Here is a 72,089-nt window from a genome sequence, read left to right as displayed (position 1 = left end):
GGGTGACGCATTGTCCGGCTGGAATTGCCCAAGTCCGTGAATGGATGCAGGTGATCAGACGGGATGCTTACGTACGTGTCACCTGTCAGAATCCTATCTACACGTATCAGGGGTCGCACATCACTCCAACTGTACACGCCCATTACAGAGCATGCACCAGTCTGAACGGTCCCCTGCTGACATGCAGGTCCATAGATTCATGAGGTTGTTTCATTACCCGTACACGTCCATCAGCTCGAGACAATCTGAAACGAGACTCGTCCGACCAGGCAACATGTTTCCAATCATCAACAGTCCAATGTCGTTGTTGACGTGCCCAGGCGAGGCGTAAAGCATTGTGTCGTACAGTCATCAAGGGTACAGAATTGGGCCTTCGACTCCGAAAGTCCATATTGATAATATTTCACTGAACGATTCTCACGCTGCCACTTGTTGATGACCCAGCTTTGAAATCTGTAGCGATTTGCGGAAGAGTTGCACTTCGGTCACACTGAACGATTCTCTTCACTCGTCCTCGGCCCCTTCTTGCAGTATCTTTTTCTGGCCGCAGCGATGTCGGAGATTTGAAATTTTACTGGATTACCTCGCAGATACTGTGTCCCACCGCTCGTGCCTTCAAACTCCCTTAAGTATTGATAATCTGCCACTGTAGCAGCAGTAACCAACCTAACAACTGCACCGGACACTTGTTGTCTTATATACGCTTTGCCGATCGCAGTGCCGCGTTCTGCCTGTTGAGATACCTCTGTATTTGAATACCCCTGCCTGTAAGAGTTTCTTTGGTGCTTCAGTGTAAAATCAAGCTTGTCTACCCGTCCTGCCGTTGATACCATCTGAACTAGGAAGCAGACCTATGCCATTTGATTCGGGGATGCAATAAATTCTCCGCTGAACAACCGAAACTGAATATGACGTTAGGGAAAAATAGGATTCCCTGAGGCTTTCCGTATCTCCCAGGTTGCTGCATACAAGCCCATCAAGGTCTCTATCGCCCGACAGCTGTAGACACAGAGGAGACAGGTAGTTGTGTTGTTGTGGTCTTTAGTGCGAAGACTGGTTTGATGCGACTCGGCACGGTAGTCTATTTTGTACAAGTCCCTTCATCTCTGCACAGATAATGTAACCTATATCCCCTTCATTCTGCTTACCATATTTGAAACTTCCGTCTTTCTCTGCAATTTACCCCCTCCCCACTTACTTTATCTACCAAACTTGCAATTCTATGACGCTAATCGATCCTCTCGTTTAGATGTACCTAAATTTTATTTTTCCCCCAATTAGATTCAGTATCTTCTCATCAGAAACTCAATCTAAGCATCTATCCTTCAGTATTTTTGTATTATTTATTTATTTATACGTCAAGTTTCGTAGGACCAAAATTCAGGAGCAGGTCTCTAAGGCCTTGGAACGTGTCAGTACATGAAATTACAACATAAAAGTAATAAGAGAAAAAATGTTTATGAACCCAAAAAAAGCAAGCCATAAGTTGAAGTAAACGCAATCAACAGTGTAACATAAGAATCAGCTTAATTTTTCGAAGAACTAATTAATAGAATAGGAGGCGTGATCCGTGAGGAAATTCTTCAGTTTTGATTTGTAAGCGCGTCGGTTACTGCTAAGATTTCTGAACTTATTGACAATAGATGCAGCAGTATACTGCACAGCTTTCTGCACAAGACTTAAAGTCCGACCCAAATGCAGGTTGGATTTCAGCCGCGTATTAACTGAGTGAAAGCAGCTTATTCTGGGGAATAAACTGATATTGTTAACAAGAAACGACAGTGAAGAATATATTCACTGCGAGGCCGATGTCAGAATATCCAGACTAGAGAACAGGGGTCGACATGAGGTTGATGAACTTACATCACTTATTGCCCGAACCGCCCGTTTGTGAGCCAAAAATATCCTTTTAGAATAGGAAGAGTTATCCCAAAATATGATACCATACGACATAAGCGAATCAAAATGATCAAAGCAGACTAATTTTCGTGTCGAACGATCACTTACTTCTCATACCGTTCGAATAGTAAAAATGGCAGTTTTAAGTCTTTGGGCAGGATCCTGAACGTGGGCTTTCCACGACAGCTTACTATCTATCTGAACACCTAGGAATTTGAACTGTTCAGTTTCACTAATCATACGCCCGTTCTGTGAAATAAAAACGTCAGGTTTTGTTGAATTGTGTGTTAAAAACTGTAAAAACTGAGTCTGTGATTTAGCGTTAGTTTATTTTCTACAAGCCATGAACTTAGGTCATGTACAGCACTATTTGAAACCGAGCCAATGTTGAATGCAACATCCTTTACTACCAAGCTGGTGTAATCAGCAAACAGAAATATTGTAGAATTACCCGTAATACTAGAGGGAATATCATTTATATAAATAAGGAACAGGAGTGGCCCCAATACTAATGCATAGGACAACCCCCATTCGGTCGTACCCCACTCAGACCTCACATCACAGCCATTCTCAACACTGTGAATAACGACATTTTGCTGTGTGTTGCTAAACTAAGATGTGAACCAATTGTGAGCTACTCCCCGTATTTTGTAATGGTCCAACTTCTGGAGCAATATTTTGTGATCAATACAATCAAATGCCTTAGTTAAATCAAAAAATATGTCTAGCGTTCGAAACCTTTGTTTAACCTATTTAGTACCTCACGGAGAAAAGACAATATAGCATTTTGAGTTGTTAAACGACTGCACATTTGATAGCAAGTCGTGTGATATAAAACGACCAATTATCCTTACATACACAGCCTTTTCAGTAACTCTAGCGAACACTGATGGCATAGAAATAGGTCTAAAGTTATCTACATTGTCTCTTCTCCCTTTTTATAAAGAGGCTTTACTACTGAGTCCTTTAATTGTTCAAGAAACTGACCATTTCTAAAGGAAAAATTACAAATATGCTAAATACAGGGCAGGGCAGTGCACTGCATCGGATATCTCCACAGTAACACAAATGTCATCATCTGTCTATCTAGCACCTGTTGTTGCTCCTTGTTGCAACTACGTGCAGTCGTCAGTATTTGTGACACCTTCCAATTAACTTGATCTTTCCCAGTGTAGAAGTCGCAGGGAGGAAAAGAACCAACTCTAGTTGTCCTAGTAAACGGTATGATGCAAGTGGCTGCTGAAAAGTAATGGCTCCGAAGTTTTTCTTCTTTTCTCAATACCGGTAGCCTATTAGTCGGTCGACTTCCCCGCTTCGCTGATTCAAGTTGCAACCGTCTGCCGCTAGAGGGTTTCGAACTGGATCGTGTAACACGGCGGTGTGTAATATAGTCGTGTCGGTGCGTGAGGAAAAGCCTCAGATGCTCACTCTTGACATGAAACGCAGGGTACTTGACATCTGTTATCAACCACTTTTGCGTTTGGAGTGTTAGGTTAGTGCGTTTCGTAACAACATTGTAATAGGAGACGTAAAATGGGATCAGCATTTTGGCCTCTATAGAAAGAGAGCATCAATGTAGTTCCGCCAAGAAGGGTCATCGACGCCAAGAATGGTCAAGTCCATGCCATCAGGAAGCAGAGTCATGCCCACAGTGGTCCGGGATATTCAAAGTGTGATGGATTTGGAATTCGTGCCTGAAGGACCACAACAAGCTCTGCACAAATTCTAAGGGTTCGACCACACATGGAGCACCCTATCCTTCAGCATGACAATGCAGACCGCACAACAGCGCTGCGACATCTTCGACAATCCGACGCCTTGGATTTGATGGTATCGAGCATCCTCTATACAGTCCCGACTCGGCCGCAGCCGATTTTCACCTGTTAACAAATCTATAGCAACTTTGAGGACGTCACTTCCATAGTGATGAAGCGCTGCAAACTGAGGTGAGGTTGAGGCTACGCCAACAAAGTCGAACTCCCACGGTGATAGTGCCAACAAACCAATCTCTCGATGGGAGTAATGTGTTCGTCGCCAGGGTGACTATGTTGAGGAATATCAAGACATCAAGAATAGTGGTGTAGAATGTTAATAAAACAAGAGTTTCCAAACAATAAACTCTGAGATATTACTGTTCAGCACGCCCTAGTCCAAATTTATGTACCAGCACGCATTACTAACGGTCGCAGAATATCTGTGCAAGGCTGTCTTTGACCAAAAATATTGTCCTTTCGGAGTGACAGGTTTCATCAATATGCGTCAGCTCATCGGCAGCGGCCAGCAGATAACAACAGAGATGCTCTTGTTCATTCAAAACATGACACTGATGCTAAAATTTGCATACTTGCCAGATATGTTCACTTCATTGTGGTCACTTTCAAACGACACACATGAATACTCATGATGGTCCATTCGTTCCTCTGACGATTCAAAGGTTTCTGCCTGTAGATTTCCTTGCGTCTTCGCTGAAGCTCCGCCAGTTCCGCCTTCCAGAGGGAAGCAGGAATACGTCTCTGGTGAAATGCTTGTCCACTGCAATAGTCATACAGTAATACCTTACATCTTGCACGTCTTAAACATATTCAAGGTACGTTTTGTTGTTGCGGTCTTCATTCCGAACACTTATTTGGTTCAACTCTGTTCCCTCGTCTATTCTATACAAGCACCCTCATCTCTGATAAGAGATTGCACCCTACAACAATTCGAACTTCATAAGTAATGTATACATCTCCCTATACAATTCTTGTCCCTGACCTTAACAAACTGACAATTCCTTATTGCCTCAGGTCGTGTCCTACCAACCAATCCCTTTCTACATTTTTTTCTCACCAATTCGATTCATTACCAACTTATTAGTTATTCGGTCTACGCATCTAATCTACAGCACTTTTCTGTAGCACCACATTCCAAAAGCTATCCTTTTCTTAACTGACCTGTTTATCGACCATGTTTCACTTCTACACATGGCTACACTCCATACAAAACTTTCAGAAAATTCTTCCCAAAGCAGGAATCTATATTCGATGTTAACAAATTTCTCTATTTCAGAAAAGACTTTTCTGCCATTTCCACTGTACATTTTGCACCGTCTCTACTTCGGCCATCATCAGTCATTTTTCTGTTGAAAATAGCAAATTCTATCTGCTATTTTAAGTGTCTCGTTTCCTAATGTAGTTCCCCAGGATAACCTGATTTAATTGCAATACATGTTATTGCCCTTGTTTTGCTTTTGTTGACCTTCATCTTATATGTTTTCAAGACACTGTCCATATGGTTCAACTTCTCTTCCAAGTCCTTTGCTGTCTTTGCCAGAATTACACTGTCATCGGCAAACCTCAAAATTTTGTATTTTTCTCCCTGAACTTGAATTCCTTCTCCACATTTTTCTTTGGTTTCATTTACTGCTTGCTCAGTGTACAGATTGATTGACATCGGAGATAGGCTACAACCCTGTCTCACTGCCTCTCTCAACCATTGCTTCCCTTTCATGCCCCTCCGATCCTGTAACTGCGGTCTCGTACCTGCTCAAGTTGGAAATATCCTTTCGCTCCCTGTATTCTATTCCTGCTATCTTCAGAATTTCAAAGAAAGTATTCCAGTCAGCATTATCAAACAATTTCTCTAAATCTAAAACCGCTATAAAGCTAGGTTACCCTTCCTTCGCCGCACGGAGTGGCTCCGTGGTTTGAGGCGTCATGTGATGGATTGCGCGGCTCCTACTGCCGGAGGTTCGAGTGCTCCCTCGGGATGGGTGTCCGTGTTGTTCTTAGCATAAGTTAGTTTGAGTAGTGTGTAAGTCTAGAGACCGATGACCTCAGCAGTTTGTTCCCTTAGGAATTCACACACACACACACACACACACACACACACACGCACACACACACACACACACTTACCCTTCCTTCAGTCTATCTTGTACGCTAAGGTCAGTATTGTTTTGTATGTTCCTACATTTCTCCGGAACCCAAACTCGTCTTACACGAGAAGGGCTTCTACCAGGTTTCCCAGTCTTCTGTAAATAACCCAAGCAAAAATTTGGTAATCACAACTTACAAAACTGATGGTTCTGTAGTTTTCACACCTGTCAGCATCTGCTACTTTCTAATTAAATGTATTACATTCTTCTTGAAGTCAAATATCTTTGACACTGTATGGAATAGTTCTGTAAATCCTTTCTCAAGGATCTCGGTCTAGTCATCAACTCCAAGGTCTTCGTTTCGTCTTCTTCCTGTGCTCTATCGCCGGCCGAAGTGGCCGAGCGGTTCTAGGCGCTTCAGTCTGGAACCGCGCGACCGCTACCGTCACGGGTTCGAATCCTGCCTCGGGCATGGATGTGTGTGATGTCCTTAGATTAGTTAGGTTTAAGTAGTTCTAAGTTCCAGGGGACTGATGACCTCAGATGTTGAGCCCCACAGTGCTGACAGCCATTTGAACCATTTTTTTGTACTCCATAAAATTATTCTCACGGTATCGTATCACTCATCCTCATTTACTCCCCCCTCCCTTTCTCTAATATTGTCTTCAAGTTCATTTGCCTCCTGTAACAGTTCTGTATATTCCTTATACGTTTGTCTTCTCTTCTTTGCCTGGTACTGTGTTGCCATTTGACTTCTTGTTATTTAGGCATATTTTTCTCCTGTCTCCAAACGTCTACATCATTTCCCTATAAGCAGTATTTTCCTACTCCTAGTCATGCTATATTCTACAACCAAGCGTTCGTTGTCGAGCCCTTCCTTTTTAACGGTTTTGCATTTTGTGTCAACCTCAGTTTTCAGACCTCTCAATTCCCTTCTGCCAGCTTTGTCTGATGCATTTCTATAATTTCCTCTTATCATAGTTAAATTCAGTGTACTGGGTGCCAAAGATGTTCTAGTAGTCCTTGTCGTTGCATCTATTTGATCCCCTGTTGTCTTCATTATTTTATCTTTAAACGCTACCTATTCGTCATATACGGCAGTCTCTCCCCTTTATAAGAGAACGCGACACTGGCCTCTGACAGTGTTCTAGCAATAGTGGAAACCTAAACACCCTGAAGAAGATCCCAGCAGAGGGGTCGAAACGTCGATTATTTTAGAAAGAAATATCACGCGGCCGAATAATCCAAAAGATTTGAAGTTCAGTGATAACGCCCACGAAAACCTGCAGACTTACATGACAACGTCGTTCTCTGAAGAAAACTTTGATAGAGAAAAAATTCGTCTCATCAGTTTTTCCTCCTGCTCATTCCCTCTTAATCCAACGAAACTAAATATAATGCACAAGAACGCACGAGGTGTGTGAGAAAAGATGGGTCAGTGGTTAATGTGTGTGTGTGTGTGTGTGTGTGTGTGTGTGTGTGTGTGTGTTTCTTGACAACGGATAAATAGCCGAGGGAGATAGGTTCGGAAATACAGGACATCGAATATGCATGAAGAAGGGGATGTGACATCCACTAAGCAGATTTCCATTTTCATGAGGTACTGCTTGGGCACCTGTTCATGTGCAAACACGTACATGGTGGTAATCTGGCGGCCGAAAACGAGGAAAGTGCAGAGAACGACAGGGACAGGAAGAGGGGGAGGGAGTGGAGTGGGAGAGAGAGAGAGAGACAGAGAGAGAGAGAGACAGAGAGAGAGAGAGAGAGAGAGAGAGAGAGAGAAGCCTCGAACTCTTCACGTCTGGCGTAGCAATCACGACGCGCAGCAGGCGGTGTGCTCTTACTGCGGAGGAGCCCTGTCGTTGCCTATACATGTATATATGTATTTATGTGTGTCTTTACCTACGGTGAATTCCATGTCAGCACGCGAGCTTGCATACAAAGTACGAGAATTCTGCCCAGCCCTCCCTCCTCTCCCCCCCTCCCCCCCCCCCCCCCTCTCTCTCTCTCTCTCTCTCTCTCTCTCTCTTTCTTTCTCTTTCCCCTCTCGTCCTGCCCGTGTGTGTGTGTGTGTGTGTGTGTGTGTGTGTGTGTGTGTGTGTGTGCCGGGCTCCCGGTTCAATTTGTAGGCAAATCACGGGCGGACGCCTGCATGATGTGGGGAAACGGTAATGGCCACACTGCGGCCGCAGACGCCACAGAAGCCTACCCCTCGCCGCTGACGGCGGGCAGGTGAAGAGCAAGTGCTGGTGAGGTCGTCCGCAAGGTTCTCACGAGCAGTCCGTGACACGTTAAGTGCACCTGGCGTACAACTGAACGCCATAACAACTGCTAGATGACGTCAATAAGAATGGGGAACAACACAGTAGCAAGCGGGCAGAAAATTATGGTAAACACACGGAGAGTGCTCGATTATGTTTCGGAAGAGCAGCCACTCATCACGTTACGCCACGCACGGTATTTACTGTCGCTAGCTGCCAGGCATCTTCAGGTGAGCTCACATTGTTGGGAGGCAATTAAGAAAATTAAGTTCTAGGCTGGCCAAACCTTATTCCTCTTATTCTTTCATCCGCTGGAGTACTTTGAATTACTGATCTTCGGGTTTATCTCCACTTTGATCCTTTATAGCTGCACCACCGTAAACTCCTCTGCCGAGGAACCAACTGATGGGACAATCGCGTACCCCTATGTGTCTTGGGAAGGGATGATGGTGGTGGAGGGAGGGGGGTGGGGTGCGCCATTGGTGACGGCGGACGTCGAGTTTGTCGAGTCTTGGTGCTACCTATCTGTTACACCCGCAGCCTCTGCCGCTTTCTGATCAGAGCGATGCTAACGTATTGCCGGCCAGGGTGGCGATACAGTCTGGAACCGCGCGACCGCTACGGTCGCAGGTTCGAATCCTGCCTCGGGCATGGGTGTTTGTGATGTCCTTAGGTTGGTTAGGTTTAAGTAGTTCTAGGGGTGTGATGACGACAGCAGTTAACTCCCATAGTGCTCAGAGCCATTTGAACCATTTTTTGCTAACGTATTTTTGCTGGCATCACATCCCATATGAAGCGGAGTTGAAAACCGCTGTCCTGGTTGACAGGATCTTTATGTACTCTTATTTCCATTGCTCTTTGATAACCGAAGCCCAGAATCCCCTCACGCGGCACAGCGCATTGTATGTTATAAACAAAGATGTGTCCTTCGCTGATGCTTCAATCCACAGATTTCTCCCTAACTTTCCTGCACAATTAACGGATCTTACATTCCACGCTGCGGTCTGTACAACGCACGATTTTTTCTCTTCTGACGACATAACCCTAAGTAAATCCTGGTGGTGGTGGTGGTGGTGGTGGTGGTCGTCGTCGTCGTCCTCAGTCTGATGACTAGTTAGATGCAGCTTTCCACGCTACTCCATCATGTACAACCCTCTTCGTCTCCAAATAACTAGTACAACCTATGTTTATTTGAATGCCTGCATCTATTTGAATCTGCTTACTCTACACGCCCTCTGATCTCCTCCTACGAAGTTTACTCCCAACAGCTGCCTCTATAACCACACTGACGATTCCTTAGCGGCTCAGGATGTCATTCGTTCTGACCAGCTAATCTTCATCATATTCCTGTAGCACCCCATTTTAAAAGCATCCGTTCTCTACTTGTCTCCAACCCTTATCGTACACGTTTCGCTTTAGTTCAACGCCACACTCCAGACAGATAGCTCCAGGAAAGACTTCTTAACATTTAAATTTTGTTAGATGTTAACGAACTCCTCTTTCTCAGGAATTATTTTCTTGTTAAAGTTAGCCGGCATTCTGTACCGCTTCTGGTTCGGTCATCGTCAGTTCTTTTGCTACCCAAATTGCAGAGCTCATCTTCTACTTTTAGTGTCTCATTTCCATATGTAATTCCTTTCGCACTGCATGATTCAATTCGACTACATACAGCTACACTTCTATTACGTTATTCATGTTAATCTTATAACCTTTATCAAGACACTATCCAGTTTTTTCGTCTGTTCTTCTAAGTAGTATGCTAACTCTGACAGAATTACAATGTCGTTGACAAACCTTGCAGCTTTTATTTGTTCTACCTGAACTATAATTCCGTCCCAAATTTGTCCTTGGTTTCTTTCACTGTTTGCTCAATCTGCAGACTGAATACTTTACCTCTAGAATATTTTACCCAGGAAGACTGTCCTTGGGAAATTCACACGACGCGCCTTGAAGGAATTATCCGAATGGGGCGTAAATCAGTAGATATGATGTACAAACAAACAGAGATTACAATCTCAGTGTGTGATTTATTCATGTGAAAGAGCTTCACAAACTGAGCAAGTTAATTGCGCCATCCCTGGTCCTTATCCAAGCAGTTTTTCGGCTTGACACTGACGGAAGGATATCGTGGCAAATTCTGTCCAACTGGCGCGTTAGATTGTCAAAATTCCGAACTGATTGGAGGACCCTGTCCACAACACTTCAAAAGTTCTCAATTGGGGACAGATTGGGCAACACTGCTGGCCAAGGAAGGGTAGGGCAAGCACAAAGCCAAGGATTAAAAATTCTCGCAGTGTTCGGGCGAGAATCATCTTGCTGAAATGTGAGCACATGAAGGGCACCAAAACGGGACACAATATTGTCGACGAACCGCTGTGATTTAAGGGCGCGGCGGGTGACAACCAAAGGGGACCGGCTATGAAATGAAACAGCACACCAGGCCATCTCTCTTGGTTAGCGGCACGTACGGCGGGCGACAGTCACGGCAATACCCCATTACTGTCTGGGTCCACTCCAGATACGGGTCCACTAGTCCTCAGGTCTTAGTTCAAAGAGGTACTCAAACTCAAGACAATTCTACTCCATTCAATGAGATTACAGGCCGAATGTGAACAACACTGCAAATGAGTTTGTTGGCGTACAGAGGTCAATGGCAGTCGCCGCTAGCGGCGCAGTAGCTCAGCACCCTTTCTGTGACACGCCTGCTTATGGTCCTTGTGGCGACTGATGCACGAGTTGCACGTCTGATCAATGATAGTGATCAATCACGGGCTCTGAGCACACTATGTCGACGTCGGTCCTGACGTTCTTTCGTCTGTCTCTCTATGTCGACCGCTTCCTTGTTGATTTTGTGTTCTGCCATAATCCACCCATCCCTGAGAATAGGAGTCTCTCCTATTGAAATCACGCCACCGCGAAGGTCGCACATGCGCGGTTTGCGGAACTTTTGAAATGAACCTCGTAGATTCTGTGGAACTACTGTTCATACTTCATTTAATGGCTGCTACTTTTTCGTTAAATTTATCCTCATGTTCATATATTTGGATGGCTTCTTTATGTATCTGTGGATAATATTTCGTAATTGTAGATATCAATTTCGTCTCGGAGAACTTCACTTCTTGAGTTCCCAACAAAAGTGCATTGTCTGATATAGTTCATTTTCTGCCTTCGTCTGTCTGCGAATTTTTTAATGCTTCTTCAGCCATGTAGTAAGACTTCTCTTGCTACTGCCAATGGAGGTCTCATCACGCATATACGGAATTCTGTACACCCCGCATGCCGACGGAATAGGCACTTTATCCTTTACAGATCTGAAGGTGTGACTTTTCGTTGTCGGTGTAAAGAACCGGTCTGATGTCATGTTTCTGCAAAATCATCGCGTGGCAGAGAGACAAGTGAAGAATTTACGAAGATGTCGCCGTTTGAGAGAGAACCTGTAGTTGGGCTCAAAGAAGCTAATTGGAGTAACGGGCGAATCGCTCTCTATATAAGTTACGAGACAAACCAACGGAAGGTAGGAACATTAAATTTCTTGGAATGTCACTCATAAGAACAGATATCTGCGTAAGAGTTCCAACAATCATGCACATGTAAGACTGGTGTCATTAAAAGCCTTGTTGACAGGGCCGAAGGAATTTGTATGCCGCAACACCTGGATGCGGAATTAAAATATCTGAAGGATGCTTTCGAGAAATATAGCTTTCAGGGAAAAAACTAATAACAAAAGGCAGAGGACTACATTAAACGACGGAAGAACATAGTTACACTACGTTTTATTACAAAAGTAAGTCATCACATAGGAATGATTTTAAGGAAACATGATACCTGACTGGTTTTTACAACAACAAAGAAAATATGTCACACCTTCAGATGTGTCAAGGATGAACTCCATTTTCCGTCAATATGTGAGATGTATAAAATACCGTATATGCATGGTAAGACCTACATTGGAACTAGTAAGAGGCGCGTAACTACATGGCTGAAGGAACATTTGAGTCTTTGCCGACTATTGAAAATCAGCTGTAGCAGGTTTAGCTGGGAACTCAATAGGTGAAGTGCTCCGAAACCAGAATTTTATCTACAATGACCAAATATTACTCACAGCTATATAGAGAAACATCGAAGCATGTAAATTTAATGTAATAGAGAAAGCCATTAAATGATGTAAGAACAGTAATTCCACATAACCTGGGAGGCTCGTTTCCAAAGTCCTGCACACAGCTCATGCAAGAAAATTGCGGTGGCATGCTTGAGTTTAACTAAGTGTCAGTTTTAAGCGAGACTTTAGGCGTGACGGTAGTATGTGTGTGTGCTGGTTCGCGTGACTGTATGGTGAGTAATTCAGTTTTAAAACGAAACCGAGTCAGGTCGCGTTACACATAGTGACCAGCGTCCCTACGTCATATTGAAACCGCTATGCGGAAAAGGTGGGAATTTAAGGAGATGGGACCTGGATAAACTGACTAAACCAGAGGTTGTACAGAGTTTCAGGGAGAGCATAAGGGAACAATTGACAGGAATGGGGGAAAGACGTACAGTAGAAGAAGAATGGGTAGCTCTGTGGGATGAAGTAGTGAAGGCAGCGGAGGATCAAGTAGGAAAAAAGAAGAGTGCTAGTAGAAATCCTTGGGTAACAGAAGAAATATTGAATTTAATTGATGAAAGGAGAAAATATAAAAATGCAGTAAATGAAGCAGGCAAAAAGGAATACAGACGTCTCAAAAATGAGATCGAAAGGAAGTCAAAATGGCTAAGCAGGGATGGCTAGAGGAGAAATGTAAGGATGTAGAGGCTTATCTCACTAGGGGTAAGATAGATACTGCCTACAGGAAAATTAAAGAGACCTTTGGAGATAAGAGAACCACTTGTATGAATATCAAGAGCTCAGATGGCAACCCAGTTCTAAGCAAAGAAGGGAAGGCAGAAACGTGGAAGGAGTATATAGAGGGTTTATACAAGGGCGATGTACTTGAGGACAATATTGTGGAAATGGAAGAGGATGTAGATGAAGATGAAATGGGAGATACGATACTGCGTGAAGAGTTTGACAGAGCTCTGAAAGACCTGAGTCGAAACAAGGCCCCGGGAGTAGACAACATTCCATTAGAACTACTGACGGCCTTGGGAGAGCCAGTCCTAACAAAACTCCACCATCTGGTGAGCAGGATGTATAAAACAGGCGAAATACCCTCAGACTTCAAGAAGAATATAATAATTCCAATCCCAAAGAAAGCAGGTGTTGACAGATGTGAAAATTACCGAACAATCAATTTAATAAGTCACAGCTGCAAAATACTGACGCGAATTCTTTCCAGACGAATGGAAAAACTGGTAGAAGCCGACCTCGGGGAAGATCAGTTTGGATTCCGTAGAAATATTGGAACACGTGAGGCAATACTGACCACCTTACGACTTATCTTACACGAAAGATTAAGGAAAAGCAAACCTACGTTTCTAGCATCTGTAGACTTAGAGAAAGCTTTTGACAATGTTGACTGGAATACTCTCTTTCAAACTCTAAAGGTGGCAGGGGTAAAATACAGGGAGCGAAAGGCTATTTACAATTTGTACAGAAACCAAATGGCAGTTATAAGAGTCGAGGGGCATGAAAGGGAAACAGTGGTTGGGAAGGGAGTGAGACAGGGTTGTAGCCTCTCCCCGATGTTATTCAATCTGTATATTGAGCATGCAGTAAAGGAAACAAAAGAAAAATTCGGAGTAGGTATTAAAATCCATGGAGATGAAATAAAAACTTTGAGGTTCGCCGATGATATTGTAATTCTATCAGAGACAGCAAAGGACTTGGAAGAGCAGTTGAACGGAATGGACAGTGTCTTGAAAGGAGGATATAAGATGAACATCAACAGAAACAAAACGAGGATAATGGAATGTAGTCGAATTAAGTCGGGTGATGCTGAGGGAATTAGATTAGGAAATGAGACACTTAAAGTAGTAAAGGAGTTTTGCTATTTATGGAGTAAAATAACCGATGATGGTCGAAGTAGAGAGGATATAAAATGTAGACTGGCAATGGCAAGGAAAGCGTTTCTCAAGAAGAGAAATTTGTTAACATCGAGTATAGATTTAGGTGTCAGGAAGTCGTTTCTGAAAGTATTTGTATGGAGTGTAGCCATGTATGGAAGTAAGACATGGACGATAAATAGTTTGGACAAGAAGAGAATAGAAGCTTTCGAAATGTGGTGCTACAGAAGAATGCTGAAGATTAGATGGATAGATCACACAACTTATGCGGACGTATTGAATAGGATTGGGGAGAAGAGAAGTTTGTGGCACAACTTGACCAGAAGAAGGGATCGGTTGGTAGGACATGTTCTGAGGCATCAAGGGATCACCAATTTAGTACTGGAGGGCAGCGTGGAGGGTAAAAATCGTAGAGGGAGACCAAGAGATGAATACACTAAGCAGATTCAGAAGGATGTGGGTTGCAGTAAGTACTGGGAGATGAAGAAGCTTGCACAGGATAGGGTAGCATGGAGAGCTGCATCAAACCAGTCTCAGGACTGAAGACCACTACAACAACATGCGGAAATAACCCAACGGAAATTTACAACACTTCGAGAGTAGTGTGTAGGGAATAGTGTAGTGGAGTGTAGCACAGTATCAAGGCGGTCTACTTGTTTCCGTGAAGGTCGGGTAGGCATTAAGGAGAAGCCAAGAAATGGAAGGCCATCAGGTACAACTGACTACACCGCTCAGGTTATTGTTAATGACATTTTGAGAGATGATGGACGAAAAACATGTGAGAAAGTTACATATTGGGCCAGATTGTCCATCACGTCAGTTTACAGAATCATAACTGAAAAATTGGAAGTGAAGAAAGTTGCTGACAGATAGGTTCCACAGGATTCCAGTGAAGACGAGAAAGCGAGTCGTGAAGAATCACAAAAGTATTACTTCAACGTTGTCTAACAGAAGTAACAGAGTTTCTGGAAAGAATTGCTGCACTTTATGAAACCTGGATACGAGATTTGGATCCAGAACCGAAGTATCTATCGTCACAACGGAGAAGTTCCAATTCTCCATGATTGATTGTTACAGGTGGAATTTTTTCGGTGAAACTGAAAATGATCTTTGCATACGACAAGAATGGAGCCATAGCTACAGGTAGTGTGTCCCAGGGCTAGAGGCTGTTTCTGCTAAATGTTGTGTGTCCGAAAATCCGTTTAAGGCTGGAATGGTAGCAGCTGGTGTACTCACTTTGCACAATAATGCAAGACCGCATATTGCTCTACCAGTGAGACAAACTCTCGACAAATATGGATGGGAAATACTTCCCTACCCACCATACAGTCCTGACAGGGGCGCACCAGACTGAGTTGTTTCCCAGATTGAAGGAACAATTTCGTGGGAAACGTGAGGTGACCCCGAGTAATCAGACAGATCAATTACGAAGGTGCGCTGTCCGGAATACAGAAGTCAAAAGGTTTTGAAGCTTTCGTAAGCAAGAATGGAGAGTATGTTGAATACCTGCAAAGGTATTTTGTAAAATAAATGTTTTTCTTCAATTCTGTCATACAGCATGCAGAACTTCTGAAATGAACCTCGAATATATAATTTTAATCTTCGATATACGACGCTTCGATCGTTAAAGTGTTATCTCTGGCAAGGATTGTCTGTGTCCGTCGCGTGGTAACTCCTAACGCGTCCATCTCTGACAGTATTTATGTCGCTCTCCGAACTCCATACGCGTCAGTCGGTAAAATTCAGTGGAACTAGGAGCGCCTGTGAAGATGTCCAGCGCAGTTCTGGACGAAACTTGGTAAACAAAAAATTTCATGGACCACTACCATACAACCCGGCAGATTCACCAGCATCCACCACAAGCAGTCATGAATGCCTTCACAGCCTGATCAATTTTGGGAACTCTCCGCAGACAGTGTGTTCCTTGTGTTGTCACCCTGACCTCAGTCGGTACCTCGGAAGCCATTGCGTGACACCGATACATACTGGACCACGACTCATAATATAGCACTGATCATTTCCGTTTCATTTAAGATTTGGCAGGTTTCATGGAAATAGACACACTTCCGATACTACACTAAAAAGTATAGACATCGGATGATGGGCTTAATCAAGCGAAATCGGTCATCGCAATAAAATCGAACTCCTTTAAAAGTATTTGTAGCCGAGTACGGTCTCCCTCAACAATTTTTAAATTAATCACAGTCATAGAGTTCTGGATCCAGTGTGGAGAAAATAACGCATCGTAAAGCAGATTTACAGATCAGGCCTAAGTCCTGTTCCGACTGGCCAGCTTCTGCCCACAAGACAGTGCGAGGAGCGATTTCTACCCATCGTGGGACGTGTGATCAGCATGATACCAATCCCTCCAAACGTTACTTCCAGTAGATCAATCCTAATCATGCTGCGGCTTCTTTACTCAAGCAGCACCTCATTTGACTTCACGAGGCTGGGTACAGCGCTTTCCAGACCTCCCAGCAACAGAAAATAATGTGAGTTCATGTTTTTCTGCCTTGAAGACAGTGAGGTTGAACATAACTGTTATACAGAGCGTAACGAAAGTGAATGGTGAAAATTTCAGAAAACATTCCTCACATATAGAGGAACAAAATGTGGTGTTTAGACATGAGTCAGAAAAACCCTATTCCCATGTTAGAGCTCATTTTCTATTTCTCTTCACAATCACAAACATTATAGGGAACACAACTGATTTGAATCACACTTACATGATGCAAAGCAATGTGAATAATTCGATCAGTGCTGGAAGAACAGAAAAATTTTGTGGCAGATGAGAATCCACGAAGGTAGTCCCACATGGTTCAGTTTTGTATCTGCCCTTATTCCTTGTTGTGGGGTGCCTATAATCGTTAAGAAACTTAGTCACGTCATCAATAAAGATTTACTTTCACGTTTCGACAGGCACTGTTGTTTCTCCACACATGCCCAAAGGAGAAACTTGACCACGCTTTCAGAGAGAATATTCTACGTCTTTTGACAGAACATATGCCTTCAAAAGTGCATCAGAACATGTGTTTAATGCGTGATGGAGCTCTACCTCATATCAGTGTTAACGTGTGTAGGCTTCTAAATAACAGATTCGACGACAGATGCATAGCCAGGGGTGGCTCAGTTCCGTGGACGCTCCCTAGTTGACACCACCTGTCACAGGCACTGGCTGTGTGGGCAGAGAGGCTTGCATGTCTGTGAGAAGCTGAGAGCTGTGCCGACGGTAGTGCAGTTACTGGGAGCGTCTCCCATGTTGCACTGGCCTCAGCAGCTGAGCCAAACGACCAGTGTGGCACGAAACCCCGTCTCGCCCATATCCAATCCCATAGTCCTAACCCATTTCCCCCAACTAAACGTATGATGTGAAAAGTGCCAAGGGGGGGGGGGGGCAGAGAACATGAAAAGATGTGTCATTAACAGAGCCTCGCAAATTCCTGGTGATCTCCCTTTGTATCTAGCCTTTCACCACATGGGGTTCTGTGGTAATGGCTAAATATATCCCCTCTTTTTGTGAAACCAAAATGAAGAACAGGGACAAAAAAAAGCAGAAATGAGGGACATGATGACAACCTCATCATCCTAACATCTGGGTTCAAATCTAAAGAAGATGCTTCTGCACTTGGGTCAGGTGAGAGACCACTACAAGAAGTGCAGACTAACACAGAGCTAGTTGTACCAGGTTAAAATTAAATCCATTTGTATGGGTGAGATGAGGGAACTTCTCGAAGAACAGAAATCAAAGTATGGTAAAGAAAGGCCTCTTAAAGAAAAGTGGGAAAAAAACTGTCTCACCTAGAACCCAGGAAAGAAGAGAACAGGGAAAGCGTCTAATACTCCCTCTTCTCTGGATAACTGCATCTAGAAAAAGACAAGGCACGAAATAGAGAAACAAGCCTATATTACTGCAGTCTCGGTTTTCAGGATGGTGGTTTCCAACAAGGATATCCACTAGCGAGCATTGCCTAGCAGCAGATGGACCTCGTTGAGAAGAGTGGAAGAGGAAGGGGGACGCAAGTCCAGGAGCTCAATTTAGGAGGTGGTTTCTGCATGAAGATGCTCTTGTGTTTGTGTGTGAGAGGACAAGAACAGGGGATCGGTTAAAGACGGTGGTGTCCAAGCTATCTCTGAGGGAGGAGGCGAAGATGGTGGTCAAGCCAGCGACCGAGCTCCTCAAGGCCGCAAAGGTATTAGTATGGGTAGCAAAACTTCTTAAGGATACGCTTCTGAATATTGTGCTCTATAAAATAAGAGCGAAGTTGGGAAACCAACTGAAAAGTTGTACCAGACTGCCAAGCCCACATAGTGCAAGATGGAAAAAAGTCCCTGAGGACGATGTGGAAACAGGACCCGAAATTGTGCTTTGGTTTTTCACACGCTACCGGTAGGGTATTCAGAGATATCGGAAGCGACCATGACCGCAAGATGGAGACTGCAAGTGTCACAGATAAATCTTAACACAGTAAAGAAGCAATTTTTATGCTGAGAGGCATTCTTTGAAGAGAGGAGATGGACGTGACCCCGATGCAGGACTCGGAGGAACAGGAGGTAAGTTGATGTAAGCCATGAATCAAAGTGACTTCAGGGTATGGATCTAATTTATGTCAAAAATCGAATTTCATTCAAGCCAGGGGCGAACTTCTGTTTCAGGGAGCATCAGGATGAGACACTGTGAGAAAAGAATCAGATTACCTTCCTTATGAGGACAGTTCTCGTCCATCCCCAGAGTGGTTGGCTATGATGCCGATGTCCACAACTTGGTGTGGGGAAGCAGCGACACCAACAGCAGAGGTGAGTACTTTTTTCAGTTGTTACTAGAAAGCAACCTGGAGGGCATGAAGACAGGGCGTGAGAAGGCAAGAAGTAACTGATACAACTTCTGGGTCAGTTCTAAAGTACAGCTGTTTCAAACAGTGGCATGTGACGTTGGAGCCATCCTTACTTGACAAAAAGTACATTACGTTTGGGTATGAAATTGGTGTTAAAGACCATGGCCTTTAGAAATCCTAGGAAAACAGACTGGGTCTCATACAGCAAAGACCTCAGCTCACACTCATTTGAAGTAAAGCTTCAATGGGAAATCAGCAGATTTCGAGAAATTTCAGACGCAGTGACATCTGCCATTATGATCTCATATTTCGAAAATTGCCCAACCACCCCCAAGAGGTGATCAAACATGGATGTACCTTGTTCGAATAGTACCATGAAATTGCGAGGTAAGAAGGTGAGAAGACTGTTCGACATTGCGAGAAGTAGAAGGCAATGGGTAAAATATCAGGAGTGTCCGCCTAAATACAACATTGTGATTAATCAAGCGGACCTGTCATTCCACAATGTGTTCTGTGAGGAAGTGGAAGCTACAGTTATTTCCGCCGGACTTCAAAAATCCTCACTGGAATAGCAACAGATCCTGGAGATTCTCTACGGAAGGAGGGTGGTGAGTATACAGTGAATGAGACGCTGGATGTACTCCTCAAGACTCACTTGGCTCGGTGCACACTGGCAGACAACACAGACCAAGATTCAGCCACTGAGAGGCAATGGTTTACAGGTAATCGAAGGGAGTACATTTCAACCATTCGTGTCATCAGGCCCAGATGGAATCTTTCCAACTCTACTGCAAAGCTAGTGTAGGCTGTTTATGTTTAATCTGTTTAATCTAGTAGCAGTAATCATCCCTAACGCTTGGAGGACAGTGGGAGTTGTTTCCATACCAAAACCAGTGAGGCCAAGGATATCAGACCAATCAAGCTGTGTTCGCTTCTTTTACAGACTTTATAAAAACTGGTTAGTATGCATATGACGGAAAGGAGGCTAGCTAAGGTTCCTCTATATTGAAACGAACATGCATGTCAACCAGGCAAATCCTCTGAAACCGCACTTTACCGACTTTTTGGGAAGGTGGAAAAAGCACTACGCTTTCAGGAAATCGCTCTTGCATATCGAGAGTCGTTTAGCAGTAAGACTTTCGAATCCATGGATGAAGTTGCAGAAGACCGTGGCACTAAGCCCACCATATGTATGTGGATGAAGACCGTGCTGAGAAGACTAAAGGTAGGAACACCCCAAGAAGGTGTTCACAAGGAGGGGTTTCGTTCCCCACTGCTGTGGAAACTAGAAATGAACTCATTAAAGAGCTAAATACTAGACAGTACTTTTTCAAGGACATTCATACGTATATTTATAGTTGCACTTGGCAAATTTGCTAGTACTGTCAGAAGAATAGCATTACATGCATTGAACGTTGTGCAAAACTGGTGCATTAAACAAGATATGTGTATCAACCCAAAGAAAGCTAGTGTAGTACCTTTTACGAGAAAGTATATCCAGGACATGTACTCAAGCTTTTCAATGAAACTGTACCCATTCAGTGGGCAGTGAAGCATCTAGGGCTAACCCTGGATGCGAAATTATCACTGACCCGTCACAAAAGGAATCTAGATTTTAGTGCCAGTAGAAGACGTAATGGAAATCACTGGGATCTAAACGCCAATACTTTGAAACTCCTAGGTGTAGGCTGTGTGTTGAGGGTGATCAAATAGCGTCAGCAATCAAAAGGCACAGAATATTCCGGTCATCAGGTCCGGAAGAAACCGTGTATAACAAGGGATAGTAAAGCCCCTCCCACTGCTCATTAAGGGTTCTGGCTGGCTTTATTAGAACCACAGGGAGTGAAACCGCAGAGTAATTCTGATTCTGTGCGTGCAACAGTAGGCTGCTAGCGCTGATGTTTTTCTGTCGCTGTTCAAATCAAAATCAAAATCTCGGCATGTGAGCTATCCGAATCGAATGACCAGTAGAATTTGATCTGTGGGCCAGTTGCAAGCCCTTTTGTACGAAACCCCAGTACAAGATATACAGAGTCTTCGTGGCCGTATTGTGTAACTCTATGGAACAACACACAGTTCTCCAGGGATACATACGTCCTTGCTAACGGAAGGCATTTTGAACATTTGATTAGTGAAGTGTTTGGAACAGTGCTGATACGTTCTTTTCGCCCGTGTCTCCCATGGTTAACATGCAAAAGAGCTACCACACTGACGACTGTAAATGAAGACAGAAGCATACTTAATAGGTTCCCAGGTATGTGAATAGCTAGAAGAATTCTTCAGCAACTAAACCCACTGTGTTGTCCTCGACAGTTAGCGTTCATCAGAGGTAAGGGTATCGTCAGCTGTGCCCCACATAAACGTCATGGAACCGCTGTTATTTTCTACATCCATAGACACAGGAAGAAGCAATCTGCGGCTGTTAGTTGCTGATGCTGTGGTGTACTGTCAGGCGTCGTCGCTGAGTTACTACAGTTACATACAAGATAACGTACGCAAACTTCAGAGTTTGTTTAATGGGTGGCAGCTAAGTCTAAATGTAGAAAAATTTAAGTTAATGCAGGCGAGTAGCAAAAACAAATCCATAATTTTCGACTGCTGTATTATAAGTGTGCTGCCTGACACAGTCTCGTCTATTAAATATCTAGGCGTAACGTTGCAAAGCAACGTGAAATGGAATGAGCATGTAGGGACTTACGTAGGGAAGGTGAATGGTCGACTTCGATTTATTGGGATAATTTTAGGAAAGAATGACTCACCGGTAAAGCACACCGCATACAGCACACTGTGTGACCTATTGCTGAGTAATGTTGGAATGTTTGGTGTACGCATCAGGCCGGATTAAAGGATAGAACAAATTCAGAGGCGGGCTGCTAGAATTGTTGCTCGTAGGTTCGAACAACACATAAGTGTTATGGAGATGCTTCGGGAACTCAAATGGGAATCCCTAGAGGTAAGGCGACGAGAAGAACTATTGAGAAAATTTAGGGAACCAGCATTTGAGGCTGTCTCCGGAACGATTCTACTGCCGGCAACATACATTTCGCGCAAGAACCATTAAGATTAGCACACGTAGGAAGTCATACACAGCCGTTTTCCCGTCGCTCTATTTATAGGTGGTGACCTCGGCAACAGATTTTGTCTAGGTCTATGTGTGTATAGAGACTTAGTAAATAATTGACATTCATTCGTTAAAATATTCTACTATGTGGCAACCTAGCTGTCTGAACCGAGGTGTTTTAGCCTCCCGCTTCGATTGAAATAGCCCACTAACTCCGAAAGTCTGTTTCTAACTGTGATCTAGGATCGAGTGGCGCAGTGCTTTCGAACCAGGTTTGGAATCAATTCAGTAAAGCTATCCCACACGAAATCTATCCACATCTACATCTACGTGATTTACTCTGCTATTCACAATAAAGTGCCTGGCAGAGGTTTCAGTAAACCACCGTCAAGCCGTCTCTCTACCGTTCCACTCTCGAACCCCTTACGGGAAAAACCAGCACTTAAAATTTTTCTATGCGAGCCCTGGGTTCTCTTATTTTATCGTGATGATCATTTCTCCGTATGTAGGTGGGTGCCAACAGAATGTTTTCGCAATCGGAGGAGAAAACTGGTGATTGAAATTTCATGAGAAGATCCCGTCGCAACGAAAAACGCCTCTGTTTTAATGATTGCCATTCCAATTTACGTATCATGTCTGTGGCACTATCTCCCCTAGTTCGCAATAATGCAAAACGAGCTGCCTTCTTTGTACTTTTTCGATGTCATCTGTCAGTTCCGTCTGATGTGGATCCCACACCACACGGCAATACTCCAGAATAGGGCCGACAACTGTGGTGTAAGCAGTATATTTAGTAGACCAGTTGCACCTTCTAAGTGTTCTGCCAATGAATCGCAGTCTTTGGCTTCCACTACCCACAACATTATCTATGTGATCGTGCCAATTCAGGTTATTTGTAATTGTAATCCCTAAGTATTTAGTTGAACTTACAGCCTTCATATTTGTGTGACTTACCGCGTAATCGAAATTTAGCGGATTTATTTTAGTACTTATGTGAATAACTTCACACTTCTTTATTCAGGGTCAATACTGAGATTGTCTCCTATGTCGTTAATATAGATCAGGAACAATAGAGGTTCTATAACAGTTCCTTGGGGAACGACGGATGTTACTTCTCTTTTACTCGATGACTTTCCGTCTATTCCTACGAATTGTGACCTTTCTGATAGGAAATCACGAATCCAGTTGCACTGAGGCGATATTCCATAGGCACGCAGTTTGGTTAGAAGACACTTGAGAGAAATCGTGTCGAAAGCCTTCTGGAAATCTAAAAATACGGAATCAGTTTGACATCCTCTGTTCAAAAATGGCTCTGAGCACTATGAGACTTAACATAGTAAGTTATCAGTCACCTGGAACTTAGAACTAATTAAACCTAACTAAGCTAAGGACATCACACACATACATGCCCGAGGCAGGATTCGAACCTGCGACCGTAGCGGTCGCGCGGTTCCAGACTGAAGCGCCTAGAACCGCTCGACCACTTCGGCCGGCCACATCCTCTGTTGATAGCACTCCTTATCTCATGAGTATAAAGAGCTAGTTGTGTTTCACAAGAACGATATTTTCTGAATCCGTGCTCACTATATGTCGATAAATCTTATGTTCCAAAACCCTACTGCAAATCGACGTTAGTGATATGGGCCTGTAATTTAGCGGATTACTCCTACTACCCTTTTTGGGTAATGGTGTGACTTGAGCAATTTTCCAGTCTTTAGGTACGGAACTTTCTGTGAGCGAGCGATTGTATATAATTGCTAAATATGGAGAGGTATTGTATCAGCATACTCAGAGGCACCTGACTGGTATACAATCTTGACCGGAGGCCTTGGCTTTCTTAGGTGATTTAAGCTGCTTTGTTGCACCGAGGTTATGTACTTCTACGTTTCTCATCTTGGAAGTTGTTCTTGATTGGAATTCAGGAACATTTCCTTCGTCTTCTTTGGTGAATTACTTTCGGAAACCCGTGTTCAATAACTCAGCTTTAGTGGAGCTGTCATCCGTTACTTCAGCGTTGCTACCGCACAGTGAAGGTACGATTGAGTCTTGCCACTGGTGCGCTTTATGTATGACCAGAATCTCTTTGGGTTCTCTGGCAGATTCTGAGACAGAGTTTCGTTGTGGAAATTATTATAAGCATCTCGCATTGAAGTAAGCACTGTGTTTCGAACTTCTGCAGTATTCTGCCGATCTTGGGGATTTTGCTTTCTTTTAAATTTGGCATCCTTTTTTCGTTGCTTCTGCAACAGCGATCTGACCCGTTTCGTTTACCATCATTAATTTATGTGGTATAGATCTCTTCAACTGCAGTCGATACTATATCTTGGAAATTATTCCACATCTCTTCTACGCTTACGTCATCAGATCAGAAGGAATTGTTTCCCTGCAACTAGAAGTTGGTTCTGAATGTCCGTAAACCTCAGCAACGAGGGAACCAATAACGACTACCTGAGCCATACGATGAGAAATAATTTTTATGTCTAAGTCTTCTGCCACGCACCACAACCTCTCTTCTGTACCAGTATCCTTATCTGAGAGTAGTATTTGACGTCATGAATTATTTGTTGAAGATATCCGCTTTTCTATCTTTTCCTAGGGTTGTCACGCAGTACAGCTCCCTTTAGTGGCATGGAAATTATCTCCTTATGTCTTAACAAATGTCCCATCATTACGTCTCTTCTTGTCAGTGCTTTCCATACGTTCCTTTGCTAACCGATTCTGTAGAAGACCACATCCTTTGTTTAATAATGAAATGTACCGCCATCCAAAAATAAAAAGTGCATACCCAGAAGCTATGGTCGAATGTGAGAGTAAATTCTCTGTGACTGGTCTTTAGTGTTGTTACCACTCCTGCTAGTGTTTGCAACTGTCGTAATCAGCATCAGGCGTTGAGTGACAGCTGTGAAGGTCACAGAGATGGCATGTACTCGCGTGAGACAGCGTTATCGGTACCATACAGAGGTGAAAGTGCCTTCATTGTGGCTCTCCACTTGGCTCGCCCGTCAAATCGTACAATATGTAGATTTTTGGGGCATTCGGGTGTGACTGTGGCCCAATGTTGGACTGCATGAGAATGTGGGGACAGGCATAGTCAACCAAGTCTAACCAGTACAAGGTAGGACGTGCACCAACTACATCTTAAGTCCTTCACATCTGCAATCGCCATTCGAAAAGAGATTCAGAAACTCCATGCTCCATGCAACATCCTATGTCTACCCTCACTATTTCGCCAGAGACAGTCAGCAGCTTAACTAGGGAATTACCGTCCTATGTCTAGGGTGGCGAGAACGCCACAACACAAATGACTGCGTGGATTATGTCGCGTTATGTTCAGTTACGAATTGTGGTTCTGCACTACCCTGGATAGCCTTCGTTAGCGAGTATTGCGGCGACATGGGGAGAGGTCCCATTCTTCCTATGTTCTGCAGAGTCAAAGTGGTGTAGCTTCCGTAATCATCGTGTGGGGAGCCATCAGGTATGTCTTTAGGTGTCGGCTGTTGGTTACTGACGGAACTCGGAACTGTGACGGCACAGTGGTACGTCAGAGGCATTCTGCGTCCTCATGTCTTATCTCTTATGAGACAGTATCACGGTACCAGTTTTCAACAGGACAATGCACGTGCAGTCATGTGTTTCTGTAATCGGCCTGCGTGATGTTAACACACTCCCGTGACCAGCAGTATGCAGAAAGCTCGCTGCAGGAGGTGATTCAACGGCTTTGCAACACCCTTCCCAACCTAGTCAGACGGAGTGCAACGTCATACTGGTAAGATGCCTCAACACCAGTGTAATCACCATCTCTCTTCTTTTAGTCAAAAGTATCGCAAATCGCTTTTCTCTCCGATTCGATTCAAAACTACGTCGTTCCTATTCATATCCACTTACCTGATTTTCAGTATTCTCCAGCAGCACCATACCTCAAAAGCTTGTTTTAAGTTTTTCTCCTTCTATTCCCACTTTTATTTCCATTGAACACAACAGAGGACACGACAGTCTGTCGGTTTTATTTCCTCTCTATAGGACGAGAGAACAAGAGTTTGCCCTACGTAACTGAGGCACTTGCGTAACTTGATTGTTGCGATCTCTTCACTGCTTCCTGTTCATCGCCGACTTTATCATCTTCTTTCTCTCGTTTTTCTTCTTCTTCTTCTTCTTCTTCTTCTTCTTCTACAACATCGGTTTTCCAACTGTTTGAGACTTTCCTCAATTTGTACGAATTTTTACATCTCAAAACAAGTGTTACACCCAACTTACCGCAAGTTCCACAATAACTAAGCGCCTTTGTAATAACAGCCAACGCCATACTAATTCTCCACAGAAGAATGAGCACAAGAAGTAACCTTAACCGTGGGTGCAAGACTGTCACTTTTAGCACCCTATATTCTAACCGTTTAACTGCAGTAACTCGCTTCCATTTCTCGTAACGTCAGTGGATGAAATTACTACTTTCAGTCTTCTTACGGGGCTAATTCAGAAAAACACATTGTGAAACATCTCATCTACGAGTTGGTCACTACAGGATAAATTTTTATTACAGTATGCTTTATTATAGTAATATCGACAAGTAGTTCTATTTACTTGAGCAGCGAGTTCAGTTCCTCTTGCGGCTTGTTAAAATATCATTGCTGGTATCATCCGTTTGGTCTATACCTACATTCATACTCCGCAAGCCGCGGTATGGTGCATGGTGGAGAGTACCTTTTAACACTCCTAGTGATTTCCTTTACTTTTCTAGTGGAAAATGGAGCGAGGAAAAACGGCTGTCTTTATGTCTCCTAACAAGTCCTGATTTCTCACTACGACAAATATACGTTGGTAGCAGTAGAATCCTTCTGCAGTCAGCAGTACATGTCTACCTCTAAATTTTTTCAATACTGTTTCCCAAAAATGTCGCCTTCACTCCAGGGATCCCCCTTTAAGTTCAGGAAGCATCTCCGTAATTCGCGTGAGGAACGAACCTACTGGTAACAAATCTCGCGGCGCGGCACGGAGCCTCGTCGGTGTTTTTTCGTTTAATCCGACCTGTCGGGGTCCCAAACACACTAACAGTACTCAAGAATGGGTCGTACCATTGTTCTATACGCGTTCTCCTTTATAGACGAGCTACGTTTTACTAGAATTCTCGCATTAAACCGAAGACGACCATTCACCATCCGTACTACTGACCTTACGTGCTCGTTTAATTGCATATTGCTCTGCAACCTCAATCTTAGATGATTAAAATAGAAATTCTGCCTAAGTCATTCCGTATCGTTCTACAGTCACTCAACGACGATACTTTCAAGTATACTACAGCTTAGTTGGTGGGCAGTAGCAGGTTTCTAATGATCCTAATCGTCAGCTCGTTTATGTACGTAGGCAAGAAGCGCAGTCCTTTCTCACTGTGTTGGGGTACTCTTTCTCGTTACCTTTGGCTACAGCTAAGGGGAATACTGAAATATCGCCTCGCGCAATTGATTGAGAGTAACCGGTATGAGCTACTGTCGCCATACACAATAGATTAAATCAGCACGTCACATGACTCGTATCTCGTCATACACTGTGCTGGGCGTTGGCGTACGAATCGAGTGCATGGCGTGTATTTATTTATTCATCGGGTACCTGTGACCGAGCGAACGTAAGCTACTTGCCCACAGAACGAGTCAGTACGTAATGAACAAAATGTTACAAAGTTTATTAGGAAAATGGAGAATTAATAAAAAAACGAAGAAAGTAAGTGTGATTGTATAGGAATAAGTAACTATTATAGAGGAAAGTTCACAACAGCTGCGAGGAATTGCTGTACAGGTATGAGTATTACGTCACAAGGAAACTTTTGTACTTAGACAGAGTGGTCAGAATAAGACGGCTCGGAAAATACACCTTAAGACAGGCAACCCAGTTTACATCATATATGGCCCAGGTGCAGATGACTTACGTTGGGTTGTTTGCCTTAAGGTGCACGGAATATTTTCCGGCCAGTTTTATTTTAACCACTGTGTACTTGACGACTATGAGTCAATCACTATACAATGAGGTGAGAAAAGTCCTGAGATGCCCCTTATACCGTATCTGACCACCTCCTGCTGGGCGTACTGCAGCAATACGATGTGGCATGGACTCAAGTCGCTTGAAGTTCCCTGTAAAAGTATTGGGCCATGTTGTTGTTATAGCCGTCCATAATTTCGAAAAGTGTAGCTGGTGCAGAATTCTATTCACGAAATGACCTCTCTGAAATATCGCAGAAATGCTCGATGGGTTTCATGTTGGGCGATCAGGGTGGTCAAATCATTCGCTCGAATTGTCCAGAACGTTTTTCAAACCAATAGCGAACAACTGTGGCCGGGGAAATGTTGTTTGGGAACATGAAGTCCATGAATGGTTGAAAATGGTCTCTAGTAGTCGAACATAACAATTTTCAATCAATAATCGGTTTATTTGCATGTAAGCAAGTGCACTGTTGACAATTTGAGTTCATGGCTTCGTGGAGTCAGTGCCACACACTAACCTTACCGTTACCTCTAACCAAATGAAATCAGGACTGACCTGAACAGGCCACTGTTTTCCAGTCGTCTAGCTCAGAAACGGTTCAAATGGCTCTGAGCACTATGGGATTTAACATCTGAGGTCATCAGCCCCCTAAACTTAGAACTACTTAAACCTAATTAACCTAAGGACATCACACACATCCATGCTGGAGGCAGGGTTCGAACATGTGACCTTAGCAGCAGCGCGGTTCCGGATTGAAGCGCCTAGAACCGCTCGGCTACACCGCCCGGCAGTCGTCTAGCTTACAACCGATATAGTATGATACCAGGAAAGGCGCTGCAGGCGATGTTCTGTTCGCAAAGGCACTCACGTCGGTCGTCTGCTGCTATAGCCCATTAACGCCATATTTCGCCGCACTGTCCTAACGGATACATTCGCCGTACGTCCCATAGTTATTTCTGCGGATATTTCACTCAGTGTTGCTTGTCTGTTAGCACTGACAACTCTATGCAAACGTCGCTGCTCTCAGTCGTTAAGTGAAGGCCCTAGGCCACAGCATTGTCCGTGGTGAGAGGTAGTGACCGAAATTCGGTATTCTCGGCACACCCCTGACACTGTGGATCCAACGATACTGTTCTGATAACGTAGCCTGCTTCTGTAGCCGGGCTGGCTAACGCTCGCCTGTGCAGCCCGGAATCTGAGGCAAACAGATCAGATCCTGGTGGCCGAAAAAATTTTCACTGCCACTGCTTGGTTCGTAAGGGGAGAAGTTGTGACGTACAGTTCACGAGCGCTAGACTATGCGGAAATTTCCTGAAATAAATCTCAAACCTCTCCTCAGTTTCTTATGGAGTGAGGGTATGTTACACCGTTGAATTTTATCCGTCCGTTGGATGGGGACCTTAAGCTGAGTAATTCTCTTGGAGTTGCTTTCTTTTACATTTTATTTCATGGGTCACAGGCAGAGCCCATTTCACCATATACTATTATTGCACTAAGTGATACAAACAGGACGGTGGTCTCATTACAGTACAAAACATGAAACATAAATGATCTAGATAAGCAGTCAACGAAGTACATTAGTCTTACTACAGAATTACCAAAAAACCCACAAGATTTTAAAATAAAATTGTATTATCTACGCACATGATTAATCACAAGAAAAGTTCCCTTGTACAAAGGCGGATGATATGGAAAATGTAGTTGGTACCGGAGCAACTGAACGAACTGAGAGCTGTTCTAGGAGCAAAAAATCCCGAATTTTTAAAAATATTGAACATTGAATTTGTTGTTGGTTGACTGTTGTTATCACTTTCTACTTGTGTATTTGTACTGAATAGTCAGATGAAAATGAGACAAATTTATAGAAAGAAACAGTTTATTGTTTGGAAAGTGATGCTGTAACTGTTAGTACATTTATCCCACTGAGAGACTAGACTGTCAATACCCTCATCTAAAAATGTTTGCGGTTGCCTACGATATCATTACAGCCGAGAAGTGCATCTCTTCCTCCAAAGCAAATCGACAACCACGAATGTCTTTCTTCAGGGCTCCAAAAAAACATGGAAATCGAATGGTGAGAGATCTGGACTGCATGGAGGCCTTGTAAGGGCTTCTTAATGAAACTTCTGCAGCGTAGTCGAAACTACCTGCCTACAAGATACGCGCTAACATGTTGGCAAGCTTGTTACCAATAAGCTTGCACAAGTAACTCTAGGGAGCCCTTACACACCCTCCACACAGTCACTACCTCTCCCCACGCAATTTCCATAGTTTTGGAGCGCTGAAGGAAAATATTCGGGGCTGTCGATTTGCTTCAGATGAAGAGGTGCACCCTTAGGTACAATCACAGTTCCGTAGGCAGTCGTAAATACTTTTTTTTTCATGAAGGCATTGATCGTCTTTACTAACATCCAGATAGATCTATTAATATTTATGGTGATTACTTTTGAAATAATTAACACTCACTGTCCATTTACAATGCTCTCCCCATTTCGGTGGGAACCACAGTTTGGAGAAGGAATTAATTTTAATAAACATCTCGTTTTATTGCTATTTGTGTTACCTGCTCTTAGTCTGTTAGGAGTAACCTACACCCACGTACGTATTACAGTCCCCTTCACTCAACTGATACACCTAAGACACAATTGCACCGATGACATCAGCGGTTTAATCCCATAGCAACTTCTTACCACCACCACCACCACCACCACCACCACCACCACCACCACCACCACCACCACCACATTAAGTGGAGAGGTACCCTACGGGTCGAGGAAGAAAATCCTTCCCGTTTCAGTAGTTGAACCTACCACTCACAATATCTCAGTCAATAATTCCTTGTGGCACTGTTTTCTGTTGGTGGCGTACACGTAGGGGAAGATAGAACTAATGTTGGTGCGCAGTATTCATCAAAGGTAAATGTGATAGAACCACCACTGTTCTCTAAGAGAATAAACGATCTATCGACTAGGATAGGTAGTTACTTGTGATAGTGTACTGATTACGTTAATGTGCACGGGAAAGTTTCGTGGTGCATAAACTGTATCTGGCTCCTGAATGTCATTGACAGAATTTCTATGTGTGACAACTTGTCGTTTAGTGTGGATAAATGCACTAGGACGCTGAAAAGTAGGCCCAATGCCTCCGAATTTTTTTTAATTTCGTTCTCGGTATCCGTAGTGGTATTACATGTGACGCATATTACATTGTCGACTTTTCTGCTTGCTGTCGCAAGACGCAACCCTCTGCTGCAAGAGGGCTCCGAATAGTGGCGTGTAACATGGCAACCCGACTATGTCGGTGTGCGATGAACAGCGCCTGTAATCGCGTTTGAGAGAATTCTATTTCGAAGCGTTCTTCCATATATGGAGCACCCTGTCCTTCGGCGTGATAGTGCCACACATCCCACCCGAGAGCTGCGACTTCTGCAACAGTCCGACACCTTGGTTTCATCGTCGTCGATCATCCCCCATGCAGTCCTGACTTGGCCTCATCCGATTTTAATGTGTTTGCAAATCTTAAAGACCTACGAGGACTTCACATTAATAGTAATGGAGTGGTGCGAGCAGAGGTGAGGTTGTGGGTCCATCAAAGTAAAAAATTCCGGTCTCCCGTTGAGAGAAATGTGTTCGTTGCAAGGAATGACAGCATTCGTTGTCGCCCTATATCAAAAAAAAGTTAAACAAATTCTGAATAACAATGTTCTGGGATCTAAAGGACGTCCTTCTCATCCATTTATCCAAATAAAAATGGCTCTGAGCACTATGGGACTTAACTTCTGAGGTAATCAGTCCTCTAGAACAGAACTACTTAAACCTAATTAACCTAAGGACATCACATACATCCATGCCCGAGGCAGGATTCGAACCTGCGAGCGTAGTGGTCGCGCGGTTCCAGACTCTAGCGTCTAGAACCGCTCGGCCACTCCGGCCGTCTGCATTTATCCCTTGAGGAGTGACTGTATATGCAGCTTCTACTGTCAGACCCTCTCCTCTCCGCTCGAAGCAAACGACATACTTCACGATGACTAGTCCGCATTCTGCTGCGCCGACGAAGATCTGTCATCTTTTTTTCAAAAGTAAAGTATTTTCGGCTCTGCGAGCAATGTAAGGATGGCGGTTATCTGTGAAACAATCTGTTTTATTTTGTTTTTTGTCCAGGCCAATTTAACCTAATTTTTAAAATCGCACAATGTGAGTGGTTTCTGAAGTAACAGATTTTTTTTTTTTAGTTCCTATTATTTCTTGTAGTAGACGTAGAAATCGAACAAAGATGGAAAAATTTCGACTCACTCACTTTCAAGATACATAGAATCAAAATGTCAAATTAAGTAAAACTTAATCCATTCACCGTTCCCTGCTTTTCTCGACATGTGATGAGTGGTTAAATACTACAAAAATCAATAATATTCTCCTATTGATTCTAATGTTTATGAATCTCTGCTCGAAGAACATGTTGCAGTTCGGGGTCCCCTATTAAGCCATTACGAATAAACAGCGCTCAAGGTTGATCACGGAGGTTGAAGTAGTCTATTTTCCGTGTTTATTTGTAAGTTTTGAAACGTTACAAACATATTATGCAGACACAGACAGCAAATCACGCACTTTCTGTTTTCATTGTAAGCTATGAATGAATAGTCGCTAAGTTATCAATCAATTACTGTTACCACAATTTTCTTCCTCTTGTATTATTTCATAGCAGAGGCGGAGAAATCTTTAATATTTTAAAGCATATGAAGTACTGTGCTTCACTGCTAAGTCAGATCGTAAAAATGTTTCCACGCTATGTTTGGTGCCATTCTGCATTACAACTGATGTCCTTCGACGGCAGCGACGAACTGCCGTATACACCAGGTTGGGGGCCAGTCTTGCACACTAAACCTACACGCGTAACTAGGCCATGTCACACGGCAGGAGGGACGTCATTGTTCAGCACCGCTGCACGAATCCTTACGTTCCTTCCTGTTAACACTTGTTGAAATGGAACTGATCCCTTTCCCATTTTCTTTTTAAAGAAAAGGGAGTAATTATTATGCAATACAAATTTTACGAATACCAGGTGTACCGGTATGGAATGAGCGCTTTTTTTTTTTAAATGAAACACTAATTTTGAATTGAAAAGTAAAAATATTTTTTTCAAAGTACTGACCATTGATTTCTATACATTTTGACCACCTTTCTGGCAATTTGTGGACACCACGCCAGTAGAAATGACCGTCTTTTGAAGCAAACCAATGAGACACCAAATTTCCGACTTCTTCGTAGCAATCGAAGTGTTCCTCAGCCATTGCGTGTCCCATTGATGAAAACAAATGGTAGTCTGAAGGGGCCAAGTCTGGAGAATACGGCGGGTGCGGTAGCAGCTCCCAGCCAAGTGTGTTGATTGTATCCTGAATCAGTTTTGCTTAGTGTGCAGGTGCCTTGTCGTGTAAAAAAATTACTTTGTCATGTTATCTGGCCCATTCTGATCTTTTTCGGCCAATGCATAGTTCAAATTGATCATTTCTTGTCTGTAGCGATTAGTATTCACAGTTTCACCGGGGTTTAGAATCTCATGATAAACCACACCTTTCTGATCCCACCAAACACAGGGCATTGTCTTCTTGCCGAATCGATCTGGTTTTGCAGTCGATGTTGATGGTGGTCCTGGATTAACCCATGATTTTTCCAGTTTAGGATTCTTAAAATAAATTCATTTTTCATCGCCAGTAACAATTCAATGCAAAATTGATTTTCTTTTATGTCTTTGAAGCAAAATTGACAAATGGTTTTTCGGTTTTCCATCTGTCTTTCATTTAATTCATGTGGCACCCATTTTCCACACTTTTGGATCTTTCCCATAGCTTTCAAACGGTCAGAAATTATTTGTTGTGCAACATTTTGCATTGCTGCCATTTGTTTCTGACTCAAAGTATCATCTTCATCCAATATTGCTTGCAATTCGACGTCTTCGAACATTTTTGGTGGTCTTCCACGTTCTTCTTTTCTCAACCGTTGAAACCATCTTTTGCATTGTTCAAATGGCTCTGAGCACTATGGGACTTATCTGAGGTCATAAGTCCCCTAGAACTTAGAACTAATTAAACCTAACTAACCTAAGTACATCACACACATCCATGCCGGAGGCAGGATTCGAACCTGCGACCGTAGCGGACGCGCGGTTCCACACTTTAGCTCCTAGAACCGATCGGCCATACCGGCCGCCTCTTAACGCTCATTTCCATAACGCTACACCTGGCAATAATTATTCCCTTTTCTTTAAAAAGATCTATCTAAAAAGTAAAAATTTATCAATGATGTTTTGTTAAAAAAAGACGCCTGTTGTAACAGAGCCCAAACAAATATCGAAAAATACCGGTTATGAAGAACTAAAATACTAGTATCTAATATAACCGGTCTGTTTTTCGCATCCCTGGAGCACTGTGGAGGTGACACGAATTGGAAGAAGACCTTAGTGATTAGTTTAACAACTTGGCAGGAACGGATTATGCACAAGGCACAGGAAGGCTTGTGGAGCGCTGCAGGAAGTGGGTATATTTGAACGGAAATTACGTAGCAGAGTAATTAAGATATCAACATACAGTATTTTAAACATAGCTGCACAACAGCAACGGTTCCACGTAATAAAATCTGCAAGATCCATGTACTAATTTATATTTACGAGACAAACCCTATTTCTAGAGCTATATTTTAAGTTTGACAAATGGATATATGCCGACATTTGTAAAAACGGCGATGGTACATTAGTCCTTACTAATGTAAAATTGCCACCTTCTGAAGAAGAGAAATTTAAATTTGTTGAAACCTAGGTAAAGAATTCTTTATCCATTGCAACTGGTCGGCGTTTATAATTTTATATCAACATACGTTCAAAAACGTGTTTCATTTCATTACATTGAACAAAACAGTCTGCCGAAACGAATTTTTTTTTTTAGAATGGCCCTCGTAGATGTAAGGTAATACGATATATGCAGTATGATCATAATGTAAAAACAAAAGCAACAAAAAACAAAAATTTGAGCTAGGAATTTCGTGTGTAAATCTTTTGAATGTTCTGACTAGAGCCGTATCAGCGAGGACGGGGCACTTCACCCGCTCGGAGTCCAGTTTCGCGCCAGCAGCGGCTGACGAGTTTTATTATTCAAACCGATGATCCAGCCGCGACCATGCAGGGTCGTTGGGCGGCGCGCTCTGCAATCAGGCTTACGGACAGCGCCTTTATGAGCTGCGCCGCTATCAAGCTCATTAGCTGCGGCAACCCTTCCGTCGTCATTACGGCGCTCCGCCCTGCCATCTATGCAGAGTGGAAGTCAACCACCCTAATCCAAGCCCCCCAGACACACACACACACACACACACACACACACACACACACACACTCTGGGCGTGCGCACCCCAATTTCCCTCAGCGCACCTGCAGACCTGATAAAAAGAGGACGTACTTGTCTGCGGCAAAGGGGATGGGCACGGTTGGGATTGGCTGCAACAATGGATGCTGGAGAGAGGGTGAGGGATGTTGGAGGGAAAGAGGGGGAGGGGATGGAAAATTCCCCTGCAGGTCCAGGGGGAAAGCGGGGTGGTTAGCGGGGGAACCAGGGGAGGAAGGCGGAATGGAAAACGTGGGGCCCCTCCCTTGTCCTATCAGACACCAGGGTTTTGGCGAGAGAGAATCATTTCCCACCCCCTGATCTCGGACGTGCATGCCAATGCGCGCTTATTGCTCTCCGCGCCTGCGTTCTGCCCTCTACCCCTCTCTCTCTTTGTCCCACTCCTCTGTGCGCAGTTCCTTTTCCGTCGGTTCCCCGCCTGGTCGCACAGTAGCTCGCCACTTTTGTTCGGAGGCCGGCGAATTTGTGGCGGTAGTGACCGGGCGCCGCCACCGGCATTTCGGCAGGGTCTGCAGAAAGCAAAAGGAGGGAAGGAGAGAGAGAGAGAGAGAGAGAGAGAGAGAGAGAGAGAGAGAGAGAGAGAGACGGAGAGAGGGGTGAGAGCGGGGTGCAGAGAAGACGGAATAAAGGGCGCGGATAAGGACTTCGATGAAAAGCGGGAGGGCGGAGGGGCTGTCGCAGCGCCGCAGCAACCCCTGCCGCTGCAGCCGCAGGGCCGCGGTTTTAAAATTTCGCTCCCCCTCCCCGCCCCGCGCGCAGCCGCTAGGGGTTGCTGGGGGTGCGTGGAGGGGGTGGTCGTCGGCAGCGCGACGCCGCCGTCCGCCCGGGCCTCGGCGCACACCGACTCCAGACTCCAGGCGCGCCGCACGCGCCGCCGCTGGCCTCCAGCCAGGCGGCCTCTGGCCCACACCCATCTGTCCCCTTCTCCAGAACGCCCGCTCCGGAACCGCCTCGCTTCCCGACTCCTCTGCCTACCTGTTTTGTCTTTCCGCGTCTCCGACGCAACCCGAGCTCACACATACACACCGTCTTGGCCGGCGGCCGCCTGGAGTGCGTTGTAAACTGAGCGAAGGACAGCCCGGTGACGTCAGAAGCTACGTCACTAGCCGCTGACAGCTGTCCCCGTTCGGCGCGTCGGCGCACGTGAACAGCTGATCGCGAGCAGGTACGTTCTGCGCTGCGCGCTTTTCTCTTATGTTGCGTCTGTGATCCGAAACGGTTCCCCCTCATTGTGACTATCTGAACATTTATGTTTTACCGAAAACATCATACCACCTCCTACTTTTTCCATTAATTCTACTTCTACGAAACGATCAGATTGCAGATTAGGGCCCTGACATGCTATCCATAGTTGGACTGTTAGAGACAGAAAAACAATCTTACATTTCGTAAGGATCAGTAACTGCACCTATCTTTGACACTTGCTTTAATAGAATCAGGGACTCACGGAAGACTAAAAAAACATATCGCCAAACGGGGAGTTGAACCCGTATCCCAACGAATTCAAAATCAGTGCCTCGAAAGGTAGTATCCAGAAGGTGGGAAACTTTTAATATAAAAATAGGTGGTCCTTGGTGGGGTACATGCAAAATTATCAGTCAATGGAGTTGACAGAACAATTACATGTAGTTACGTGGTGTGTGGAGACTGATAGAAGGAACAGAATGGAACGAGCTAGCTACGTGAGAGAAGTTGCTTATTTGTTCCAGTCACAGCTGCGAGATAATTCTGATTATCACTGGGGTTTCACCCTCCAGGTGCCACTTCCACATCTCTAGAGGATGGACCACAAGCTAAGGTCACCCAGTGTTTGAACAGCAATACCCAAATGTTTAGGATACACGTACAATTTGTAACTGTCGTGTGTGGTACAGCGTATCAAATTCAGTGAACGATTTCTGTCTCTGCTAAGTTACCACTGACAGTAGAATGAATTGTGAATGAAAATCATTACCTGTACTTTTGTTGACGTAGACGGTATAGAAGTATATAAAAATACGTGAACCCATTTTTGTAACCACGAAGCAAGCTTTGAACCTGAGTGAAGACTTGATTCCGATACATCTCGCCTTTCTCTAGCATACAATCCCACGATTTTGTGTAATATGCCCTCACGCAAATATTGTTTTGCAAACTTGGTTAAGAGTCTTTCTCTAGGAAAACAGGATTACGTAGACCAGTCGCCCACAGTACAATGATTCCGTTTACTCGGAAACTCCCAGTGGATCGCACAAAACAAAAACAGTTACTAATGAGCGACCGGACTACGCTATGCAAATTCTAAGGATATGATGTTTATCTGTAAATGGTGGTGAAAAATGATCTCTGTTAGCGTTTTTCTAGGTGATACTGACAACGTATTTCTTATATTGTTTTGTTTCACAGCACAAGGTATTGCTTGTACTATTACATCAGATTTGGTATCACTACAGCCGTGACAAGGAGGTGGGTGAAGGCATAAAGCTTTGCAATACGCCTCATCCAAAACTGTTATACATGCGACGAAACAATTTCTCAAGTTGACAGCAATTAATTACAATAATGCTGAAAAGACAAATTCGCACCTGTGACTTTGTACGTTCTTCCAAAAGCTGCAGTTTATTGTTTCTTTTTCAGAATTGGCCATATGGATAGGAAGTTCTGCCGATACAACGATTTCTTCCGTTCGGCAACGGTTGTGATAAGTTTGGAAAAGTGAGTAAGTAGTAAGATTTCTATTTGCTCTCTTTGTTGAGCTACCAGCTAAAGTAATTAATCGAAAGTCAAATTAAATGAGTTTTAGCTTATTTTTCTACCTCCCTCCCTATGTATGACGGTGGTTGTGATCTGGCTAAGCAGGAAGGCCAAGTTAATGGGTCAACGAAAGAAAGTGCTAGTCCACAAGAGCGTGTTTTAAGATATTGCATGTTATATGTTTCATTAATTTCAAGAGAAGAATATAAATTACGACAAAGCAGTCTATATACTAGATGTTGCTTTCTAGAAATGCACAGGGAATTACTACTTGTCAGCATGTGCTGTTTTGGAACACGCAATAGATAAAGTGGTCAATCTAATCCTTACTAATTAGAGGGTTAACACTTTCCTCCTCTGCTACTTTCAATTCCTACATACAGAGTATAAAAACTGCAAAACTAAACATAAGGTATCAGAAACTGAGATGGCCTCCAAAGCTTTCGATGCGCCTAAGCTAAGTTTTAATGTCTGAGTACAGTCACAGAATTGTTTTAGATTAATATGTGTAAAATGTAATAAAAATTCATTTGCAAGCAGGGTATCTCCTAGAAGTGAGAAGTTATAACTTTGCAGCGATAGAGAAACTAGATAACCGTCATGACTGTGCAATGTTGGTAAAAGTTACTCGAGCGTTCAGTCACTAAGAATATGTTATGAAAGTGTTATTAATATTTCAAAAAATCAACAGCAGCTTACTATTATTTGTAAATATTGCCTAAAAAGAAGTTTGCCAGTAAAGTTTACTATTTAGTGAGGCAAGAGTAGTTCCAGGGTTGCAATGTAAGCATGGAAAAAGTTTAGCAATGGGTACTTTTCTCACACAAGGTAAAGGAATAGGTAAGAGATAATCTTAGCCCTCTCTGATAATGTTACCATAGCCAAAATAAACAGTAAACATAAGTAAAGTAATGCACATCTGTAGGAAAAGAAATGTTAAAATAACCTGAAGGAGTTATTCAAGAATCTCTAAAGTATACAAATAAAATTAACATATTCTGAGTGACTGCAGTTTATTTTAATGTTTCAGTGACAATGTAAATATATACAGAGCAGTTTTCTAGTAAATTATATGTAGTGTATTATTTAAGGGGCTTTTAACGTATAAGAATAACATATGTATTTTCCAGTATAAATGCTTCAGAGGTCATCTATGATATACAATGTATGTTGTGAAAGTTAGAGTTTCAAGTATTCCTGAGTTTGTAAATAACAGTAGATACGAAGGCATATTTTTGTCTTTCAATTGGCTTTTGAGATACTTAGCATGTAAACAACCTGTAAGATTCATTTGAACCCAGTGAACTAGTTGTGTGTAACATTAAAAAAAATTGCAATTAGTGCAGGAATAAGAAATTTAAGCCTCTCTTTGTGTAAATATGTGAATATCTATTCAGATAAGGTATTGTTTTTATCGTCATCCCAAGATGCTGTTTTCAATCATTTTCCTTCTAAACTGCGATAGTCTGTAGAATGCACTTCATTTTGGAAATGTATTTAACGCTTATGTTGCATACAGTTGTGAGTAGTCCAGACAAATTTGTATTACTGTGAAAATCTGAAGTACTCACCTGTGAACAGATAACTCATATACGGTCTGCAGTAACTGGTAAACGATAGAGGTTCCTAAGCAAGAAAACAGAAGCGCTTTGGTGATACGATGCTGAGAAGAACGAATCATAGTCAGATGTGCTTTTGTGCAAATTGTCCGATATTAGTAGTTCCATCTGGAATGAAGCTCAGCATGTGTTCTAGTCGATTAAAATATTTAGTATCGAAACTGGTCTACACAAATGGGAAAAAAGATAAACGTAAGTGTGTCATAAATAGTCATCTACTGAAATGCTCTGAGGTCTTACAATTTTAGTACCGTGCCAATACTGAATTTCTTATGAGTAGCCACTCAGAGCAATACAGTCATTTGTAGTATAACATTATAGCGAAAGCTATGAGTTTTGATTTGCAGGTATGTACTCCGTTACTCGAGGGACAATGTTAAAACTTGCGAATGTTATGACGGCAAATTTTCATTAATACGTGAGTACAGTAACTTCATTAACATACCTTATCAGGACTTTTAACATACATTAAATATGACATTTTTACGTAAATTTATTCTTTCCTTTGATTTCTCCACATTTGTAGTATTCTTTACATACCACAACCCACAATTTTTAGCTAGTTTAGTGTAACATCAATATTAGTACACCTTAAATGTAAGCACCTACTGTGAAAATCTTTCCCGTATTCTGTGTATTCGAACGGTTATACAGGAGAGAAATCTGCCTCTAGACGGATATCATAATTTCTTGTAAAAAAAACATCGCTTCGGCATTTGTTTTCTGTTTACACAGTGGCTGCATGACCTCATCTCTGACAATTCTAATCTCTCATACATTGTAGCAATTATGTGAAATCTGCATTCATGTAAAATTTTGACCTACGTAGTTCCAGAGAAGTTCAGCATTTCAGATACAAAGAAGAACAAAGTTAATCATTTTGAAATATAGCCACACAAATAATGGAAAACGGCGTAATGAAATACTTTGTTACATTTTCCCCAGTCAGAAATTTCACACTCTGTTTCTGAAAAGAGGTATGGGGGGGCGATGTGTAGTTTTCAGTGGGAAGAAACTACCTTCGGTCAAAATTACTGAGATGTTTACATCGGGTTTCGCTCAATAAGATTTGCTCTTCTGCGCTGCGTCTTTAGTCAGAAATTTCTTTAGTCAGAAGTTCTGATAACTCTACGTGGAACCAATGAAATGCCTGCACGGAAACTTCTGACGGCGAATTACATCACTCTCCACTTATCACACATTTCTCTCAGAGAAACTGAACCTCATGCTATAGGTTGCATTTAGCTGTAGCTGGCAGGTTAATTTAAAATCCTGGCATCAGCTGACGGAGCAGTCTATAATTTATTAGTAACTCATTTTGTATCTGGTCACGTAATAACTGTTTACAAAACGGCTTCCAAGGTGTTTTCAGTTCATACTACTTTCACAAACCGACACTTATCTTTAGCACTGTTCGAACAGCTGTGAAGTACTTTCCACTTTATGAGATAATAATTTCCTTAATGCCAGGTCTTGGAAGCTGCGAAAAACGAAGGACTGTTAATATACTTGCAGTCGAGTTTTCAGTCTTGTGCTACATTCGTAATTCATTAGTGAGCCATATTCAGTGCCTTCTGACTTGAAAATGGACTCTTAAGTTCTGAAATAAGATTCCGCAAGACTGAAATGTCTTTTTCCAAGTGTCTCCGAATCTAGATGTTGTACCGTGGCTGTTAGAGAAGACGTGTCACCGTTTTCCCCCCCTTCTTTCTTCGAGCTCAAAAGGGACAGTCAACAAAATCATTAAGAAGAAAGTAATAATCATCTATGTGAAAAATACTACCAGTAGCTGTTTAACTCTTGTTAAAATTTTACTGTACCGTTAGCCAGCTTTCGAATGACTGCAGGCATATCACTAGATAGGGGTATTTAAAGGAAATTTTACACTGCACGAGGTGTGGATGAAGTCACTGTGATTATAGTGCTACTGAATGTAACGGTATTTCTTTTGTATAGAATTACTGAAAGTGACTAATAGAAAAGTAAAAACATCGTAAACTGTCTGACTGTAATATACACGCAACGCGTATTAAATTCTGCGTCGAGAAACTAGAGGAGGAACGAACGATTCTGATTTAGTTACTGTTTTTGTCTCTGGGCCTACAACTATCAATTTCAGGTTTAAATTCTGTGCTATCCTACAACTCCGTTCGAAACTATGTGACAGTACCGACAGTGACAAGGTACTGACAGTAGAGAACGAGGCAAAACAATCATCGAACCAGATTCAAAGAAAATTTTAAGTCCTCTCGAACATGTGGTCGTCACAGGTTGGGATTCACCAAGACTGGGACAAGAGATCGACCCGTGTCCTTTCCCAAGGAAACCTTTGTTGCGCCTTAAGCAGTTCAGATGAAATAACGGTACAACATTAACCTGCGTCACAGAACGAGGATCTGATCCCAATTCCTCCCCAGTGCGAGTGCAACTCGTTAATCAGTGCATCAATTCGATCATACGCGCTCGATTTATCCAATGAGTGCAGTATGTTTTGGGCCGCTCGCAAAGTTCAATAATATTCAAGTACACGGCGGACCACTGCTACTTCGCAAGTAGGCCTAATCTCATTAGCAAACTACTTACCTCATCGGTTTTCTGACCGATTTGATGCGGTCCGCCATAAATTCCTCTCCTGTACCAACCTAGAGGTAGCACCTCCTGAGTTCCTGTTTATGTCTTTCCCTACAGTTTTTTTCCATCTACGACACCCTCTAGTAACATCGAAATTACTTCATGATGTCATAACATACACCCCATCACTGAGACCTACGTTCTCGTCAGCCCTTTTCTGCGCAGAACTTTCTCAGTTATTAAGTGATCAGCAGTCTTAATTTTCGGCATGTTTCAGCAACAGCACATCTGATACTCTCGGGTCCTCTTCTTTCTCTGTTTTCCCACGGCTCGTGATTCATATCCGCAATTCTTTGCCGTAGACACACATACTCGGAATGTTCTGAAAGCCAATTTCTTATGGAAACAAATTATATGTCGTTAATGCAGGTACCGTAATTTGATTCTGCTAACTGATGCCAATGATCAAAGGTGGTTGTTCTGTCTTAGAAGGTAGTCTCCCATCTTAGCCATGTCCGCTCGTCCGACGCCTTTGCCAAGGTTATTTGCAGAATAAGACTCGCTCCTTATACTTAATAACAGACATTTTTCTGTACCCCATCAGCTGCTATATAAACTTTATTGAAATTTCCTACTTTTCGCAATCCACATGGGCCATCTTTGACACTGGACAAAAAATTGTTTTAACATTTAGCATTGTGACGTAGCAAACATAATTGCCTCGATAACAACTTAAATAGGCAAACATCTGTATTTGTACCGGATGCTGTGAAATTCTCCTTACAAACTTCTAGAATTTCTAGAAAGGACTGAGTAGACAATATTTTGAATTGGAACCCATGTCCGGAAACGTACCGTTTGCATGGTACAACCATTTGAGAAGATAGTGGTAACGGCACCACTTTTACGAGTAATTTACTAGGCCTGATCCAGTATAACACTTGTTTTAGAATTCCACGTATGATAACCAAAGAAAGAAAAAAGAAACGCAATCAATTTTCACAAATACTGTTGTTTACAGTTAACATCCTCTCCTTGTAGAACCACACTCACAGCTGCTGACGGTGAAGGTATCCTTTCTCGAGGCCGTAGCGCAATTGTGGCAAAAAGGGTATGCGATGGAGTCGGACGTTCTGGAGAACGATATTGATAAAGGCGACAAGCAGCTCTTCCATTACTGTGAGTTTCGCCATTCAGAAGAACCACGTTGGTGTGATCTGCAAACTTGTACTCAGCCACTCACAGACGCGTGAATGAGTCTCGAGCCAGGACGAAGAGGTATGACAGATGTCAAATGACGTAAGACAGCCGGACGTAATCACCCCGCACCATGACTACTCTGTAAGATATCTACGGAGCACACGTGTTTGGACAGGGGTTCCAATTCAAAATATTGTCCATTCCGTCCCCTATACTATCCTAGAAGCTTGTAAGGAGAATTTTAGAACCAGTATTATAATTGCCCGTTTATATCAATATCAGTACCACTAAAACGACATTTTATCGCGTCCCTAAAGAGGGTCATCAGCTGATTGTGGGTATAAATATGACTTTAATTAAACTCAACAACACCGTGGAGCCTCATGTTGCAAAGTATCACTTCTTAACGTACCCAGTCCCGTTATTCAAAATCTAAGGAGTGGCTCGTATTGAACCCGAGACCCAGGACTTCCGGAGACGCTACGCCTACACGACGGAGACACTCAAAGGTTGCAACTACTGCGAATCGAAGGCTGGCATTTGAAGTGCCCAAAGACTGAGCCTGTGTGATCCTCCGACTTCGAAACGCAACTCTAAGGCACTGATAGGTATTCGCACGGAATGACTGGCTTTCATTGTAACATTACGTGCTCTGCAAGGCGTTGCAAGTGGTACTATTAGTATTAAACAGCAGGACTTAGCAATTCTGAAACCTTGCCTTTCGATCAGGAGAAGGCAGTTCTCCATGCAGAAACACAGGGAATGTGGGAAACAGAGTGAATTCTGGGGAGTTCTGTGACGCTCTAGAATTAGCGGCGCTGGCTGTACACGGGGGCGCGCGCGCACAGTCGGCGCTATAGAGACGCCCCAGGCAGGCGCAAAAGCCCGGCGGACAATACGTGGGCCGGCCACCCCCGGAACAGAGCAACAAAAGGCAGCCCCTAACAGCCTGCTGTAAATCAACCCCCCACCCCAACCGTACTCCCCCTGCCGCCCCCCCTCCTAACACTGTGGCTGCATCATGGCGCCGGTTCCCAGCATCCCCTGCTGCTCGCCACCTACCAAAATGGCCGCCCGAGTGTGCTTTATCTGATTCGTCGAAAAGGGGCGGTTGTCCCCGGGGGTGTCCAGACTCCGGCCATTCGCTCTGTTCATCGCCGGCGTTGCTGCAGGAGTTACTTTCTGTCTCTCAAACTCACGTGTGAACACACACACACACACACACACACACACACACACACACACACAAGCACACACACACACACAAGGGCACACGCGCACACCAACTTTTACAGACACGAAAGCTGCTTTGATTCCGACAGCTGCGACGGGCCAACAAGGTACTTTTCCCGGCTAAATAGTTAACGGGACACGTACACTTCAAACTACTGTACAGTACTACAAGATGAGAGACGGGAACATTATACAAACAGATTCTGTTTTTCCTCTGATTCGAGGTAATCTGCCAATACTTCCTCTTCATATCGGACTAGCACTTACACCCGAGTTCCTCTGCTACCTGTTACATATACTGACGCAGGCCATAGGATACCTCCTAATGTCGTTTCGGACTTTCCATCTTCCAGAGTGGTGCAGCGGCTGTACGTGACATGGACTCAACAAATCGTTGGTAGTCCCCTGCAGAAATATTGAGCCAAGCTGCATCTTCAGCCGTCCATGGTGAAGTATTTCCAGTGCAGGATTTTGTTCATGAAGTCACCTCTCGATTATGATCCATAAATATTGGATGGGATTCATGTTGGGCGATCTAGGTGGTGAAGTCTTTCGCTCGAACTGTCCAGATTGTTTTTCAAACCAATTATGGTCCTGTGATATGGCACATCGTCGTCCATAAAAAAAAATCTGTTCTGTGTTTCGTAACATGAAGTCCACGAATGGCTGCAAATGGTCTGCAAGTATCCGACAACGACAATTTACAGTCAAACATTCGGTTCATCTGGACCAGGCCATACCTTTATGGAGCCACCACCAGCTTGCAAAGTGCGTTGGATTAAAGGCTTCATAGTGTCTGCGCAACACTCGAACCCTACCATCGGCTCTTACCAAAGGAAATCGGGACTCACCTAACGAGGCCACAGATTTGCAGTCGTCTAGGGTCCAACCGATTTGGTAACGAACCCAGGAGAGGTGCTGAAGGCGACGTCACGCTATCAACAAAGGCACTTATGCCTGTTGTCTGCTGCCATAGCCCATTAGCGCCGAATTTTGCTGCACTGTCCTAACGGCTACGTTCGTCGTACGTTCTTCGTTGACTTCCACGGTTATTTCACTCAGTGTTGCTTGTCTGTTCGCACTGACAGCTCTACACAAAGGCCGCTGCCCTCGGTCGTTAAGTGAAGTCCGTCGGCCACTGCGTTGTTCGCGGTGAGAGGTAACGCCTAAAATTCGGTACTTTTGACTGTCGATTTTGGAATATTGAATTCCCTAACGATTTCCGAAATGGAATGTCCCACTCACTTAACTCCATTGGGCGTTCAGACTGTTTTAATTCCCGTCATGCGGCCATAACGACGTCGGAAACCTTTTCACATGAGTCAGCTGAGGACAAATGAGAGCTCCACCAATGCACCGCCATTTTATACCTTGTGTACGCGATACTGCTGCCATCTGCGTATGTGCATATCGCTGTCCCAGGACTTTCGTCACCTCAGTGGATTTCAGTCTCTCTCTTCTCCCTAACAGCTCCCTCTAGTATCGTGGAAGCTGTTCCGCAGTTTCTCAACAGATGGTCTGTCATCTTATTCCGTCCTCTAGGCAGTAGTTTTCAATTATTCCTTTCCTCTCCGACACTAAGGAAAATGACCACATTTCTTAGCAGTCCACCTAATTTTCTACATCCTTTTATAGCACCTACATTTCAAACGATTTGGTTTCCTTTCTTCCGTTTTCTCCACATCCAAAATGCGGTAAAGCTTTGTAAGAATATGAAATGGAACGAACTGATACGCTCAGTCGTAGATGAAGTAGGTGTCGGTTTAGGTTCATTGGTAGAATACTGAGGAAATGCGAAAATGCGATCAATCTTCGAAGTAGATTGTTTAAAAAACACTTGTGCTGAGGTCTGGGACTAACATATGATACAGAACTTCTAGGGAAAGGGTAGCACGAGTGCTTACAGGTTCGCTTGACCTATGCAAGAGCGTCTCAGAGAGACTGAAAAACTGAACTGGCAGATGCTACAAGGTGGATGCAAACTGTCCCGAGAAAACTTACAAAGTTTAAAGAGCCAGCTACCACCGGCTACATACATTAGGAAGAAAAGATGAGAATAATAAGACGGCGGCCAGAGGGGTGTGAATAATCAGTCGTCCCGTGTTTCGTACATGTATGGAACAGGAATAGGCCCTAACAGAGACATGCGCTTCACAGTGGTTTTCAGATTAGGGCTTCACATGGAAATGTAGCTACTACAAACTCCCTGAGTCACAAAAAGAACAAAATTCACTCGTTCTTGTATCACCTGTCCCATTTTCACTTGTTGCCTAGTAAACATACACAGCACCAGAAACAGGACAGTTGAGCAACCAACCTCGGACAGGCGTACTGTATAATCTAACAGAGTTGTGCGAGAACAAAGCTTCGTTTTCTCTCACTGGATTTCTCGTGTAAGCCCTGTTTCCAGTTCGAATGAACTCCGCCGAGCGCACTTTTTGAGTAATGAAATCCACGGAAGAAGCAAGATTAAAATTCCCCATCGAATCAGATTTAGATTTTCCGCAACTTCCCAAAAACAATTCGGACGAATGGTGAGATGGTGTCTTTGAAATGAACATGCCTTACTTCTTTCGCCATCCTTTTTCCATTCCTATCTTCTGTCTCGCCTCTATCTTTATCGTCGTCGTTGGGTCTCCCAACTCTTTCCTTCAGTATTTCCTTGGTAAGAGCTTCACCGAACTATTACGATCATAACAGTGTATCTCCGAATATCTTCGGCGTCCGCTGTCTGTAGTTATGTCACCTCAAACGCTGTATGCATTGCGCTTTCCCGGAATCCTCCATCCAAATCAACCTCTCCATTAGTTTTCCCAGCCACAGATTCCATATTTGAACTCCATTCCACATCTCTCCTTTTTATTACGTCTAGATCTTCAAGCTATTTACCAAATCTTCAAGTTATTTACCAAGTTTGAGAAATTTATCAGCGATGTTGCAATCGTATTATTGTGGATCTGTTTATATGACAGTTTACTTCCCTTTATAGAGTTATCCTCTTCGCCAGTTCTGCTGATATTGATGTATATGCCTACATGAAAATGAGAGACGATTTCATTGATGAAATATTCCCGGGTCATCAGCTGAGACGTGTTGTCGTCGTGCAGTGACGTTTTGACGCTTTTCCTACATGTCATCTTCAGACTACGCCTGAAGATGACGAGTACGAAATTAGTCGAAACGTCGTTGCACGACGACGCCTCGACTCAGCCGATAACATGAGAACATCTCCAATTATCCATATTCACTCTGCGTTCAGTCCCATGAAGTAGATTCATTCATGCTCGAATACAAGTTGCTACTCAACGAACTTTGTTTTCAGGGCCTCCACGCCAACAATATGTATGTGTTTGAAGACAGTTCCTCATTTTATTCCAAGGCCTCGAAACGCATCCTGTAGCAAGCAATATGTGTAACAAAGACGAACAATCTGATGGCGAACATCGACATACACTGTATTAATTGCTTGCTTCTGTTGCAGGAAAATTAGAGATCACTTTTTCATAAATACGACATACACATCGAAGATTGCGAAACACTATGCAATCCTGTAACATTGGTACTAGCGCGATCGTTAACTCATTGAACAACGACAGACGGCTGTATTGTAGATTCAAGACACCTGATTCCTCGGACCTGTTTCTTTTTCTAGTTTCTACTACTGTTACATAGAACCACGGGAGACTTATATTTCCAAAAACAACCTGTGTGGACAAATATGGCCGGCCGAAGTGGCCGAGCGGTTCTGGGCGCTACAGTCTGGAGCCGCGCGACCGCTACGGTCGCAGGTTCGAATCCTGCCGCGGGCATGGATGTGTGTGATGTCCTTAGGTTAGTTAGGTTTAAGTAGTTCTAAGTTCTAGGGGACTTATGACCTCAGCAGTTGAGTTCAATAGTGCTCAGAGCCATTTTAACCATTTTTTTTGGACAAATATGCCACAACTGCAAGCGACCATTGCAGGAGACATTCAGTTGCTCATTTGCACAGCCATTTCGTCGCCGTTGCTATACAGTCACTGTGTTCACTCGGGTACTGTGCCAACAGTTATAGCAACAACAAAAAAACTCATTTGTTAAAGGAAAAAAAATCGAGTAACAACAAAGTTGTTTTTGCCATTATAAAAGGTGATTTGTCAGCTGTAACCCCTCATTCGTTTTCCGGGAAACTACAAATCATTTCCCATCTAGCCAGAGAATCAAATTTCACTGCAAATATTTTCTTAGTATGCCTGCTTAGAGTGTTTTTTTCCGAACTAGGTCCTCTGCTGATAAAATAAAACGATCTTGGAAAAGAACGTGATAATTCCCCAACGAAGAGACCTGCTTGGTTAACTAATCCGACACAGTGCGGCTATCCCTCGAGCGCGTAGCCACACGGAAGGATTTCCAGTCACTCAGCAATCCGGAGTAATTGGTTGCAAATGTGCGTTGCGAAGGCCTTTATCGATTACCATAAAGATGGCTGGGCGGCTTTCCGAACGATCAACAACGAGCAAGGAGTAATTATAAGGACGCGAAATAAAGAAAGACACATCCTGCGGAGGTAATTATAAATCCTTGAGAGCGACCGTAAATCATGGCGGAAAGTATTTTTAATTAAGTTCCCTGTAACGACCGTTCGAGGCCGATAGCAGTGTCCGGGCATTCCGGATCTCGAGACTGATTTACGATGCAACCCACCGCAGGTAATGAATGAGATAGAGGAAGTAATGGCGGCTTTTTATTGGTGTGGGGTCGAGATACGCCCGTAACCTTCGATGCGAGTCGTTCAGCAGAGTACTGCTACGACGCTTTGGACTAAAGACGAAAAATAAAAACAAATGATGTTTCTTCAGTGTTCTCTTTCCATTTTAAAATTGCAACTGAGAGAGAAATAGGGAACGAATACTTTCCCGGGGAAAGTAAAATGACGTTGTGTTTCATGGAAAGAAGTTCAAAGCGACCACTGTTGCATAGTTCAAATAGATCACCATGAAGGTAACATTTCAGAGCGAGAGAGGACTAGATCGACAACTTTCTAACATCGATTCCACACAAAAGTCATATGGAAATTTCTGGAAAATGTAACAAGGGCCTTTCTTGCTGTAAGAAACCTGTTTCAGTCACACCTGTGGTCACTGGCTCATGATCTCTTGGTTCCTTAACGGAGAAGTTGTTCACATGTAGGTCTCTTCTTTTATCTTGCGCTCGATAAAATGAGATATAGTTGAAGCAATTTTCAGATGAATGTGTCGCCTGACAACTTTAGACGAATGTGAATTATGCTGTGATTTAGTCGGCTGGAGTAGAATAAATTTTCGAAATCTTTGAAGTCATCATTGGTCCAAAAACTGTCTTATACCAAAGTAGTAATGTATCCTAGATCTATTGCTTTCGTCGAGGAATGTAGTGAAGAGTTTCCTTGAAGCGTATTGCACATGTTTACGGTGTTCTACTTTCGCCGTATCTCATTTCCAATGTCATAACAAGCGCCCGTGAAGTCTTTAACACTGTCCTTTTTTTATCACGATTATTTTCTTCACACCTCATCTCGTTGATCCTAACGTAAATATGCCTACAGATATACTGTCATTTCTTAGAACTTCTTACTTTATTCCACGATTGTAGAACCATCCAGAAAGCAATTAAAATAACTTGAGAAACCAATGCACATTTCGCAAGCAACTGCGAAACGTATGGTAGAAGGTTCTTCGCTCGAAAACTATTCACGGTATTTACTGCCCCATTCGTTTATAGAACGAAGACTATAAAATGTATTTGTTTGTGCGTCAGTAGACTTAGCCCTTATTAACTACCTTAGTCTCAGGCGGCTGAGAGCACAGAATAGCTTTACGCTCTGTTTTCAACGGTGTTTCTCTGGTGTATGTGTGTTTTACACAATTTTGTGTTCCTCGAAATATCATCCACTTGCCAGAAACAAAGTTACTAATTCCGAGATTACGAAAGGACAGAACTACCGTTATGGGCAGAAATCACTGAGTAATACAAAAATGCTTCAAATGGGTCTGAGCACTATGGGACTCAACTTCTGAGGTCATCAATCCCCTAGAATTTAGAACTACTTAAACCTAACTAACCTAAGGACATCACACACATCCATGCCCAAGGCAGGATTCGAACCTGCGACCGCAGCGGTCGCGCAGCTCCAGACTGTAGCCTCTAGAACCGCTCGGCCACTCCGGCCTGAGTAATACGATATGTAAATATCAGTTACGTTTCACATTAACAAAATCGCGTTTACCATTTCGGTCTGCGCAGCTTGTAGATTCAGCAACTACATAGGAATGTTGGCTTACATGAGAAAAAGTAATGGAACGTTAAGGTGGAAACCGTTTAGATGGAAAGATTATCGAGTACGTTTGTTTCATCATAAGCATCACATCATCATCATTCCACGAAAATCACCACGATACACCACTACGTATTTCCATTTCACGGACGACATTGACATTCTAGTGGTCGAAACGTTCGGAGAGAATATATTTATTGATTCATTGTTCATACAAAATAGCGTTGGATGATGCTTCAACGTAAGGTGAACAACTTTATGATTCAAGAGAAGAGGCGTACGTAAACTTTTATTTCTGCAAATAACAATAAAACAGAGCGGAGTGATTCTTTCACAAGGCTCGGTTGAGCAATAAAATGAGACATAGTGTAAATAAGATTCATATGATAGGATATTTGACAATTTTGGACGATGATCGCAGTGTGTCGCGGTATAAAAGTAAGTGGACGTTTCTGTTGTGATTCGGTGAGTTTGGGGTAAAGTCGAAGAACTGAAATTCACTCTCTCCGAAAATGGAAGGACTTATAAGATTTAGGCTATTAAGCGCTCGCACCTACACACACACACACACACACACACACACACACACACACACACACTTGCCCTAGTAATGACGAACAGATGGTATTTCTTTGCATACTGATTGAATATGATTTTCTGTCGAGTTTATAAGAAAAGCTGAACAAATGACGCAGTGTACTTTTTTCCCCCTCACAACCTCTCATTCTCCCGCATATGAACCGCCCCCCCCACCCCTGCCCCCCCTCTCTCTCTCTCACTCTCTCTCTCTCTCTCTCTCTCTCTCTCTCTCTCTCTCCCCCCCCCCCCACCCCTCGCTCCGTTGTTGTATCAAGTATCAACTTTTCTTTATTTGTGAGATCACAGTACCACATTATAATATATATGCAATCGCTTCCTTCACAACTGAAACATTTCTAAAATATGCGCAACTCTGTGTCTGAAGTAGAAATATACTTTCTATTTTTATGGACAAATGGAAATGATCATTACTGTAGCCAATATTTGCCTTGTTCGATTACTGAGAGGAACTTTGCATCACCAATTATTGTGATTGTATGTAAAAAAAAAGAAGTGCAGAAAAGGACCGAGATTTGTAAAGCTTAAGGCAAGAATGCACAGTTTTCTCAGTCGCAGTGCTAATTTTTTCCCCATTACGAAGATGATGGGAGGAATGGGTGATGTAACCAACAGCCACCACTGTTTTGAAGTCTCGGATGTAGTAACAGCTTCGAACTGTGCACTACTGCCTTAAGCTGGCATCGCTCAGGGGAACAGTTCAATGTGTCAGCAGCGGTAAGTTCAGTACGCCTCAGTTTGTCGTCGCTGGACCGGAAGAGCAGAACACAAACGCCATCGGCTACTGGTGGCGGCATTCACCACGATGGGAACCGTCTGTACGTATACTGAATGTATCCTGAGTGCTTGATATCCTTTCCGGTATACCTTCAGTATACGTAACAGGGGGTGGTGTCCCGGGTCTGCGAATGGAGCTTCACCGGACTCGGCGGATCTCAAGCGTCTCCTTGTTTGGCTCTCCGGTGGTCTCTGCGGCCGCCACCGCCGCCGAGTCAGCTGTGTGGAGTGGGGACGCAAGGTGACGAAACAGGCGCACCTGGACGAGGTACAATAGCTGTGTAGTGCGGCAAACATTTTAGAGAATTTGTCTTTTCAAATCTGCTTAGTATGGTAGCACTGCTTCTAAATTATATGTCTAGAAAGAAAAAAGTTGCATAAATTAGATATGTAGTCTAAATAGTTATGGGTTGGTACTAGTATGTCAATGTTGTATGTCTTTTTTCGTCTTAGTCGCGCGATACTATAGCTGAATCAGAATAACAAAGTGATCCACAGTTGAGCTGGGAAATTGGTGGTGGGCTGTTGACGGCCCGACATAGGTGCAGGCTGCCCACTCATGCGGTTCCGTACTGAATACTTTCGTATGTTCCCCGTTAACGCCCAGTACTGATTTCGCTTTGCAGGATCACAATAGTCTTTACCGCTCTCGTAAGTAATCTTACAGCTGGCTCTACACATTCCGTAAAAGAAACCTACTGCACTTGGAAGCTAAAGTATGTAAGAAGATATCACAACAATTATGCTAGAAACCGTAATTGTTGTGTTGCGGTAGCATAGCCACATGACAACTGTGCGCAGCTCAGAGAGTGTGGCCAAACCTCGTGCTCTGATTGGTTGTTTCCATGGTAGCTGTCAGTCACTTTGTTATTTCGATACAGCTAGAGTAAGATATAAAAATGATATTATTTTGCAGGCCTGCTGGTATAGCTTAACGCGCAGAGTGCTACCTGGCAATACAGGAAGATGATCGAGACCTGGACCGGATCCACGGTTTAATGAAAATCGTTTTGATACACCGGCCATTGAGAGAGAGAGAGAGAGAGAGAGAGAGAGAGAGAGAGAGAGAGAGAGAGAGAGAGAGAGAGAGAGAGAGAGAGAGAGAGAGAGGTTTTTAGGTGGTTTTCCACGTTCGTTTAGACAAATGCTGCGATGGTTCCGAATCTCCGCCTCAGAAAATACGATACACGAACAGTTTAAGTACGATAACACAAGGAACAAATTCTACACGATTCACAGGCGGTTAACGCACAGTATTTCCCTCACTATCATGGACGTCTCTCCTCCTCCTTCCTCAAGCCCTGACTCCTTGAAGAGTTGAACTCCCTTGTAGGCTTATAAAACAACCTCAGATGTCAACTTACTCGACAGATCGAGAAAAAGTTTCGTAAAGGTTTGAAATTTTGTCTAAGACTTATTCACAGTCATCTCGAACACTGGTTGAATATATTTTTTGTAATATCCCCGCTGTGATTCATGCAGCCTCCAGACATATATCCAATTTCTATTTCTAATACTTGTCTTATTACATTAAACTTTTAACGAGATAATATACCTGTTGATGAGTATATAATGCTAAATTTTCAAAGTCTGTCAATGACTCTATGAAATACTCAAAATCAGTTTTTTTCCTTCCCGGTTTCATTAGATACGCAACATGTAAATACGAGCGGGTGACAGCTTTAGCCTTTTAGGGGATGGACGAAAACATGGAAACACCGAAAGGAATTCAGGCTCCAACAAACTCAGATGACAGCCAGGCCTCCAGCTTAGCCTGCTGCCTTTGAAAACGAACTGCACCCGAGTAATTTCCTCAATGCGTTAGAATGCCAGTCGTGGTCGCAAGGGTATTCAGTGCAGTCATGAGTGAATTATGGTAGAGCTAAATGGATTCGAAGGTGAGCAAATTGTCAATGGTCGTAACCGAGGTAACCGTAGTGTTTGGTGTTTCAAGAGTCACCCTGTCTAAGGTTTATACCGCATTCAAAATGGTTCTAATGGCTCTGAGCACTATGGGACTTCACTTCTAAGGTCATGAGTCGTCTACAACTTAGAACTACTTAAAACTAACTAACCTAATGACATCACACACATCCATGCCCGAGGCAGGATTCGAACGTGCGACCGTAGCGGTCGCGCGGTTCCAGACTGTAGCACCTAGAACCGCTCGGCCACCCCGGTCGGCTATACCGCATACAGGAAAAACGGGAAAACATCATCCGGTAAGTCACATCACGGGCAAAAACGTGTGTTGAGTGTTCGTGACAGGCGGTCACTAAAGATGATTATGACGACAGCTCCAAAAGTCACTTCAGGACAGCATAAGCTGGGGATTGCAGGGCAAGTTGGAATTGCAAAACTACGCGTCAGTGATGCAAATGCCTGTAACAGCAGAAAGTGCTGCCGGAGCCATAAAACCTTGACTACAGAGCAAGGGGAAAGGCCATTTGGTTGGATGAGTCCAGTTTCAAGGATTATGCGAATATATTGCATGATCAGATCCATTCCATGTTCGTGCTTATTTCCAAAAAAATGGTTCAAATGGCTCTGAGCACTATGGGACTTAACATCTATGGTCATCAGTCCCATAGAACTTAGAACTACTTAAACCTAACTAACCTAAGGACAGCACACAACACCCAGCCATCACGAGGCAGAGAAAATCCCTGACCCCGCCGGGAATCGAACCCGGGAACCCGGGCGTCGGAAGCGAGAACGCTACCGCACGACCACGAGATGCGTGCTTATTTCCCAGTTGCGACGCTGTTTAACAGGAAAAGGCCACTGAAAGCTCGCATCGCCCAAGACTCATTTGGAGAGCATGAGGATGAACTGGCCCCACACCACTGGCTGACACAGTCGCCAAAACATCAATATTATTAAGCATTTGTGGTCTACTTTTAGAGAGAGGGGTGCGTAATGACAGCTACCCATCCCCATCATCGTCAAGTCAACTTGCCGTCATATTGCAGGAGGAGTGGTTTACGTTTCCACTGAAAACCACAAAACATCTATACTTATCCATTCCGAGATGAGTGGAAACTGCTTTATTTGCCAAAGAGTTTCCTTCACCGTACTAGTCATGATAATGTGTCGTGTTTTTCGTCTGCCGTATTTTTGTCCACCCGCTGTTGTTGCCCTCGCCAGGGCAATTCGCAGCAGCTGGCGTGTCAGATGGCGCCAGCGATCTCTGTACTGCCTGTATGTAGAACTCCAGTTTCTGAGCGTAGAAGTTCCGCGTGTCTTTCAATTACAGCAGTTTAACTGTCTGTAGATGGACAGGGAGTTTCGATCGGTTACGTTGAGTTGAACAATTACTTACTCATTTTCGATTACGAACCTTATATCATAGACCGTAACAGCAACTGAAGCAGGAAAATCCGATAACAGGAAACAGCAATACTTCATTACAAGAGGCGTACATGACGAAAATAAACCCTTCCCTAACGCACGCTACGACGTTTACAATCCCTCCCGTGATTTTGTTTCTCCTGCAAATGGTGACAAAAAATTTATTCCTCCAGATATAGCTCGAGTGTTTTGTATCGTTACTTTTTGCATCCTGCAGGAAGCTGACATTTGCAGCCCTGTTGCCGACATTTGTCACCTTGTACATGTATCTGCGTTGTCAATTTAGACAACGTGGAGTACACATGAATGCAAACGATTTTGCTAAGAACTCGATATGTACGCCCTTTTGAAAAATATTTGTATTGTCGCATTTGCAGTACTCTGTCTACAACAACGAGTGGCAGAAAAATGTTAGCAGCCTCTGATTACGCGACCGGTGACAAGTAACTGGATTCTGTGATAACCGATAAATATTTGGGGGTATGATCCCGAGCCGATTTAGTCAGTAACGGCGACGTGAGGTTAGCTGTAGGAGACGTTTCGTTGTGACTGGTCGCAGGACTCCAGACGAATGTAACTCACCCAACAACAAGGTTGTTTGCGGAAGACTCATTCGACTGCTCCTCTGGCAGTGATCGTCACTCAAGGAATATATACGAGGTTGTATCAGCGCAGGAGACGGAAGTGATCCAATGGTTTGTCTTCACACGCAAGGGAGCGAAACGGAGATACTGATCCAAAGCGCGGCAATCACTCCGGAAGAAGGACGGTGCGTCTCAGAAAGGAGCACTGTTGAAATTCCACGAGCACTCGTTAAAAGAAGGGTCAGTCATTATATTAGAAACCCGCTTGCTCTCCACCACACACAAACTGATTTCGCGAAATGCATAACTCTACAAAATGGAGGAATACACTGCTTGGCAAAAGAAGTGTAACTTCAGAAGTGTAAGAGGAAACAAAATGGGACCTCACAGGTTGAGAGGGTACATATGTCATGTTAGTTCGGTGATTACAAACTGAAGTCAAATTTATGCAGAACTTGGCGGTATGTGCCCACTTATGTATGAGATTGCAGTCCTCGCGACTGGACTCATGGACTGATTCGATTGGGAAGGGTGTCGTATATCCTCTCACGAGACAAGCAGGCCCACAGCTGTTCTGACCTGTACTCGATATCCAGTGTACTGCCACGGCGACAGATATGCTGTTTGAACTGGTCCCACGCGTCTTCTACCGGGGCAAATCTAGAGACATACTGGCCATGTGAGTTCCTCAGCATCACATCGACAATGATGCAAATTGAAGAAATGAATTAAAATTTGTGTCAAAGTTGGGGCTTGAACCCGGGTCTTCTTGATTACTATACAGGAATACTAACCATTATAGCACCGCAACACTATGGCTGATATTGCTGCACGTACTACATAATAGGACATTGGACTTGGGTAGTCCGTGCAGCAATATCAGCCATAGTGTTGCGGTGCTATAATGGTCAGCATTCCTGTATAGTAATCAAGGACACCCGGGTTCGGGCCCTGGCCAGGGCACAAATTTTAATTAATTCCTTCAGCTTCCATCACTACTGTGGATAAAGAGAAGACTCAAATGTTTGGTGGAAAATTTAATTATAAGATCACACAGACAGTTTATAGAAATACTTGCCATCTCTGGACGAGCATCGTCCTGTTGCAAACTGCAGCACATTAATGTCGCTTGAAAGATAAAATATGAAGACGCAGTATGTTCTTGAAGTACCATTGTGCCTTCAGAATTCCCCAAATCACTGCCAGCCCTGACCTGAAGTCATAACCGTGGCTCCCCATATCATGAGACCACCGTGCGTTTCCAAAAAAACTGGAACGATGGGAACTCTTAGCACGTCTCGAACATACACGCCGACGGTGATCGTCAGGGCGAGTGCAGAACATCAGTTCACCAGTCAACACATTGCGACGCCATTCATCAGCACTCAGAGTTCGAGTTTCCCTGTCGCGACAACGTTCCGATTGCAGCCGTGGCGGCGTTACCGGCAGCCTTGATGTAGGACGGTAATTCTCTAGACAGACTGCTATTAGTCTCCTAACAGTGATACGGGGAGACATAGAATGCCGCTACATGTTTTCAGATGGAAGGTTTGAAGGGCTTACGATGCGCATGGTGCAATAATACGGCTTTCATCCCTTGTGTTGGTTAGATATGGTGGATCGAAACGTTAACTATGACTGAGCGTGCCTCAAACTTCCGAAGCAGTCCAACATCGGACCACTATTACATCATAACACCCCACAAATTTGGATATTGCACGATTCGACCAGCTGGCCATATGGAGACCTAGAATAACGCCCCTCCCAAAACCTTGTCAATTGCTGATGCCGCTGCGTCAAGCGAATACGCGGCAGCTGTGTCATAGCGCTGATCACTCGATACCTGATGCTGTTCACGTCACTTACACACAGAGGCAACGAAAGTCATGGCACACCTCAAAATATTGTGGTGGACCTTCCTTCGCCTAGCGTAGTACAGAAACTCGACTTGGCATGGACTCAACAAGTTGATGCAAGTCCCCTGCAGAAACAATGAGACATGCCGACTCTACAGCCATCCAAAAATGCTTAAGTGATGCCGGTGCAGGAGTTCGTGCACGAAGTGACCTCTCAAATACATCCCAAAAATATTCGTCGAGATTCATGCCAGGCGAGCTGGATGGCCAATCCACTCACTGGATTTGTCCAGAATGTTCATAAAACGAGTTAGTAACGATTGTGGCCCGGTCACATGAGGCATCGTTGTGTGGTACAACGAAGTCCATGAAAGGCTGCTAATAATCTCCAGCCAGCCGAACGTAACCGTTTCCAGCCAATGATCGGTTAAATTGGTCCACAAGACTGAGTCCATTCCATGAAAAAGCAGCCCACGCTGTTATGGCGTTACCACCAGGTTGCACTGTGCTTTCTTGACAACTTTGGTCCACTGCTTCGTAGTGTGCCGGACAGGGTGGCCGAGCGGTTCTAGGCGCTACAGTCTGGAGCCGCGCGACCGCTACGGTCGCAGGTTCGAATCCTGCCTCGGGCATGGATGTGTGTGATGTCCTTAGGTTAGTTAGGTTTAAGTAGTTCTAAGTTCTAGGGGACTGATGACCTCAGAAGTTAAGTCCCATAGTGCTCAGAGCCATTTGAACCTTTTTTTTTTTTTTTTTGCTTCGTAGTGTTTGCGCTACAGTCGAACATTATCAGCGATTACCAACTGAGATCCGGACTCTTCTAACCAAGCCACTGTTTTCCAGTCGTCAAGGATGCAACTAATATGGTCAACAACCCAGTAGAGATGCTGCAGGCGATGTCGAGTTGTTATCAAAGGCTCTCGCGTCGGTGATCTGCTGCCGTTACCTGTTAACGACAGATTTCGTCACACTGTCCTAACCGATACATTCTTCAAACGCCGTACACTGATTTCTGTGGTTATTTCACCCACTGCAGCTTGTCTGTTAGCACTGACAAACCTATGCAGACGCCGCTGCTTTCGGTCTTCAAGCGAAGGCCGTCGGCCACGGCACTGTTCGCGGTAACAGTTAATGCCTGAAATTTGCCATTCTCGGCACTCTCTTGATATTGTGGACCTCAGCATATTGAATTTCCTAACGATTTCCGAAATGTAGTGTCCCATGCGTCTAGCTCTAGCTACCACTCCGCATTCAAAGCGTGTTACCTTCAGTCGTGCGGCAGTGGTCACGTCTGAAACATTTTCACATCAGTTACCTGAGTACAAATGACAACTTCGCGCTTTTATACCTTGTATAAGCGATACTACAGCCATTTGTTTATGTGCACATGACTATCCAGTGACTTTTGTCGCCTCGGTGTATACCGTACCAACCTGGTAACAATAAACATGAACAATACTAACGCCCACTGCTGACTGTTCTTTCACTGACAGAGGACTGGAACCCTGACCACATCTTTAGTGTGTACGTGTACCAACTTATATTAACATCTCGCCGTGTCTTCCGGGTGCTTCACTTCTTTCGCAGCTAGTGTAAAAGCTCATTCGGAGGCTAACCGAAAGCCTCGATCAAGAGAGGCGTAACACAGCGGGTCTTGTAATAGGAAAGCCACCGGTTAATTTTCTCATCCAGCTAATCTCAAGTTCCCCGTAATTTTTCTTATGCCGGAATGGTTCTTTCGGTAAGGACACATCCTGTTAGCTACTCTATCCTTCCCCAAGCAGAGCTTGGGTTAAGTCTCTAATGACCGTGTCGTTGACGGAACGTAAAAGCGTAACCTCCGTTTCCTGAAACCTCGAGCTGTAACATGGAAAGAGGAAAAGATAATGTAATCCAATGTACCTACCCACAGTGGAAGTAGATGTGCAAGTGGAGGTGGAACGCCTGGCTTTTCTAATATTTCTCAACAGGAAATGATTACACCTATAATACTGCCCATTCTGTTTCTGCTATGTTTCTTTCCGTTTCCTTTCTCCACCGATATTATCTATGTTTGTGGTGTCACAGCCAGACACCACACGTGCTAGGTGGTAGCTTAAATCGGCCGCGGTCCTGTAGTACATGTCGGACCCGCGTGTCGCCACTGTGTGATCGCAAACCTAGCGCCACCACAAGGCAGGTCTCGAGAGACTGACTCGAACTCAGCCCAGTTGTACGGACGACAGAGCTAGCGACTAGACGTACGAAGCCTTTCTCTCTCATTAGCCGAGAGACAGAATAGCCTTCAGCTAAGTTAATGGCTACGAACTAACAAGGCGCCATTAGCCTTACAGTGATTGTAATTAAAGTCTCCTTTGTGCGATGTACCACAATGATTGATTAAAGATAAGTATTATACCAGCTACGTACTTTTCTTCATAGCATTAATTACGTATCCTGTTCCAGTACTTCACGCCCGTCTGCGTTAGTCAAGCGTGCCTTTTAAGCCACCTCTATTTACAAGGTGTTGGCCCAGCTGCCGACATCAATGTTGATCTCGCTTTATTAAAAAACAAAAAAAAATGCGTTCTTGAACGGAACATAATAGTTAGTTTCTACATCTATAAACATACAAGCCATACAGATTCCTCTGCCGCAACACGGTGCATAGCAGATGGTACGTAGTAGCAAGGATAACCATCCCCTGACCTAATACAACCGAAAAAGGTGCGAAGGAAAAATGACTATATGCTTCTGTGTGACTCCATATTTCTCTGATTCGTACCCCAGGTCTTTCTCGAGATTCCGCTGATGGCAGCAAGATCTTCCTTAAGTATGTCACAAACGCCGTTTCTCTAAACGCCCTCCGTAGATTTTTATGGAGTTGGTGGTGTACAGCTTTAATGAATTGTTAAGGATTACAGAATGCAATTCACAGTTTTTAACTGTGTATTTTATTAAAGGCAATTGATTTCGATCTACCATCAGCCATCCTCGAGTCCAAAAACCATCTCAGCTATGCGTCTGAATAATTGGAATGACAATTTTCCGATGTACGTACACTGTTCCGTTAACGTTAGCAGCTGTGTAAGAGGTACGTGAGAAAAGTAATGGGACTTATTTTATATCTAACATGTTTTTTTTATTTTTTCGAACAACAATACTGTCCCCATCAAAGTAGTTCCTTTCGGCACCTATATACCTGCGGGGTCTTCGTTCCCTGTCTTGGTCTGCCAGCGCTATAACGCTTCAACAGGTACGGCCTTTACATTCTCCAGAGTCCCAAAATGACGTCATCCTCAATTTCGGGCAAAGAAAACGTCACAATGAGTGAGATGATGTGAAAGATGGGGGGGGGGGGGCTGTGGAACAACAGGAACATCTTTCGAGGTCAAAAATTCCGTGATGGAAGTGACCATGGGACGTCGGGGCGTTGTCATGATGAAGCAACCACTTGGCTGCGATGTCCAGTCTCTCTCGATTCACCCTTTTCCTGAGCATTTCAACGAGATCATCGTAGAACGCTTGTTGACAATTTTTCCTGGAGGAACAAATTCTTTATGCACGATACACCTACTGTCAAAAAAGCAGTCAGCGTTGTTTTGATCTTAGATTTGCTCATTATTGCTTTTTTCGGTCGAGGAGTGTTCCAGTTTAAACACTCCTCACTGTGCCACTTAGTCTCAGGACGGTACACAGAAAACCATGGATCATCGCCTGTGATCGCACAACTGAACCATTCGTGGTCAATGGCGATTCTTAGATTGTAATACTGCTCAGTTGTGAGGCTTTCCGATACCGTTTTGGCACAAATCTTTCGCAGGTGGAGAACGTCGATTAAAATTTGATGTACGATGAATACGTTTAACATCAACGGGTCACCCCTTATCCTTCAGCTTTGGTCCGACCTCACACGAGCACGCACAAGTTCGACGTTTCATAGGTCTTTGAAGTTGAAGGTTCCCCTGAACGAGGTTCGTCTACAACGTATTCTCGACCCCCAAAGAATATTTGTGCCAATGAAAGACTTGAACTCTTGATACGGAATGTTTCCCATACGCCTCTTGAGTCAAGACTTGAACTCTTGATACGGAATGTTTCCCATACGCCTCTTGAATCACCAACTCCCCAAGTTTAACACAAAACTTGACGGCAGAACGCTGCTCTAAATTATGATTTTCCATTTTCGTAACCCACATCAAAAACACATCTTCACTCACTCTCAAAATTCACATATCGAGTGAGGTTAGCATACTGGATCCGCATTTGGGAGGACAACGGTGCCAAAGCGCGCCCGGCCATGCTGATTTAGGTTTTCCTCGATTTCCCAAAATCGCTTCAGGTAAATGCCGGGATGCTTTCTGTGGAAGGGCATGGCCGACTTCCTTCCCCATACTTGCCTAATCCGATGAGACCGATAACTTCGGTGTTTGGTCCCCTCCCCCAAATCAACCGAACAACCAAAAATCACATTGTGGCTGTACGGAGCTCAGACACGGACTGGTCATCTGGAAGAGATGAACACACCAGTTTACACACGCAGGACAATACAGCGTTACCGGAAGGCTCGCAGTATTTCAGTCTCATTACTTTCCTCCCACACCTCGTAAGTTACCTCACGTTCATTTAACCTCACGGACGTTACATATTTACAGCTACTGTCAGTGATGGAACAATGTACATACACGGACAACTGTTCTTCCAACTATCCAAATGCATAGCTGAGATGGTTCTTTTACCGACGCACCTAATTTGTACCTCAGGCGAGTGAGTGAGATATGCCTCCTTGCCCGACTTAGGTGTTCGTATGAATGTGATAAATCCCAATAAAATGATGAAAAAATAATATTTTGCCACATACGCTGCAACAAATGAGCGCAACAGTTCCACAATCACAGGGTTACTCAGTTCCCTGTTAAAACATATGTTTCTTAACGTTTTTGAAGTTGCGTTCCGTTTTGGATGTCTTGTGTCTTGAAGTGTTGTGGCATAGTTCTCACGCGTTTATTTGTTGTTTTCATTTCTGTGAGAGGTCTTTGGGGCATATCGCCTGCTCCCACTATTCATCGCGTATACTTGAGACGGTAACGTGTTCTTACTACATGACTCATATTCTATAACCAATGTATAGTTCGACAGCTGGCGTCAATACAGAAAGAGAACAAACGTTTCAAAGACTGGACGGACAGTTCACAACGTTATGAAAAAATAAATAGCTCGAGAGAGATTTGAACAAAGCTCCTTCGCTTCGCAGTCCAACGTCGTCACCACTTAACCATGAAGCCTCGGGTGTTCCACTACGCTCCACTTTGCACTTCTTTTCCTTGGACCGGTCACTGTTTGTAATTTTCTTTTTCTTTTTCATAGTCCAGTACGCCTTCTTCCCGTTTCCATGTTTGATCTGCGTTCAGTTTTTGACGGGCTATCCACCAGGCCATCTTACCAGTAAATCTCAGGGGGAAGTGTGAGTAGTTTCCCTTGTTAGAGGATTGTTTTTCCTAAGCTTCTGCAATAACCTACAATTTTCCACATTCACAGTAAGGTGTGATCCTGATCTGGTCATTCTGTACCCTCCTACATTCTCTCAACGGCGACACTGGAGCATCATTAGTAAACAGTCGCAGATTGCTGCCCATCCTGTGTGAAAATCGTTTGTGTACATAGAGAGTAAGACAGGTCTTATCACGCATCCCCGAGGCACTCACGGTGAGAACTTTATCTGTGATGAACACGCTTTAAAGAGCGATATAGTCATATATTTTAGTTTGTCCCGTCATTGTCCCCTCGTTCGGCATGTGAAAATAATAACTGGCCAGCTATGCAGACGTCTTTGCCAAGATATCTTTGAAACAAGACTTTTTTTTATTTTGAAATGCCAGTGCAGCATACTCATTTCACAGTCTTATTCACTGTTATCCGTCTTCTCCATTCTAACCCTCGAGATTTCGCCGGCTGTGTGAGTTAGAAATGTACACTGCAAACACATAAATTTCATAATTCTCTTCTTTAGTAGTTTATCGCGACACATGCTCTGTTCCATTCGTCAGCCATAATAGTCTGCAAAGAGAAGTGATTACCCTTCCACAGACATGTAGGAAATATTTACGTTACGTTTGGTTTTTTTATGTTTCAGATCGGAGATGTACGTGCTGAAGTCTGCTTGGAGTCAAGATACCCCATGACAACGGCCTCAGAGCTCCTCAAACATCGCGTCTCCGGTATACTGGTACATCTATGGTGGTAATCAGATACGCTTGTCGACTTGATTGTTTGAAGAATGCAGAACAAAATGCCCTGCCCCATTAATTTGAGTCCTCAGCTCCATTAGCAACATAAAATCCCAAGCTGCAGTAACGGTATGAAATAATTCTTATTTCCTTCAAATTGAACAACGGTCTCCTATTGTACTCATTCTGTATCACTGCAATTCGACGAGAATGAAGATGAATTACATTAAATATTGTTATGTTACTGTTTGTATCACCGACTTTTGTTACAAATAAACTATCCAGAGATTGGTCTTTTACTTAATTGAACAAAGCCAAGACAAGGGAACGCAAGAGAAGGCGTTTCAATCATACCAAGTTAATTTCGCTCTAATTTATTCATTTATTTATTGGTTGTTAACTTCAGTGTCTGTAAAATAATGCTGTAAAGCTGTATTACAGCTACCATTTCAGTTAGTGCGCTCAAATATCCATGAGTATCAATAGTGCAATATTTAATGTTCAGAAAACTAAAACAAAAATGGTAACAATGCCAGCTTTGAATACGATTGCAAAATGCGTTGTCAGAAAATGATCATGTAATTTCCCTTGTGAGAAGCATACTATGATGTAGCTCTCATTTCATCAAGTGGAACACGTTGGAATGGTAAGTACGATATGGCAAAGGGACAATTCATGTCTAGTTCTGTGAGGTGAAACTTACAAACTGCACTGAAACGAAGTCACTAATGCCTACCAAATCCTAATTGTAATACCAAATCTTGTACATTATACGGTCTTTCATTTTTTATTTGTTCAAAATGCTTCTAACAAGAACATGTACTGGGAACAGAACCCTTTATTTGCGTCCGTTTCCACTAGTTTCAACAGTGACTGGTAATGCGTTTTCCAAGACCTGCGTTTATCATCTCACGCAGTATTGATTATGAGCTCTAAACATAGTCTCAGATTCTAGTCTAATTACTGACAATAGATGCAGTACCATACGCTATACAGGACGATTCGAAAGTCATGTCCCGTAGGACAAATGGTACATCGGTGGTTTAGTAGTCTTGGCTTCTACCATTAAGTCATATGAGAGGAACAACTATTCGAAGCAATAAGTCCAAAAAACATGGACCCTAAAAAACATGCCTGAAGAGCTATGAGCAGTTGTTCAGTAAAAAAGATGTTACACAGTAGCGAAGGTGAAAAGACCATTATTACTTTTTTATTGTTTTGGTCCATAATATCACTTCTCAAAATGTGGAAACCAAAGAGATTTCAGTAGAAGAGATTTTTTCCAAACTATCGAAGATGAAGTGCTGACAGATCTTAAGGTGTACATTTCAGAGCCCATGTTTACTCGACTGTTTAGCTTCGAATGGTCGTTCCTGTCATATCCCTGGATACGACTTTGCCCTTGGGACAAGACTTTTGAATTACCAGTGTAGACGTTGTCCTTCGGGACATGACTTTTGAACCATCCTGTATATTTATTTGTGTCTGTTCGAATCAAAGAGAATACTTAATTCACATCATAACATTCCGTATTAGCCCTCTCCTAATTGCATGAATGTTAATAGATACTGAACACATATCACTGGAAAGTGAGTGTTTCTGATCCTGATACAGATATTATGTGTAAAAAACAGAAGTGTCTGTGTTTGATTGTTTGTGTCGCATTAATGATATCATGAACTGGGAAAACAGACGTATATGCGTCAGTGTTTCTAATCGTATTAACAGTATCACATTCACAGCCGTACCAGAGGACTTGAGTTGCTAGTACCCTACAGGTATCGCTACGTCCCATATATCTGTCGTCAAAGGTTTCTATTTTCCCTTGCTTCATTTTCTTATATCACTGTTTCTTTCATGGCGTCCCTTATCCCATCTAACCTGGCAACCCTCGGTCTTCCTCTTGTCCTTCTTCCACGAGGATGCTACATCAATAACTTCTTTGATCATTTTGGCCATCTGTCATTCGCACTGTCTGTCGATACCAGTTTCTGTCATACAACTTTCAAGTTCATGGGTGCAGCGATGTTTACATGTGCCGTTTGACAATAGACCTAAAATTGAAGTAAAGAGGTTATCGCCATTGGTTAGCCATGAAATGCATCAAGCACCGAATTACACAGTTGATACATCTGACGATTAAGACAAATTTGTGCAGCCATGTAGAGGACACACAACAGGTATCATACTTTAACAAGGCATCATGGTAACAGTAAACACACATAATTATTTTAGGTTATCGAGTGAAGATGATAGAGAACAGCACGAATACTCTTTTTTCAGAAGAGTAGTTTCAACATTATCTTTTGGTTATATGATGGGTTCTATTAAGTGAAGATGACAATATGCAGACACTGCGTTATCTCCTGACAGTCCAGTGTTCGTATAGGAGCTCTTCCTGAGAGCAGACACTCAGCTGTATGTGCAGATAAAAGTCTGCATATGCAGCTGCATACATACTCTGCAACTCACTGGAGTACGTGGCAGGGGGTACTTCTCACTGTATACCGTAAGCTGCTTCCTTCAAATATTCTTGTGCAGTGTAATATCAGACGACATGCTGGTGATCAAAAAATCAATGTAACTAGAAAATACTACCCATCTGAAGATGGGCATTGTAGCCCGAAACCGGTTATAGCACTAAAATAAAACAATTAAGAAGTATTTGTGGCTGGTTGCGTCATTCACCAACTATTATCAACCGTCGCGGAGTTCACCAGATCCAACGTAGATAAAATAACATTAAAATAATCCTTTGTCAAATCTAAAGACTTGGACCCGTCGGATAATCTACCCGACGGGAGGCCCTAGTCACACGACGTAGTGAAAACGTACAGTATTGTATTTTCGTATTACTTTCGTCCTGTATAAATCTTACAGCAAGAGTGGGCAAAACAATACCTACAGTTTTGTATAACGATGTTTTACCCTTATTTGTGTAATTCGACTATAATCCTCACGTTTATTCATTTTGTTTTAAAGATAAGTCACGTAAGATTTTATGTATAATGATGTGTAACTCGTATGTATGTAATTTGATGTATAGTCCTCACGTTTATCTATGATGGTTTAAGAATAAGTCAGGTAAGATTTTATAACAGACTTCATAATTGTGCAACGAGAGCATACTCTTTGCTTCCTAGAACAGTCGTTGGACTGCAGTGGCGTTCCACACACAGTAAAACAATATCTGTAATCCGTTTACGCGCCAAAACGATTAGTAGCCTGCGAACATTAGTCTGCAGCTGTGGTGTAATGCATGTATGACTAGTGATGGGTTAATGAACATGTGCATTTACAGATTATGTTGTTTTACGATGTTTGAATATGTGTGCTCGCACTGTCTAACAACGACACGAATGTATTTAACAGGATTGACAACGACACACAAATGTGTCAGCTTACATTACGTTGACATGGCCCAAAGCCATAATATGTAACATGGCTACATAGTTAAAATGTATTGTTTAATCGGCATAACGTCGAGATACATAATGAATCTGTAAAATGATTTTCTTGAACATTCTGTATTTTCCAGCAGCACTTGATAATGGTCTAAGGCCGAAATTTCAGTAGTGTAATAAAAATATAAGTCACTGGCGTAAAAATGGTGTCCGTCAAAAAAATTTACATTTAAGTTTTGCATCGGGTCGAATTCTGGGTGGAGATTATATCAGCGCCGAAAAACCATAACAGAGTTCACAGGCTATGTTTGTCCTCTTCTATTCCCTGTAGTGAAAACGCTTGTCCACACATACAAGCGACTGGTAGAGAACACTGGCGAATTATCTGCTAATGAGCGTTGTCTTTAGTTAGATTCCATCCGCTCCGTCTATAGGGAGGTTTCCAAAGAGGCGGGTGATGTTTACCCTAAGGGCTCGCAGATGTCCACTGAGCTCTTTTATTTAAACATGCCTCCCGTCCAACAGACTTGGCATGGTGCGACCATAGTATGGCTAGAAACCGCTTAAATACTTTCCATCCCCGATTCCGCAAAGTTCATTCCACGATTCTCTTTTTACCTATTTTTTCAGCGGACAGCGACGTAATTAATTCCCAACCGCGGCTGATTGCGTGTTTGCGTCTCGCGGTCGGGTAGGCTGTCCCATAAACACCTGCTAGCAACTGACTCCGGGTAGAGATGGCAGCTCGCTGGAAAACGCTAATGAACGCGAGTGATGTGAGTCCCCACTCGTTGCTGGGTAACGAGCCGTCTGATTTGCCAGCGTGTGTGGGTAGAGCCACGATTGCTCACGGCCGCGACAAAGTATACTCTGTTGCCCGCCCAGACGGCAAGAGATGCCACAAAGTCGTCTGCGATTGCGGATCTGACGTCCACGAGCCGGTGTCGGCGAATCAAAAATAGACACGCATTGCGCGCCCACCCGGATCTGTCCGTATTCAGTAAGTCGTTTAGCTTACAGGTAAACCATAGTCAAATGAACGTCGCCTCGATTAGTACAAATGGACTAAGAAAGTAAAGTGAGCACATTTCGAGGGCTGATGTAAATTCTAAGCCTGCAGCGTAACACAGCACACATTTTTGTGACGAACCATCTGCCGGAGATCGCCGCTGGATTCAGTATTATCGAAAGCACGTGGTTCAAATTTCGCATATATTACTTCGCAGGCCTGTGTCGTTGCATGACGTAGCATAGGGTAGAGGGCCATGTGCGCCATTAACAGTTTTCTCTTTTTACCTTTTCCTTTTCTGGTTACACGACAATGAAAATTTTACACAATACATCAAGGATCATAGTTTACACGATACCATACGTATGTTCAAGCTTGCTTGTATAATTTATTAGAGTTACATTTTAAAAAAAGTGTTAGAAATGAAAAAAATGGTTCTTTGCCCAGGCCAGGAGTAAAAAACGTATTGTTAATGGATAAATTTCCATATAAAAAGAAATTACTAAAACAGAGTAAAGAAGAGTTACAGTATTTGTGAGGTAGGGCCATTATTAACTTGTATAATGTTTTATTATATAAAAGTCATCACCGTAACTACAATCATCACACCGAGCGAAGTGGCGCAGTGGTTACCACTCTGGACTCGTCTTCGGGAGGACGACGATTCAAACCCGCGTACGGCAATCCTCATTTAGGTTTCCCGCAATTTCCCTAAATCGCTTCAGGCAATTGCCTAGATGGTTGCTTTGAAAGAGTACGGCCGACTTCCTTGCACACCTTTCCCTATGAGGTCATCGGTCCCTAATCTTGCACAGTACTTCATGTAACTTAAACTAACTTACGCTAAGGACAACACAGACACCCATGCCCGAGGGAGGACTCGAACCTCAGACGTGTGGAGCCGTGCGAACCATGGCAAGGCGCCTGAGACCACGCGGCTACCTCGTGCAGCTCGCTGTTTGGCTCTCCCCCAAATCACTCAAACCAACCATAACCACCGTCGTCGTCTCCACAGCGCAAAACGTGACACTAACATGTCACTAATTTCAATACAAAATACGTTGTTCTATTATTATTCGACCTTTTCTGCAGTTTTCCCGGTACAGTGTGCATTCGTGTTTCGTCTTCATTACAGACTCAATGGGGTGGAAATTTATATTTATTATATAATTTGAGGATCGAGGGGAAACAATGTGAGGAAAGGGAAGGGAAAGAATGTAAGGGAAGGGAAAGAATGTAAGGGAAGGGAAAGAATGTAAGGGAAGGGAAAGAATGTAAGGGAAGGGAAAGAATGTAAGGGAAGGGAAAGAATGTAACGGAAGGGAAATACTGATGAGAGCTCCATCGGGACTATATGCACAATCACCGGCGACGAGAGAAAATGTGTGCAGGACTGGGCTTCGAACGCGGAATCTTCTGTTTATTAGGCACTTGGGTTCACTACTGCGCCATACGGCCACAGTGCTTACCTCAAATAGGTGGACTATCTCGGCATATTCACCAGCCGACCCACATTCCCATCTACCCCCATTCCCCGTCCATGTCCTCCATGGTCGCTACTCTGACATTCCCGCAGGAGGCCGAATTCTGCATCCACACTGAAGGTGGTTCATTCATTGTCTATCGAGGCGAATCTCTCATGCCAATGTGTGGTGTCTGTTCCTTCGGACACCACCCGTTCACATAACAAATTGTATGTAGGCTGCTAAAGTTCCAAGTTGCTATAAAACAGTTCCATTTGTACATTATTGAACCCCATCATCTTCCCGGTACTGATTACCTCCCGTTGTCTCAGACAAATTATGACGAGCGATGACTGAACGAGCCCAGTCTTCACCTGCCACATGTGTTTCCCTACGAAACGGCCGCGCGGGATTAGCCGAAAGGTCTGGGGCGCTGCAGTGATGGACTGATCGGCTGGTCCCAGCGGAGGTTCGAGTCCTCCCTCGGGCATTGGTGTGTGTGTTTCTCCTTAATAATTTAGGTTAAGTAGTGTGTACGCTTAGGGACTGACGACCTCAGCAGTTAAGTCCCATAATATTTCACACCCAATTGAACATTTTTTTTAACAAAATGGGTGGTTTACTCCCCTACTTTCGACAAACCGACACGCTAAATGTCGGATGTGCTTAAACGTAAGGCCATAGAACATAAAACGCAAGTTGATGCAGTGCTCCCCCAATTCAGTTTCCCCCGTCTCAGAAAATAATCTCTCGAAACGCCCCAACGATACTATTTCAAGCGGCTTTACGTCTTTTACGTTATGTGCTTTCATCACATCCAAGCCTGTTAGCAGTATTTCTAATGGAATATCCGTTTTCTATTAGCTTCTTAGCCTCCTGCAATGTTTCAGAAGACAATGACGTGCACGACGTCATTCTTTCATCGTTTCTGTAACGTGATGTTGAATTAGTTTCATTAATGCAGTGTAAGTCAATCAGAAATAGTAAACTATAAATTAAAATTCCATTAAATATGTTTAACAAACGTAGACAGTCATAATTAAAACCGGAGAAAAGAAAGTCAGAAATTGTGGTGCAAAGGTACGCATGCAGACGTTTGCCCCAGCTAGTGCATAGGATCTTTGCCCCGTGGCAGCTGATGTCTGAACTTCTGGTATCAGCTGCCATACAGATCAATTTGTTTGACAACTGAATGTAGAAGCGTGTACATACATCCAAGGCACTGGTGAATCTTTCGGGATTGAGTAGTTTGCAAAACCTACTTGATTTTTCTAGTTCTGGTCCTGAAGTCTGCGCTAGCCTCAGCAGAGGCGGGCTGGCTTTATTTGCACAGGGCTCTGGTCTGAAGTGTACTCTGACTATCAGTCGCTAAGTCTGGCTGAAATGCCAGTTAGTTTATGTACTTACGTACGAGGTACCGGTGAATCTATAGAATTTTCTAATAACAAACAGATAGCCATCAATTACATGGTAAATACTTAGATCGAAAGTTCTGAAAAACTATCCAACCTTTTATCTCGGAAACTCCAAAGCGCAAATCGCTAACACAATACAGCTGACTCTTCCACCATTAAAGCCAGCAACTGAATATGCGGGGTTGCCACATTACACTCGCAACTAGCAAGAACACTAGATTCTGATCTTTTCCGCGTGTGCATCTTTGTCCCTGCCTGCGCTACTTTCGATTTTCTATCGCATTACGTTTGCGTACTGTTGCCGTCTGTATAGCTATGTAACCATAGTAGTCGCACAGTGTTCACGCTAGGTTAATTTCCCTCAATATATCCAAGACGATTTCGTGACGCGTGCGTCTTCTTTCCACAGAGATCTCCTTGTTAACTTTTTTAGGAGGAAACAAGGCCGTTGGAACAGTGATCGACCTTTTTTATAATGGAATTCTGGCTCCTGGAGGGGACGACATTCTCTCAAGATTGTCCAGAGTCTTGGGA

The 72,089-nt window shown here is 43.4% G+C and overlaps 1 long non-coding RNA gene across 1 annotated transcript; it reads left to right on the top strand.

The window, feature by feature from the left end:
- The first annotated feature begins 36,100 nt into the window (after positions 1-36,100).
- On the top strand, positions 36,101-64,535 carry LOC126215288 (uncharacterized). The gene is made up of 3 exons (XR_007542115.1): positions 36,101-36,413; positions 37,865-37,942; positions 64,171-64,535. It is a non-coding gene; the product is annotated as an uncharacterized LOC126215288 (long non-coding RNA).
- Positions 64,536-72,089: the final 7,554 nt, after the last annotated feature.

This window comes from Schistocerca nitens, chromosome 12, assembly GCF_023898315.1.
Source record: "Schistocerca nitens isolate TAMUIC-IGC-003100 chromosome 12, iqSchNite1.1, whole genome shotgun sequence".
In the NCBI taxonomy this organism is placed as follows: Eukaryota; Metazoa; Arthropoda; class Insecta; order Orthoptera; family Acrididae; genus Schistocerca; species Schistocerca nitens.
Note: the sequence above shows the minus strand (reverse complement) of the source record. Positions and strands in the feature narration are given on the sequence as shown.